Source organism: Silene latifolia, chromosome 1 (genome assembly GCF_048544455.1).
Source record: "Silene latifolia isolate original U9 population chromosome 1, ASM4854445v1, whole genome shotgun sequence".
In the NCBI taxonomy this organism is placed as follows: Eukaryota; Viridiplantae; Streptophyta; class Magnoliopsida; order Caryophyllales; family Caryophyllaceae; genus Silene; species Silene latifolia.
The window spans coordinates 177,546,278-177,618,366 of record NC_133526.1 but is presented as its reverse complement, the minus strand read 5'-3'; the positions used below and the strand labels follow the sequence as shown (position 1 = coordinate 177,618,366).

The 72,089-nt window shown below is 38.1% G+C and overlaps 3 protein-coding genes across 3 annotated transcripts; 2 read left to right on the top strand and 1 right to left on the bottom strand.

Moving 5' to 3' along the window:
* The first annotated feature begins 28,485 nt into the window (after window positions 1-28,485).
* On the top strand, window positions 28,486-33,284 carry LOC141612466 (adenylylsulfatase HINT3). The gene is made up of 7 exons (XM_074431251.1): window positions 28,486-28,967; window positions 30,508-30,563; window positions 30,669-30,726; window positions 31,507-31,573; window positions 32,580-32,635; window positions 32,739-32,792; window positions 32,881-33,284. The coding sequence occupies exons 1-7, from the start codon at window positions 28,758-28,760 to the stop codon at window positions 33,007-33,009; spliced, it is 630 nt and encodes a 209-aa protein (XP_074287352.1). The 5' UTR covers window positions 28,486-28,757; the 3' UTR covers window positions 33,010-33,284.
* Window positions 33,285-40,645: 7,361 nt separating this feature from the next.
* On the top strand, window positions 40,646-45,451 carry LOC141612455 (E3 ubiquitin-protein ligase CHIP). The gene is made up of 8 exons (XM_074431238.1): window positions 40,646-41,055; window positions 41,359-41,426; window positions 41,562-41,625; window positions 43,009-43,080; window positions 44,054-44,187; window positions 44,278-44,431; window positions 44,819-44,929; window positions 45,029-45,451. The coding sequence occupies exons 1-8, from the start codon at window positions 40,942-40,944 to the stop codon at window positions 45,152-45,154; spliced, it is 843 nt and encodes a 280-aa protein (XP_074287339.1). The 5' UTR covers window positions 40,646-40,941; the 3' UTR covers window positions 45,155-45,451.
* A 10,829-nt stretch (window positions 45,452-56,280) lies between these two features.
* On the bottom strand, window positions 56,281-59,756 carry LOC141612448 (U-box domain-containing protein 9). The gene is made up of 2 exons (XM_074431226.1): window positions 59,296-59,756; window positions 56,281-57,628 (listed from the first exon to the last, which is right to left on the bottom strand). Exons 1-2 carry the CDS (start codon window positions 59,608-59,610, stop codon window positions 56,546-56,548), a joined length of 1,398 nt encoding a protein of 465 aa, XP_074287327.1. The 5' UTR covers window positions 59,611-59,756; the 3' UTR covers window positions 56,281-56,545.
* Between the last annotated feature and the right edge of the window lie 12,333 nt (window positions 59,757-72,089).

The following is a 72,089-nucleotide window of genomic DNA, read 5'->3' as shown; positions in this document are numbered from 1 at the left end:
TGATGATGATGATGATGATGATGATAATAATAATAATAATAATAATAATAATAATAATAATAATAATAATAATAATAATAATAATAATAATAATAATAATAATAATAATAATAATAATAATAATAATAATAATAATAATAATAATAATAATAATAATAATAATAATAATAATAATAATAATAATAATAATAATAATAATTATTATTATTATTATTATTATTATTATTATTATTATTATTATTATTATTATTATATTTTGTGTTGTATACAAATCATAACTCTTGTTCATCACATATACATTCTAAGGTTTAGAGCTTCATAAACTAATGACATTCATGATTGGTTTCATTTAAGATGTGAGTAGTACTCCTTACATTGCATGTAACATCAAATTGCATAAGCATGAGATTTGTCTCTTATTGCCTGTATACACTCGATTTGTGGTGGTGACACATGTGGAGAGGCGACCCTTCCTTTACGTTTTACCTACTAACCTCACATTAGCCAAATTTGCCTTGTTTTGACCTATTTATTCTACTACATTCCATATGGCCTACCCTTATCAAGCTAGTCTTGTTGGTAAGTTTGGAAGTCTTGTTGTGGTCAATTTTGTTGCTTTTGTGATGGATATTGGAAGGAAGAATAAAAGATGGACTGAAACAAAAAAAAATGAAAAAATACAGAAAGAAAAGGAGAAAAATGATACTATAAAAGATGGAAAAGCAAAAATATCTTATTACTTTTATTCTTATCATTTCCATATTACTTGAGGAGAAGTACTTGTTGATGTGAGTGAGTTTGTGCCATACTTGGCATGGTGCATCATCTTTCATGTTGGGTTGGAAAGTGGAATATGGTTACTTTTGGTTGTGATCGGTGCTAGCTTGGCTTTTACCTCCATATATCCAAATTATTTTGCCCCTTCTTACCCAATTACCTCACTTCACATTACTTTGTAAGTCCTCGGCATGTGTTTTGGACCTCTCTTGGTTGGAGTGTGTATGTACGGTTACTAGAAATATCTATCATGTTAGATTGCATGCATGCTTCTGTAGGTCGTAGTTAGGTGAGTGACTACTTTCCTTCTCTCCTACAAAATCTGTACTCAATTACTTGGTTTGTATTACACACTTTATATGTAGGACTTGCTTATGTTGAAGTCGTTCTTATGCTATAATATATGCTTTGATTAATATATATTTCTTGCCTCGGTTGATATCATTCTAGTCGTTTTATGTCTGTTCTCGTCTTTTCGATGATGTCAAGAGAGGGAAGAAATGACCATGATTTATTATTTGCCTAAGCTTGCTCCTTGTCAAGACCAATTGTCTCTTAGGGTCCTTAAAGTTTCGGTCTTGTATATAATTGTTTGATCTTGCGTTAATCTTTATCTATAAAGATGACGGTATTATATTGAGGGGGAACTATATACTTAGTCACAATTTTAGGAGACTTGCCATCATCAAAAAGGGGGAATTTGTTGGACCATATAAATATATGTTTATGTTTTGATGATGTCAAGAGTACTTGATATTTTATATACTCGTTGCGCGTAATTGTTTGTTTAGTCTTTTAGATTGGACTTACTAATCGCAAGCATTAAGGAATTGTGATGGAAGTATGATGCGTTTATATCATGATCAAGCCCTCAATCAAGGATCAATGTTTTACAACTGTTAAAGTATTATTCAAGCATTCATGAGAAGATGAAGCTCATTTAAAGATTAATCAAGCTTGAATAATGAAGAAGCCTACACTCGAAGATCTCCTAAGAAGATTATATTAGTGTAGGTGGTTATCTCGTAATGGTAACGTAAAAATGCAATTCTTAGATTGGTAAAGTTATAGCTTCACAGCTATAATATTGCTTCTATAAGAACTCAATGTTATAACTCTTCTACTATAACATTGAGATGTGCAATTTATATTATACACGACTAAAATGTTTTCAAATTGTTTTTGAAAAATATTTTTGTTTCTTTTAAATGTTTTAGCAAAGAGTATTTATTATGCAAGTGAGGTTATATTCATATTGAGTGTGGTTTTATTTTAAGCTTATAATGAGTAACTAGTTTTGTGGCCCGTGAATTTCACGGGATATTTTATTTTTAGTGTGATGTTTTTAGTGTTTCTAGTAATTGAGACTTTATAAAATATCAAATCACATAGTAAGATTACCTCATGAATAATTCATGATAGATCGTGTACTAAAAATACGGGCATTTACATGTTAACATAAAGATCAAAGTCGATAAATTAAAGAGTGCTATTTTTTCAAAGGTAAAATGATGAAAAAAATCAACAAATACTAAAATAAAAAATACAGTTGAAAAAAAAACTAAAAAACTATTACTCATTCACGTTGATGTCGTCAATCTTACACTTAGTTTTTAATATATAGTTATTTAAGCAATCCTAATATTTTCCTTCTCCATATAGTCTTCTTTCTCCAATGAATCGTCCCTATAAAAAAGTAACTCAGTAATTAGTGCGAATTAACTAACAAAAAAAAGTGAAATTTGTTTTATACAATATTATCGTTATTAACTTAAACTTCCTCTTAAATAGGGAAAGAAAGAGGGAATAGGAATGAAGTCTTAGAGATGTAAGTATGTTAACCTTTGAATAGGTCAACACCACAAATCTTGGTAGACCCTAAATGAGAACAAAACAAATACATACGATGAAGTTGAAAAATCTGATCAAAACTGCATACCAATGGAACTTGTACTAAAAAAGAAATAAATTAGTTAATAATCTAAAGCCTTAATACATTTACCTTAATTGGAATAGAATCATAGGAAGATTAGTGACACATTTAGTTCTACAAACAATAGGGATGAGAAAAATTTTGGTTTACAAATTTTGCCTTCCAACAAAAATATATAAACAATTGAGAATGGGTTTATGACTTTTGAGCATCATTTTTCATTATTATCAAATTTTAATATAAGTATAAATATGAATCAAGGTTCGTGACTTTTGAGTTTTGAGCATCATTTTTGTCATTATTATGAAATTTAATATAAACATAAATGAGGAGTAAGGAGAAATAAAATGTATAAGGTTTGCTTGATTACTAATAATTATAATTTTTTTTTTTTACAAAATCTACTTTATACAAGAGTGGTTTAAGATATTATCGTATGTAATTAAATATGACATATAGATTATGGTAGATAGTTTGGTTTGCCTTTTAATTAGATTTATAGATTATAGATTTTTTATTTAGATTATAGAGTTATAGATTTTTCTCAGTATTATGAAGTCTAATATAGACATAAATATGGTGTAAGGAGAAATGGAATGTGAAAGGTTTGCTTTATTATTATTATTGTTATTATTATTATTTTTTTACACAATCTACTTTGCATGAGAATGGTTTAGAAATTATCTTCCGAAATTAAAATATGACATGCAGAATAATAATGGTAGATAGTATCGCTTGCTTTTTAATTATCTTATGAAATTAAAGTTAAATAAATAGGTAGATTAATAACCAAATTTATGAGAGGAAAATAAAGAGTTTATATTAGTTTTTTAGTGATTGCAACAACTATTTTTTTTTTTCTGGTACTTATAAGCATGTGACAATTTTGGAGATAATTAACTTTTTAATACATAGTTTTGCCTTTTTATAATATTGTATAAAAATAAATAATTAAGTAATTAATATAGATGAATTAGTATTAACCTCTATAAAAATGCCATGTGAATTAAAATTATATGTTTTATGTAGCCTTTTAATTATATTTTATAGATAGATTTTACCTCGGTTTCGTGCCTTTTGTATTTCTTCCCTCTTCAGATTACCCACGTGATGCTTTGTCTTATCTGCATTCACATACATTTCACGATGCTTTAAAATTCATATAAAAAATATATTGACCAAAAGGTAAAACATCAACATGGCAAAACTTCACAAACGAATCAACATTGTCACATGTAAATCATTGAAATTAAACCAAATGGAAAACATGAATTTAAATATAAATCAAAGGATTTATAAAACCAATAACATAACAAATTAAAATATACTTTATTGGACATAACAACAACAATACTCAATAATAATACTCAATATATTCTCTATAATAAAATAAATAAATTAAACCATAAAATATAATCCACAACTTAGAAACTCATGGGCAAATGAGCAATAGATTTTAAATAAATATTGTGAATATAAACTATGATAGGTATTATAGGTTTTCTAGTCATCACACAACCATAGACTCCCATATTTTATTTTTATTTTTAATTTATTTTATGGTATTATTAAATTACATAATTGATTGCCGAGCAACTCAAGAGGTGAATTAAATAGGGAAAAATGAATGAAAATTATGGGTATTAAGTAGTATAAGGAAATCTAATCAATTTATTAACATATTATATTATAAAAATTAATTACATAGGAAGAAATTTTAATTAATTTGGTGGGTGTTAAGTATTATGAAGACTTTTAATCAATTTATTATAATGTTTAATTAAAAAAATGAATTAAATTGGAAAAAGTGTTAATAAAAATGGTGGGTGCATGTTAAGTAATATGAAAAGTTTTAATTTATTAACATGTTTTATTACCAAAATTTCAATTAAAATGTCAATTTTAATTATAAATTATGACATTTATTAACATGTTTTTATAACAAAAGTTCAATTAAAATGTCAATATTGATTATAAATTATGAAATTTTGATGTAAATTTGTAAGAGTTACATAAATTAAATTAATTTGTAGAAAAATGAATTAAATCTATAAAATAAGGCAATTACGTGGCAATGAGTTTTGATGCTCACATCTACGTGGCATTTACGTGCATTTTTGGATCCTACGTGGATTTGTCTACGTGGCGTTTATTAGTCATTTTAGGGTAGCATTTTAATTATATTTTATAGATAAAAGATTTGCAACTTATATTTTTTAAATTTTTTAAAAAAAATTATGAATGAGGTGAAATATAAGGTTTTGTTTGTCATGTTGCACTCAAAGCTGGTAAGAATAGAAACTATACATATATGAAAATTAAAGAGTTAAACAAATTTAAAAAACTGGAAAAATAAAACAATAGGCGAAAGTAGTAACTTACAACATAACAATAGAGCGTTCACATCAAAGAAGATCATGACATTGAATCTTATAAAACACAACAAAATAAAGAGGTTTGACTTAATTTACTAATAGAAATGTTAAAAAAAACATAAAAAAAATCAATATAAGATATACACACAAAAGATATGTAATTTCACTTATAGAGATGAAGTGTGTGTGTGTGTGTGTGTGTGTGTGTGTGTGTGTGTGTGTGTGTGTGTGTGTGTGTGTGTGTGTGTGTGTGTGTGTGTGTGTGTGTGTGTGTGTGTGTGTGTGTGTGTGTGTGTGTGTGTGTGTGTGTGTGTGTATATATATATATATATATATATATATATATATATATATATATATGCTATAACATTCATTAAAATTAAGAATTCAAGAGTAAGATAAAAGGTTGAAATTAGGTTACAAACTTACAATGAATGGGAGAAGAGGAAAAACAAAAGTGAAGTAAATGCATAATAAAACATCTTGAATGTGTTAGAACTTAATTAGACATGAAATATTGCATATTAGGAGGTTTTTGAGAGTTGTCACATGGCAATTAAATACTACTCAAGTTAGTCTTTTAATGGTATTTAATAGATGATTTAGCTAGTCATTTAACTATATTGTATAGATAGAAATATATTTCAACGCGGACATCGGCAATATATGTAGTTGATTCATATGTGGGTGAAGTAAAAGAACAGGGATTACTAATTCGATTTTTTTTTAAAGAAGGAAAAAAGAGTGGATTAAAAAATAATTTATAATCCTAGGTGGCTTTTAGTCGATGTCTACGTGACATTTAATAGGTGTTTCAAGTAGACTTTTAATAAAATTTTATAGATAATAGTGACACGCGGATTAAGATGTGGCATTGCAAATGCATACGTGGCTTTTCTTTATCCTACGTGGCCTTTTGAGGCTAGCCTTTTAATAAGATTTTATAGATTATGTTGAATCAACTTATGAGTTGAGTCATATTACTAATTAGGATTTCTAATACTACACACTCTAAAACCCTAAATCTAACCTGATGTCAAGCTAGGATTTCACGAAAAACGAGGCCTATGAGCCGTGTGGACTGTGGACTCTCGTGTAAACCTGATAATAAAAGTTAAGTATTGTTAAGATTTTATTCTCTAGAATTATCTTAACCTATCTTTTATATTTAGCATGATATGGTTATATATGATAAGATAACTTTATTATGGAAAAATCTTATCATATCTTAAGATTTAAGGAAAATATAATAAGAGAATAATTAATAAAATTATCTTTTTGTTATTCTCTATCATTTCCTAAGATTTTAAGGATAGAAATAATAAGATATGATTTGTTTACATATCTTATATTTCGGCCATCTAGGGATTTAAGGAAAATATATTAAGTATATATTTGATTGGATTATCTTATAATTATCCTATATCTTTTCTAAGAGATTGCCTAAATAAGATAAGGAAAGTTGTTATGATTTTTCCTTATTGTCATTCGGCATATCTAACATTAAGGAAAGAATATTAGGTGTATATATGATAAGATAATCTATTAACAACTTATATCTTTTCCTAAGATTTTATGGATAAAAATAATAAGATATGATTCTATTTTCATATCATATTATTTCGGCCATATTAGGGTTTCAAGGAGACCGAAACTCCTCTCACCCTTGCTCCTCTTTTACTATAAATACTTTACTCTTTGCTACATTTGAAAGCAAGACCTTTGAGCATAACTTTGATTTATTGTCAAAAAGCAAAAACCGTGTTTTAGAGCAAACCCCGTTTTGTTATTTTTCGAAAAAGGTCTTGTGATTTATAAACTTGTGCATTCGTTATCGTTATAAGATAATAGTGCTTAATTTATTTCTTACTCGTTCATTAACGTGAACTTTTAGTAGAATCATTAGTGCTTTCTTATTAGCGTAAGTTAGTCACTCGAGTATTTAACGATACTCACTTGAGTTACAACTAGGGTTAGTTGTACGAGTTGGGTTAGTAAATTTGTAATCCGTAGAAAGGTACTAAATTTATTAATCGAGAATAGTGGACGTAGATTTCGATTTGTGAAACTGAACCACTTCAAAAATCATGTGTGTCTCTCTCTCTCTTCTCTTTCGTTTGTTTCGTTTTATCTACGCTTTGTTTTAATTCGTTAATTAGTTGATTAGTTAAAGTTTAATCAATAAACTTTAAATAATTAATTATATACTTACAATCGAAAAAGTGGGCTAAGTTTTTAATCCTCAATTCACCCCTCCCCCCCCCCCCCCTTCCTTCTTGAGTATTTCGGCTATTGATAGACTCTTCAGTGTCTGTGTAATTGTCACCTATTTCCGGGGTGGCCTGTGTCGATCCATATGATATTTCCGATCATATAGGGAGCAGGTTATGTGCAGGTTTTGCTTGTTGACATGATCGGGATTTGGGTCGTGCCTTGGACTCGGAGTCGAGTAGCGTAGCATGGATGACATAGATGGTAGTTCGTAGTCGACTTGTAATTTGTATAGTTCACATTCATTCATTTGTTAACATTTATGTAATCATTAAACTTGTTATTTATTTAAGGAGTTTTTTTAATTTTAATTCCGATTTCACTGGCTCGGGAAACCGAGACGGTAACATTCCCTAATTACCTTGGCCGGGTAAGAAGGGGGTGTTACAGTATTCAACAACATTAGCTTTAACAGTGTTAGTAGCATTAGTCCTGGCACGACCCTGGCTCCTTGTAGCATCCTCAATCTTGATATGATCAATTAGCTCCTGCAATTTCATATCCTTCTTCTTATGCCTCAAATGCTTCTTATACTCATCTCAACTAGGAGAAGGCAACTTCTCAATATGAGCATTAGCCTGCATATACTCGCACAACACCATCCCTCACCAAGAATTTCAGAAACCAGCTTTTCATACTCATGTATTTGATCCATAATTGGTTTACCATCAGCCATCTCAAACTTTAACCATCTAGCAACATCATACTTCTTAGTACCAAAATCATCAGACCCATATTTAGTTTCTAAAGCATCCCAAATTTCCTTAGCGGTCTTAGCTTTACAATAGATATCAAACAGATTATCGACCATATAGTGTAACATGACACCTCTAACGGTTTTATTGTCTTTTGCAGATTTGTTATCGGGTTTGAGAGTTTCAGATGAACTAGACACTTCAAAAGTTTGTGGTTCTTGAAAAAGGACATAATCAATCTCCTATTGTTGGAAAAAAAAACAGAATTTTTTCAGACAATCTCCTATAGTTTTTTCCATCTAAGAGTTCCATCTTACTAAGGTCAGGAACAATTTTGTGTGGCATGGTAAAGTGGGTGACAAAATTGTTAGGAGTGGTGGTAACAATTTCTCGATTGACATTGGAATCGTCAGAATTTCCAGATGGGTTTGTCATTGTTGAAAACGAATAAAAGCAGTAAACAATAATAAAGATCGGAAAGTTCTCTTACTGATTTCGATTGTAGGAAATATGAACTTAGCTGAACGAAAATACCCTTAATCGAGACGCCGTGTAAGAACAATGCCCTAAATTAGTAAGACCCCCCACACAGGTGCTCCTTGGCTTCCTTGGTCACCGATTCCAGGGTTAACACCTTCTTCCGCACAATTGTGCACTCCACAGACGAAAGTGGGAACTGTTCTCAATAATTAGAATGGAGAAGATATAAGAGAGAAAGTATTATGTAATTTGTGTGTGTAAACTGTTGGAGAATGGAAGCTTTTATAGAGAAGAGAGTGTAACACCCCAACTATCCGGCCAAGATAATTGGAGCGTTACCATCTCGGTTTCCCGAGTTAGGGTTTCAAAACTCCAATCAAAGAACATTTTATTAAATAAAGAGTTTAGTTATTACAATTATAAACTAGCGAATAAATGAAACACAACTCGTCTATGACTATGTTATCTACCTAGGGACTATGTACTCGACTCCACAGTCCGTAGCGCGACCCGAGTCCCGATCACGTCAACAAGCAACCTGTATATAACCTGCTCCCCATATGACCAAAGGATATCATATGGATCGACCCAGGCCACCCCAGAGATAGGTGACAATTACACAGACACACAAATGTCAGTAACAATAAAATAAGGTGTGACATGACTCAAGTGCGTGAGTCAACAACATGACCATGAAATGAACGACACACAATTATCCAACCGTCACGCCGGTACCGGGACACGCCCAGACGTACCCACAACCACTGGTGCCAGGAACACGTCCAAGACACCACACTCTCACAAGGTACTTCGAACACGTCGGTGTCACCGGGCCCAAGAGCGACTCAGGTCCCCTGCCAGACGTCGTGCCTCAACCACACGAGTCCCTCCGTAACTCAAGACATTAATGTGCACATCCCTGTTGGAGTGGGAAGCTCCAAGAGGCGACTCAAGCGGAAGACGGTCTCCCAACCCCCTTCCGTCTCCATATAACAAATAACCAATCAAACCTCCATGTCCTCCGACATACAAATAAGACAATATGCAAGATACCATAAAACATGCCAATTACCGATTCATTCAATGCAAATAATGACAAGCGACTCATTTAACAAATAGACACGTTATCGAACTGAGTAGGATAAACCTACCTTTTCACAAGCTCCATAAGCAAACCCAAATCCACTAATAATACTGCTTCACAAAGCTGTCACCTAAATATAACAATTAATAATAAAATAAATTACTAATCTAATCTAATCCAATCTAATTAAATTATATACGAATTGTTAATTAATTTAATTACTAATATAATTAAATAACTAATTGTAATTAAATTCAAATCCCGAATCACTCATCCCGCTAAACGTAATTCAAACCCGATTCCCGACTACCCGCCACCTACTACCGCCACCGTGGCCACCACCACTAGCCACGGCAGCCACTATGGCAACCGACCACAATAATAACAATAACAACAACTACACCAACATCAACAACAACAACCATACACGACACACCCACCCCTACCACAGCCGTCGCCGGCCACGCCAACCACCACCGTGGCCTCCCCTGACCACGGTGGGTCTAGGAGCAGCAATGGCGACGACAGCAACCACCAACAACAGCCGCAACATCCACCACACGACCCACAAACAATGACAACCTTCAACCCGTGTACCCCCCTTTTGACGCCTAATTCCGACCACCACAGCCCTCTATCCCACCACCTACGACCACCGCTCCACTCTCCACACATCCCACGACAACTTCCACCCAATACCACCCAATGTCCGACACGTTTTAGTGGTAAAAAATCCGTCTTAAGACCGTCGCACAAAACAGCTATAAACATGTGTAATAACTTGGTCAAACCCTTAATTTGGGAGGTCAACGGGGTCAATGGGTGGTCAACGGTGGTCTATGGCTGGTTAAGGTCGAGGCGGGTTAATTAAAATAATATAAAAACTAGTGTGAGATGGTTTTACCTTACGATCCCGAGCAGGGGCGGACCTAGAAATTAATATACGGGGTAGCGAAATTTTTATAACAACTTTTATGTTAGAAGAAACGCAGATGATGTAATACTACGGTTTTATGAGCCTCTGGGTACTCTATCGAGTAGGCCTTACTCTGTCGAGTAAGGGTGTGTTGCGTTTTAAAAATAGTTTCTGACCTATTGGGTACTCGATCGAGTAACCTTGATACTCGATCGAGTAAGGGGGAACTCGATCGAGTACCTCAGCTACTCGATCGAGTAGCCCGGTTTACGGGTAATGTTTTGACGGGTTTTATTAATAATGCGGGAATGATATATAAGGCTTTCGTCACTTTTCTCAAAACACTTATACATTCTAAAAACCTTCAAGAGAAGATTAGAAGTTACGTTGAATCATTCTCGCCGCATTATTAGCAAATCCCGGAGCTAGAAGTGTCGGATCTTGACGTTCTTTATATCTTTGTGATCCTTGCGTCGAGGGTAAGATCTACGTACCGAATTTGTTATATTTAATTAAGTTTCGTTAAACCCTATTTTTGGGATTGGGGGTTTTCTATGTTTATGTTGATGTGGTAGTGATTGTATGATTATGTGTATAGAAGAAGGGTTCGTAGAGGAAAGGTTTTGAGACAGCTGCTAGATCGTCTGATGATTGTGTTGCTTTCCAGGTAGGGTTTCTCTACTCAGTATTAGTCCCATGATGCATTGTTGGTGCTTTGTGATTGTTGAATATTATCGTATTCGTATTGTGACGGTTGTTGGTTTTGATTGTTGTTTAATGGTTGTGATTGGTTGTCTCTGGTTCTCGAGATGCGTTCTCGGCTGAGTGGAGTCACTTGCGGGAGTGGCTTCACGCCCTAGTTTCGCCCTCCGTGGAACCCGCCACGGGAGGGGATGTGCACATTAATGGGACAGGGTTATTGTAACACCCCCATACTCCAAGTGCCTTACCAGGACCACTCAGGTATGAAGACATTACCATCTCGGTTACCCGAGGCAATGATAATCAAACAACAATAAAGAAACAACGTTTATTATAAATAATTTAGCGAATAGTTAAAATCCTCAAAACCAAACCAAAAGTACGATACATGTTCTCAAACTGACTGTTCTAACTGAAATGTAAATAAACTAAAGGCTACAGCGGAAGACACCTATCATCATGTCGTGGCATCCCAGCTATCCCAGTACTCATCTCAATACCTGCTCAACATCTGCTCACCATCCCCGAATGGATCACCGCAGGTTTACAAAACAACACCGGGGTCAGTACTAATCACACAATTCAATATAAACAATAATGATAAGATAAACAAACAGCTTAACTGCCATACACACACAATCACGCCAAGTCCAACCATCTCAATCACTGACTGTCCACTGGACCAGCCCTACCAGTGGGGGACCGCAGCCGTACCCACCAAATCCCCGCTCCACATAACAGTGAGCGATAACCCTGTCCATTAATGTGCACATCCCTTCTGTGGCGGGTTCCACAGAAGGCGAAACTAGGGCGTGAAGCCACTCTCGCAAGTGACCCCACTCAGCCGAGAACGCATCTCGAGAACCAATCAACAACGATCACAACCACAATCACAATACAATTATTATATCAAACAACCAATATAATACATCAACCAATATCCCATTATGGGACTAATACTGAGTAGGAAATCCTATCTGGTAAGCACACAATCAGACGGTCTCAACAGCTGAATCAAAAAGCCTCCTCTATGAACCCTCCTCCTATCATACAACACATAGAGGCTACCAAATCACATACTACACACAAAACCCCCAATCTCTAAATTAGGGTTTAACCAAAACAAAGGAAAGACACTAAAAAGGGTACATAGATCTTACCCTCGACGCAAGGAACTCAACGGTATAATCAACGACAAGAATTGACCGTCTGAACTCCGGGAATTGCTAAGAATGCGATTAAGAAGATGAACTTGTTTGCTTTCTCTCTTAAACAGGAATTTAGGTTTTGTAAAAGTGATTTAGAATAATGACGACGAAGCTTAAATACCTTAATCGCATAATTAACAAAACCCGAGAAAATTCCCCGTAAAACCGGCTACTCGATCGAGTACCCAAGGATACTCGATCGAGTACCCCCCTACTCGATCGAGTGCCCCAGCTACTCGATCGAGTACCCAACAGTCGAAACTATTTTATTTCGCAACTTACCCTTACTCGACAGAGTAAGGCCTACTCGATAGAGTACCCCAAGACTTATAAATACGGAGTATTACAGTCTTCCCTCCTTAAAAGGAACTTCGTCCCCGAAGTTCAAACCACTACTAAACAAAGGTACTCCCATAACATTCCCGACTCACAACCAAAGCAAAATTCAACATAAAACATGTTACTAACCCAACTCATCCCGACACGACATACAAAAAGGGGTATGAAACTCTTAAAAACTGCTCGCGATCATCTCCTACCCCCCTAAAAGAAACAAGGTTACGTCCCCGTAACCATACATACCTGATCAAAAAGGAAAGGGTAACGCTCTTTCATGATATCCTCTGCCTCCCATGTGGCTTCCTCAGTCTCGTGGTTAGACCAAAGGATCTTGAGCAGAACTGTCTCACCACTCCTAGTCTTTTTAACCTTTCGGTCAAGAATCTGCTTAGGTACCTCAAGATATGATAAGGACTCATCTAGCTCTAAGCTCTCTGCCTCTAACACATGTGACGGGTCACTCACATACTTTCGCAGCTGCGATACATGAAACACATTATGCACTCTCTCTAAAGCGGCGGGTAAAAGCCGGACGATAAGCAACCTCTCCAACTCGCTCTAAGATCTCATAAGGACCGATGAACTTCGACTCGGCTTGCCCTTCTTCCCAAATCTCATAACCCCACGCATAGGAGACACTTTCGAAGAACCTTATCCCCAACCCGAAACTCTATATCCCTAGATGTAGATCCGCATAACTCTTTTGCACATCTGAGCCGCTCTCATCCGTTCCCCGATCATCTTAACTGCTTCCACCATCTCATGTACCATCTCTGGTCCTAAAACCACCGCCTCAAAGACTATCATCCCAACAGATTGGACTCCTACATCTCCTCCCATACAAAGCCTCAAACGGTGCCATACCAATACTTTGGTGTGATAGCCGTTGTTGTAAGAAAACTCTATCAAGTCCAACCTCTGTTCCCAACTACCACCAAAATCCATCACACAAGCTCGCAACATATCCTCAAGAGTCTTGATTGTTCTCTCAGTCTGCCCGTCTGTCGCAGGATGAAATGCTGTACTCATCTTCAAGGTTGTTCCCAAAGATTCTTGTAACTCTTTCCAAAACCTCGATATAAACCTCGCATCTCGGTCAGACACTATGTCCTTAGGGACTCCATGTAACTTAAGCACGTTCTTTCGATAGGCCATAGCCAATTGTGCCTTAGTCCATGTATCTTTCATTGGAACAAAGTGAGCTGACTTGGTCAGACGATCCACTATTACCCAAATCATGTTGTTACCTTGTTGACTCTTTGGCAAACCCACAATGAAATCCATGGAAATGGATTCCCACTTCCACTCCGGTACCTCTAAAGACTGAATCTTACCTTGTGGTCATCGCTGTTCCCCTTTAACTCTCTGGCATGTCAAACAACGGGACACAAACTCAGCTGTTTCTTTCTTCATCCTAGCCCACCAAAACGTTTTCTTCAAATCCTTATATAGCTTGTCTCCACCTGGATGAACTGAATATGGTGTACAATGTGCCTCTGTCATGATAGTCTTTTTCAACTCCTCATCATTAGGAACACACCACCTACCGTCAAACCTCAAACTACCATCTGTATGAATAGAAAAGCGGGACACTGTCCCTTTCTCTACTCCAGCTCTCCACTCGACTATCTTAGGATCCAAAGCCTGTTTACCTCGAATATCATCATAAAACTCAAGCTGTACTGTCATATCACCCATGGCATCTCCTTTCTGCATCATATGTATCCCAAAACTCGCTACCTCATCTCTCACCTCATCAAAGATAGAGCTAGTACACGATACGAGAATGTACACTCTTCCTACTCAAAGCATCAGCTACAACATTGGCCTTCCCTTCATGGTAGATGATTTCCATGTCATAATCGCCAATCAGCTCCATCCACCTCCTCTGTCTCATGTTCAACTCCTTCTGCGTGAATATGTACTTGAGACTCTTGTGATCCGAAAATACCTTAAAGATTGCTCCATAAAGGTAATGTCTCCAAATCTTGAGAGCAAACACCACCGCACCCAACTCCAGATCATGAGTGGGGTAGTTCTCCTCATAAGGCTTCAATTGCCTAGAAGCATAGGCAATCACTTTACCATTCTGCATCAACACACATCCCAACCCATTCTTCGAGGCATCTGTATAAACCTCAAAGTTCTCACTCCCTTCAGTAATGCTAAGACAGAGCGTGGTCAAACGCTCCTTTAATGTTTGGAACGCCGTCTCACAACTCTCATCCCAACGGAACCTGTTCTCTTTTCTCATCAACGCTGTCATAGGTCTAGCTATCTTGGAGAAATCTTTCACGAACCGTCTGTAGTATCCAGCTGGACCCAAGAAACTCCTAATCTCAGCAACATTCTTTGGTGCTTCCCACTTTGTCACTGCCTCAATCTTCGCCGGATCCACAGCTACTCCATCTTTAGAGATTACATGTCCCAGAAAAGCAACTTTCTCTAACCAGAACTCACACTTGGACAGCTTAGCATACAACTCATGATCTCTCAGAGTCTGCAACACGATCCTCAGATGCTCCTCATGCTCCTCCTTAGTCTTAGAGTAGACTAAGATGTCATCGATGAATACCACTACAAACTGGTCCAAAAACTGTCTGAAGATTCTGTTCATCAAATCCATAAACACTGCCGGCGCATTAGACAACCCAAACGGCATCACCACATACTCATAATGGCCATACCTCGACGTGAAAGCTTTCTTTGGTATGTCCACCTCTCTAATCTTCACCTGATGGTACCCCGACCTCAAATCAATCTTAGAAAAGACTGTTGCTCCACTCAACTGATCAAAAAGGTCATCAATCCTTGGTAAAGGATACTTGTTCTTTATCGTCACTCGGTTTAGCTCCCTGTAATCTATGCATAACCTTAAACTCCCATCTTTCTTCTTCACAAAAAGAACTGGTGCTCCCCACGGCGATACACTTGGTCTAATGTATCCCTTCTCTATCAAATCATCCAAATGTTTCCTAAGCTCCTCCATCTCCTTAGGACCCATACGATACGGTGCCTTAGAGATTGGCCCCGTCCCTGGTTTCAACTCCACGGTGAAATCTATCTCCCTCTTCAGTGGCAACCCCGGAATCTCCTCTGGAAAAACATCTGCAAACTCTCCCACCACTGGTATCTCATCAACTGTCGGACTCTCTATCTGGTCATCTCTCACATGGCACAAGATCAAAAGACATCCCTTCCTCAGATAAGACTTCAAGGTGACAGTTGCAATCAACTTAACTTTGGGTTTGACTAGAAACCCACGATAAGACACACTAACACCCTTAGGACCTCTTAAAGACACTTTCTTTTGATGACAGTCTATCTTAGCTTTATACTTTCCTAACCAATCCATCCCGACTATCATCTCAAAACCGTTAAAAGGAAACTCTAGCAAGTCTACAGGGAGATCAAGTTGCCCCACTATCAAAGATACATCTCTGAACAATCTCCCACAAGATACAGACTCACCCGAAGGTATGAAAACTTGCTCACTAACAGACTCATATACTCTCAAACCCAACTGTTTAACATGACTCGAAGACACAAACGACTGAGAAGCCCCCGAATCAAACAAAATAAAGGTAGGAATACCATTAACAAGGAATGTACCGGTGATAACGTGCGCATCCTCCTCAGCTGCTTTCTTCTCCATCATGAATAACTTGCCACCGGTCTTCCGCCCACCTCCCCGGACAAGATCTTGGGCGATGTGGTCGGCTTAGCACCCGACCCTTGATTGTTGTTGTTGTTCGTTGGTGGTTTCTGATAAGAATTACCGCCGTTGCGGTTGCCTCCACTCTGGTAACTCTGACCTCCCCGGTTTGGCCATGATCCAGCCGGTCTGTTGCTCGCGAAGCTCTGTGCAGGTCTCTGGAAAGATCCCGGTGCACTTGTGCACTCATGTCTCTTGTGGCCTACACCACCACAACCATAGCAGGTCACTCCCCAACTATTACTCACACTTCCACGGCCACGCCCAAAAGAAGCCCCAGCACTGAACCCTGACCCAGAAGAAAACCCCTTAGACTGATTGTGGTTGCCTTTCTTGTAATTAGATTGGCCACCACCCTCGCTCTCAGACTTCCTCTTCTCACCACCTGACCTCTCCTGAGCCATCTCCACCAACCTCTCAGCCCTCTCATAAGCTTCCTTAACATCAGTAAGGATCCCCACGGGTAACTTATCCATAATCTTGGTGGTCAACCCCCTCTCAAACCTCAACGCCAGATTCTCCTCACTCAAACCCATATCCTCAGCATATCTAGACTTTTCATTGAATTGCCGGTAGTACTCGGCCACAGACATCTCATTGGTCATCTTAAAACTGTCAAACTCATCCCTCAACTTACTCCTCACATGCTCCGGTACGAACTCCTTCCTCACAGCCCTACGAAACTCCTCCCAAGGTATAGCAGGTAAACCTTGGTTTGTATAAATCTCTTTAGCACTCACTTTCACTGTATCCCACCACTTGCCAGCTGCCTCCCTCAGATAGAACGCAGCTTGTTCTACTCTCATCTCATCAGGACAGTGAACTAAATCCAATATGTTCTCCATCTCTCTCAGCCAACTATCAAGAAGGTTAGGCTCCCCAACCCCCTTGTATTCTTTCGGGTTAAACCTCGCTATGTAGAGGCTGATTTTAGAATGATCAACCTCCTTCTCCTTATCCTTGTCCTTATCCTCATTCACCTTCTTTAGGGTCTCCGTAAGAGCATCTTGGTGCTCCAACATCTTAACAATGTCATCCATGGTCATAAGCTCAGCCCTCGCATACAAAGCAGTCTTCTTGGGCGGCATCTTGAAACTATATATATATAAGAAAGGGTAGATATAAACACATGTACTAAACCTCAAAACACGATAACACGCTGCCCAAACCCTACTCGATCGAGTGCCCGAACCTACTCGATCGAGTAACGGGCTACTCGATCGAGTGACCCTACATACTCGATCGAGTACCCAAACATCAGACCCAAACAGACCTTCTGATCTCTAACATACTCGACCGAGTAGCTAGGTTACTCGATCGAGTGACCCCCTACTCGATCGAGTGACCCCCTACTCGATCGAGTACCCCTAGTTACTCGATCGAGTACCCCAAAACTCGATTCTGGATTTAAAATTATCAAAAACCCACCCGATCAAGTCAGTCCCACTCGATCGAGTCATGCTAATTCAGAAACGCTACCCGCATGCTATGTCATATACTAACATGATAAACTTATAAACCACATTATATCACAATAAACATACTACGCATCTTTTCTACTATCTACGAGATCATTTCATCATGTGATTAAATGCCACATTGTAAAACATTCAACATGCTATCATTCCATCAACAAGTTTCTATATATCATCACTTTTCTTTCACATTCTCAACTTTCAACTTCGAACATCCAACAATCAACACATTTCATCACATTCTTACACAAGTTAACCAAACACACATACGACTCGACAAACATTTCCCCCATGTGACCGGTTCAAAGTTGTAGGGCGACCCCGCGACTTTAGGACGTCTCCCAAGCCTTTGCATTAGCTCCTACAACTTTTACCCCGGGTTCATTTTAATTGACTCCCTATGTTCATTAGGTTCATTGGTTACGGGTTTCGGATCGTCGCTCGATACCATTTGTAACACCCCCATACTCCAAGTGCCTTACCAGGACCACTCAGGTATGAAGACATTACCATCTCGGTTACCCGAGGCAATGATAATCAAACAACAATAAAGAAACAACGTTTATTATAAATAATTTAGCGAATAGTTACAATCCCCAAAACCAAACCAAAAGTACGATACATGTTCTCAAACTGACTGTTCTAACTGAAATGTAAATAAACTAAAGGCTACAGCGGAAGACTCCTATCATCATGTCGTGGCATCCCAGCTATCCCAGTACTCATCTCAATACCTGCTCAACATCTGCTCACCATCCCCGAATGGATCACCGCAGGTTTACAAAACAACACCGGGGTCAGTACTAATCACACAATTCAATATAAACAATAATGATAAGATAAACAAACAGCTTAACTGCCATACACACACAATCACGCCAAGTCCAACCATCTCAATCACTGACTGTCCACGGGACCAGCCCTGCCAGTGGGGGACCGCAGCCGTACCCACCAAATCTCAGCTCCACATAACAGTGAGCGATAACCCTGTCCATTAATGTGCACATCCCTTTTGTGGCGGGTTCCACAGAAGGCGAAACTAGGGCGTGAAGCCACTCCCGCAAGTGACCCCACTCAGCCGAGAACGCATCTCGAGAACCAATCAACAATGATCACAACCACAATCACAATACAATTATTATATCAAACAACCAATACAATACATCAACCAATATCCCATTATGGGACTAATACTGAGTAGGAAATCCTACCTGGTAAGCACACAATCAGACGGTCTCAACAGCTGAATCAAAAAGCCTCCTCTATGAACCCTCCTCCTATCATACAACACATAGAGGCTACCAAATCACATACTACACACAAAACCCCCAATCTCTAAATTAGGGTTTAACCAAAACAAAGGAAAGACACTAAAAAGGGTACATAGATCTTACCCTCGACGCAAGGAACTCAACGGTATAATCAACGACAAGAACTGACCGTCTGAACTCCGGGAATTGCTAAGAATACGATTAAGAAGATGAACTTGTTTGCTTTCTCTCTTAAACAGGAATTTAGGTTTTGTAAAAGTGATTTAGAATAATGACGACGAAGCTTAAATACCTTAATCGCATAATTAACAAAACCCGAGAAAATTCCCCGTAAAACCGGCTACTCGATCGAGTACCCAAGGATACTCGATCGAGTACCCCCCTACTCGATCGAGTGCCCCGGCTACTCGATCGAGTACCCAACAGGTCAGAAACTATTTTATTTCGCAACTTACCCTTACTCGACAGAGTAAGGCCTACTCGATAGAGTACCCCAAGACTTATAAATACGGAGTATTACAGTTATCGCTCGGTATGATGAGCGGGGCTTAGGTGGGAACGGCTGCGGTCCCCCACTGGCAGGGCTGGTCCAGTGGACAGTCGGTGACGGAGATTGATTGGAGTGGGTGTGATTGTGTGTGTGACCGTTTGAGCTACTTGTTTACTGTGTTATTGGTTATATAAATTGTGTGACTAGTACTGACCCCGTTTAATGTTTTAAAAACTGTGGTGTTCCATTTGGGGGTGGTGAGCAGTTATTGAACAGGTATGATATGACGCGTATGGGATAGCTGGGATGAGTCATCACGTGACAGTTAGAAGTCTTCCGCTGTGTCAGACGATGTTTTATAGCTTTGATAGTTTTAGCAATAGACAGTCTGAGAGTCTTGTATTTCTTTTTATCAGTTTTGGAGTTGGTATGTAATCACTGTAAACATTATTTACTTTTAAGTATGTTTCGTTATTGTCTTATGATTATCATTGCCTCGGAAAACCGAGATGGCAGCACTTCCATGCCTTAAGTGGTCCTGGTAAGGCACTTGGAGTATGGGGGTGATACAAAATGGTATCAGAGCGACGATCCTGAAACCTGTAACCAATGAACCTAATGAATATAGGGAGTCTAATTAAAATGAACCCGGGGTAGAAGTTGTAGGAGTTAATGCAAAGACTTGGGAGACGTCCTAAAGTCGCGAACTCGCCCTACAATTTTGAACCGGTCACCATGGGATATGAGTCGGGATCGCTATGTATTTATCTTGTGAATTGTGTATCTATATAGTGACGAGTGGCATGAATCGGTGTGATTTTGAATGTTGTTGGTTGAAAGCATGTTGAATGATAGTTGGTTTACAATGTTGGTTGGAATTTTTAGAAAAGTGTATGAGAATGATGAGTAATGTGGTGGAAAAAGGAGGTGGTTCATATGTGATAAGATGTGATGAATAATGATGTTGCAGGATGGATGATCTACAATGCGACTATATTAGTAACATGTGATTAGGGGATGTGATATGATTATACATAATTTTGATTGTGTAATTTTATATAATGATTTCATATACATGCCTACTATTGTTCATATGTATATGTTATATGAGGAATGTGGTTGAAATGGATGAAGTGATTGGAAAAGATGGAGTGTCAATTGCATAAGAATATGAATTTTGTGATTATGAATATGTTTAGGTGACGAAGTGTATTTGTAATATTGTTGTATTAGTAACATGGAAATAGGATTTGTAATGCATGAGTATGTTTTGTTTACGAAAAGTGATAGAATAAAAGCATGTGGGTAAGTCATGATTGGCAAGTTAAATAAATTATTTGCATGATGAATGTTGTTGCTTTGCTTTCGAAAATAGTAACATGTGATTGGGGCTGCTGGTTTTATGAGTATTGGGTTGTTTTTGTTTACCTTGTTGTCGTTTAAGTTGTTTGGAAGTAAAATCAAGTAGATGTGTTTTTCGATTATAAAGAGGTTGTCTTTAAACTGTTATAAATTGAGATTCATAAATGATTTTAATGTGATTCCAATTGGAGGTGATAGCTTGTTCTTTTACGATTCTAACGATAGGTCACACGCCCAAAACGACCAAGAAATGAGTGAGTTACGACTGTTTTACGAAAACTGGACAATGCTGAGAATTGCGTAGGGTACTCGATCGAGTAGCCTTGGTACTCGATCGAGTAGGCGGCACTCGATCGAGTACGTTAGTTACTCGATCGAGTAGCCTTGGTGATTTGTTTTACGTGCTTCTGACCATCACCTACTCGATCGAGTAAGTCCCTTACTCGATCGAGTGGCCTGCACTCGATCTAGTGACCCCTATTTTGGGTCATATGCTTATCTTTTGACTTTGTTGCATATCATGTTTAATTCAAAAGTGTTATTTTGCTTCTTTATGCATTGTTTTACATGTATGTTGGTCTTGATGCGTAAGTTACCCAATATTGTCATGTAAGGAGTGGCACCTGTGGTGAGTATGAGTTCGGTGGGAGGACATGAGTTATATGTGGTTGTGATAGATAGTAATATGATTGTGTGTTGAGTAACGTAAAAGCAAGTGAATATGGGCAAGGGATGATGTAAGTCTAAAGAACGTGAGAATGAAAGGATTGAGAGTAAGGATGTGGATAATGGCAACTTGAGATGTGTAAAGAATTATGGAGGGAGATGGTTAGGAGTCGTGTGGGTTAGGAGTATGCATAGTGAAAGTTCGTTTAAAGGGGTTGAGAAGAGTAGTATATAGTGAACTTTGTGGAGACATGTCGCGAGGTGGATTTGTAGACAGTGAGTGAGTTTGGGAGATTTGGTTTATTAAGAGATGAAACTACTGTGTGATTTCCTTGGGCAATTAACGGTACGAAAGGAATTCTGATTTCTAGAGAGGTACAAATGAGATGCAATTGTTTGAATAGTGAACCTTGATTTTATGGATAGATTAGTGGCAAGTGTCAGTGATAGCATAATAAGAGAAGATCCATGGTAAGAAAGAGTGAGATGATATCGGTATAAAATAATGGAATTTGAGTTTTGGAGCAACGAAAGGGTAACTGGATTACTAAAGAGTTAGCTAGAAGGAATAAGGAGTTAAACTATTAATTGGTATTATTGAGTGTAAAGAGAAAAGAAGGATAAAAGTAAGCTGAGAAAAATGTTGACCAGAGTTATGTGATATAGAAGTAAGGAACCGTCGAGATTTATGATATTATCATGAGGATATTAGTTAAGGGTAATATAGGAGTTTCAGGACAACATGATTAGTCGTGAGTTTCGGGGAATTAAGGAAGGTAAGAAGCCGGGTAAAGAATTTACACGATATGAGATTTTTGGTGGAAAGTTAGATGACGATACAATTAAGGATAGTATTGGGAATAATGTTGAGGTAATTTTGTTGATGGATCAGATGTTCGTTATTTGGGATGTTAACCAAAGATAGGAAATAAATCGTGATGTTTAGAGATGAGTGTAAGAGGTTTGATGCCCGGACAGCGGTAGTGTTATGGTTTGTGACTAGTGGTTAAGGGTGATGGTATGTTAGAAAGGTAGCAATTCTAATGAGGTTGATTTTGTAGAGGCCGGATTGATATGTATGGTTGTAAGGAAGTATAAGATGTGGTTAGATGAGGCGGGTGCTAATAGTTGAATAGTAATGGTATGGTTATACTTGGCATGAGGTGATGGTTATGCGAATGGAGGAATATGTTATGAGGGGCATATGAGTTAAGCTCGGGCGACAGGTAACCTTTATCGAGTGGTAACTTACGTGATCAGGACTGACCAGTTGGATGTGATTACGGATCTATGATGTGTATAAATGTTTGTCTGAGGTTCTGGCCTCACGGGAAGTGGTATGGTGTGATAGTTATAAAGCTGTTATGTGAGTGTTCTGTAATATATGTTGGACACGGTAATTTAATTGAATGATATTCAAAAAGGTAATAATTTGATTGATCTGGTATGACTGGTTATACTTGTATGTATTCATGATATATGTTATTCTGTGATGTGGTAAGGGGATGATATTCATGAGGTTATTATCTGTTTAATTCATATAGTATGTTGCTTTGTGAGTTAGTAAAGTGGATTTGAGTAAGTTTTCTTGTCCAAGAAGTTATGTTGAGTCAGTGCTTATGGGATTGTGTAAGTTGTGATGACTATCGATGTGGTTGTGGTGCCTCGGGTGGTGATCCGGGCACGGTATTTAGTGTTGTGATGCGGGTATTTTCGCACTGCGGTGTGGCTGTTGGTGGCGGTGTTGTGATGTCGTCACCGGTTGTGGTGGAGTAGGCGGGATGATTATGATTCGAGTTTCGAAAGTACATACCAGTCATACATAGATTGTTGTTTTGTTTGATGTTGCTTCCTGTGAGTTTCAGTTTCTACAGATAGACAGTTGTTTTGTTATTGATGTTTCTTACCAGTTAAGTTTTGGAATGAGGGTAGAGTATGATATGAAAGAGAGTTGTATATGTTTTCGTTGTTGTCATGGTATAGTGACATTCTGTTGATGGGACACAGTTGTCAGAAGTTGTTACGGTACTTTTGACCTTGTTTTAAGATGAGGCGTTAGACATAGTCATGGTAAGTAGGGGTGAGCAAAACCGTGTACCCGATACGGTTTTGAAAACCGTATCGGGTATACGGTTTTAAAAAGTGCAAAAATCACTATACGGATCCGATACGGTTTAACCGTATATACGCTTTTCGGGTACCCGGAAAAACCGTGTATACGGAATCCGTATATACGGATACGGTTTGGTGACAAATGCCCAATTAAACATTTTAATTATTCAAGATCTAGTAATTACCTCTAATATGACCACCTCTTATAAAGGGCTGATTTTTGTTTATTGAGCTAAGTTAGCAAAAAAAGTCGTAAAAAACATTAAAAGAGTGGAGTTGAAAGAGGAACTTTGCATTTTTTAAATTTCTTTATACAAAAACTTCAAACCGTGTCAGAAACCGTATATACGGTTTCGTTTTTGCCCGACCCGGATACGGTACGGTTTTCATAAAACCGTATCGTATATACGGATTTTCGTATCGTATATACGGAAATCCGTATAACTCAAACCGTATACCGTATCGTATCCGTGTTATAAAACCGTATCGTATATTTTTGCTCACCCCTAATATTGGTAAGTGATTAGTGGAACATGTGTTGTACTGATCTGGACGCTGCACGTGGTTCATAATCAGATTTTGGGACAGTGAGTGTAGGGTGTTGGGTATTAGTGTCATGTTAAGTTGTGTATGAGTTTTGCGGTAATGAAAGAAAAGAACTTGAGAATCTAGTGTGAGTATACGTAACGAGTGTGGATCGTGAGTTATGCTTTTGGGAGATAGGTGCTTTACATAGAGAGGTATGTTGTTTTGCAGTAATAATGGAGAGTTAGTATGGTGATTTTGCTACGAGTTTTACGGTATAGGTTAGGTGGTGTGCCGAATGAGTTGAGGTATGAGAAATGTTTAAGTAAGAGAGCCTTGGATATATGCATGGCGAGTGTTTAGATTATAGGTGGTTATCTTTGACATGCGGTGGTGATGAGGATAATGAGACGATATAGCTAGGATTTAGTATTAGTGAGTTACGAGGACGTAACACTTATCTTAAGAGGAGTAGGATGCGATAAAAGAGATTTTGATGGTTGTGCATATGGTGGTATATTCGCAGTAGAGTGTTGGTGTAGCATAAAGAAGGAAGTTGTATATTTTGTGGTTGATGTTGTTAAAAGGCCATGGTCGTGCTTGTAGTAGTGTGATGTTTAGGAGTGTGAGAATATTTCACTAGTGTTGACAGTTGGATGATGAGGTTATGAGTGTGAGTAAACTTCGAGGACGAAGTTCCTTTTAAGGGTGTTAGAATGTAACATTCCGTTTGATGTCTATGAGTGTCTTGATATTGGATTTGGTAGTGGATGATATTATGGAGCTAGCAGCGTTAGAGGATGGTAGTTGGTAGTGTATGGAATTAGTGTCGGGAGAGTTTATGATGTAGTTGATACGACATCGTGAGCGATGTGTGGAGGTAGGAATAGTTGGTGGAGTTGGTGTTAAGAGTTCATGAGTTAAAGGGTGAGGTTTTGTTTTGAGTCTTAGTTGCGTTGTTGTGTCTTAGTCAAGTTGGTAGGTTTATTTTTATGTATGGGTTGAACTTCGGGGACGAAGTTCTTTTTAAGGAGGGAAGACTGTAATACTACGGTTTTATGAGCCTCTGGGTACTCCATCGAGTAGGCCTTACTCTGTCGAGTAAGGGTGTGTTACGTTTTAAAAATAGTTTCTGACCTGTTGGGTACTCGATCGAGTAACCTTGATACTCGATCGAGTAAGGGGGAACTCGATCGAGTACCTCAGCTACTCGATCGAGCGTAGCCCGGTTTACGGGTAATGTTTTGACGGATTTTATTAATAATGCGGGAATGATATATAAGGCTTTCGTCACTTTTCTCAAAACACTTTTACATTCTAAAAACCTTCAAGAGAAGATTAGAAGTTACGTTGAATCATTCTCGCCGCATTATTAGCAAATCCCGGAGCTAGAAGTGTCGGATCCTGACGTTCTTTATATCTTTGTGATCCTTGCGTTGAGGGTAAGATCTACGTACCGAATTTGTTATATTTAATTAAGTTTCGTTAAACCCTAATTTTGGGATTGGGGGTTTTCTATGTTTATGTTGATGTGGTAGTGATTGTATGATTATGTGTATAGGAGAAGGGTTCGTTGAGGAAAGGTTTTGAGACAGTTGCTAGATCGTCTGATGATTGTGTTGCTTTTCAGGTAGGGTTTCCCTACTCAGTATTAGTCCCATGATGCATTGTTGGTGCTTTGTGATTGTTGAATATTATCGTATTCGTATTGTGACGGTTGTTGGTTTTGATTGTTGTTTAATGGTTGTGATTGGTTGTCTCTGGTTCTCGAGATGCGTTCTCGGCTGAGTGGAGTCACTTGCGGGAATGGCTTCACGCCCTAGTTTTGCCCTCCGTGGAACCCGCCACGGGAGGGGATGTGCACATTAATGGGACAGGGTTATCGCTCGGTATGATGAGCGGGGCTTAGGTGGGAACGGCTGCGGTCCCCCAGCGCGGGCTGGTCCGGTGGACAGTCGGTGACGGAGATTGATTGGAGTGGGTGTGACTGTGTGTGTGACCGTTTGAGCTGCTTGTTTACTGTGTTGTTGGTTATATAAATTGTGTGACTAGTACTGACCCCGTTTAATGTTTTAAAAACTGTGGTGATCCATTCGGGGGTGGTGAGCAGTTATTGAACAGGTATGATATGACGCGTATGGGATAGCTAGGATGAGTCATCACGTGGCAGTTAGAAGTCTTCCGCTGTGTCAGACGATGTTTTATAGCTTTGATAGTTTTAGCAATAGACCGTCTGAGAGTCTTGTATTTCTTTTTATCAGTTTTGGAGTTGGTATGTAATCACTTTAAACATTATTTACTTTTAAGTATGTTTCGTTATTGTCTTATGATTATCATTGCCTCGGAAAACCGAGATGGTATCACTTCCATGCCTTAAGTGGTCCTGGTAAGGCACTTGGAGTATGGGGGTGTTACAGATGAACATAGTTTTCAATAACAATCACAATCTCAAATGTGAGAAGTAGAATTGTATTCGCGCTTGAGCCCTAAGACCGTAATAGTTTAACACTTTTAATGTATGTCTAGTTTATGTGAATAATTAGCATCCATTGACTGTTACGGAGTACTAACAAATTAAAAGTGGTACAACTCTTAGTTAATATCAAACAAAATATATCTCGTCCATCTCAATCATTTTTTTTATTATTAAATATAACGATAAAAAAATAAAATAGATTAATAAATGTTTGGAACGGAAGGAAATAACAAGAATTCGTAAAGTAATATACCCATGTATTAGGTAATAGGTTAACTTTTTTTTTCCCCTTAGTGTCAGTTTTTGAACGAGCTAATAATAAATAAATAAAGGAAAAAAAATTGCTTCTCAAGGGAATTGAACACGGGTCTACTACAAGGGAATATATTCTGGACGAAAACATTACCACTAGAACACAATCATTATGATGTCAACTTTGTATCTTATTTTAATATTATTCTTGAACTCTAGGCAGAGGTTTTACGGGTAGCAAAACTCATCTTCCTCGTTTCGTTTTTTTGGTTTTGGGGTAGCAGCGGCTACCCCTTGCTACTCATTGGGTCCGCCTCTGATCCCGAGACGGAGGGCAAAATCTTCACTTCTCTTCCTTTTTCTCTTTCTCTCTTGAAATGTATGGTGGATGGTGAATTTTGTGGGATTACAATAGGCCAGGATAAGGGGTAGTATGGATATGGTAGAGTGTATATAAGGTGAGTATAGTACAAAAATATTATACATATGCCGTATTACGTATTATCATTCTAATTACCACTTGTAATTATTATTATCATTACCATCTAATAATAATTATTATTATTTTATTATTCCGTCTCAAACATAATTCGTGTAAAATACAATATAGTATTATTTATATAATTATAAAATACGGAGTATTACAGAGAGGCTCCTCCAACAATCACATAGAGATGCCGGTCCATAATCTATAGATTAATGGTCATAAAACCAATAATTAATGGTAATATAATCGTAAATTAAGTGTAGATATTATTGTGTAATAATGTTCCAACGACTAGAATTCCAACAGCTAGAATCCGAGGAATTAGTTTGGACCCGGAGCAAAAACGTAGCCCCACCGCACCATGTCACGAGCCGGACGTACGGCGACGGCGGCGCACGCGTGGGGAGACCATAGTCTCTCCAGTATTATCTAGTTAACAATAGATAATTCACTCTCATATACTCCCTCCTATTCACAATAAACTTTCCCTTTCATTTTGACACAAAAATTAAGGAAACACAATACCCCACCCTATAAATAAATTTGGACCACACAAATACATCATCCCACCATACAATTAAATTTAAACCACACAAACACTTACCAAAAAAGGAAATAGAGAAGTTATTGTGAATAGACGAAAAAGAAAATAGGGAAGTTTATTGTGAATAGAAGGGAGTATAAAGTAATAACATTACTCCCCCCACTATTCTACCCATGTGAGACAAGTTTACTACACAATTTAGTTTAGAGCAACACCATACATACTCTAACACCTAGGCTATGAGAGGTCATAAACTAGGTTGTAACGGACAATTAAGACGAATTAGTTTCTAAACAACTTTAAACAAACTATGTCGATAGACCCTCGACTACCAACCAACCAATCACATGTTAATCCAACCACTCAAACCATCAATCAAACTAGGTACTATACTAAAAAACAAGACTACGAGTTTATACCAAATAATCAATCTATGGTCTCCCATATTTCATTGTCCATAGTTTGATTAATTTCAAGTGGATAAGCAAAATTCCTACTTGTAGTTGTGTGACCCTTAATTTCCTCTCTATTTTCCGCAAAACATGCAACATTGAATTCTGATAAGCAAAACAAATTAAAAACCCAACAAAAAAAACACATTAATGGAAGCTTCACAACGACGTCGTATTGCTGTGTTATGCTCTCATCTGTGTCCCAACAACAATACTCAAAATTCCCAAATTGTAGATACTTCTAATTGTTCTTCTTCTGTATTAGGTAATGACGAAAATACCCCTGATGATGGTAAATTTAATCTTGAAAAAGATTGCGTCTTTTGTCAGATTATTCAGGGACAGTCTCCTGCTTTTAAGGTTTGTGGTTCAACTTTTTTTGGGTATTTTCAGTATTTGTTTACGTTGTACGGAGTAAGTAGTATTTATGGTATGATTATTGTGCGATATTTTATGATGGGTAGTTTGTAGATTGATGTTTGGTGTTTTAATTGACGGGCTTCATTAAATTCAGTCGATTATTTACCTTGATTAAAATACTTGTCGCTTAAGAATAAAGACGTAAAAAGAATCTATTGAATGAGACGGAGTAATGGGTAGGAAGGTAGTTGATACTTTGACAGTTTGGATTAGTTAGGGGTTAAGAATGCGTGATTGGGTGGTGGTTAGAATTTAGAAATACCCATGTGTTTGGTAGAGTTGGTTTATGTGTCATTATTATTGCATGTTTTGATGATGGAAAGGAAGTTAACTTGGGTGGCGGGGTACCGGAAACTTGGGCCATATTTTATGTCCAAGTGTCAAAGTGTGGGAGTTTGTATGGATTATTACACGGTTGGTTGACGGAGGAGACGAAGATAATAGTTTGTTACCTTGAGGTTTGGGTTAATTTCTTTAGTTTGGGTAATTTCACTTTGGTGACTCGAGGTTTGAGCTATTACTCAAATTGGTGATTTGAGAGTCGAAGACTTCTCACTTTGGTGCTTGTCAAATTTCATCTAAACTAATGATGTTTCCAAGCATAATGAGATACTAAGGCAAACACGAAACTAAATAATTGGTAAATTTTCACATGAAACTATGACATTCTTGAGGGGGAGCGCGTCTATGACCATTACCATGGTCATCACTCATAAGCTCATTTGCAATCCATAATCTTGTAACCTTAATAAACTGAATCATATTCAGCCTATTTGGATGTCTGAATTGAGTTGTTACTCATTAGTATTACCCTCAGGTTTCAACACCTAGCTTCTCAGTAGACTATGATGGAATTAGATCAATTTCACTTTACAACTTTCTAAATTTTGCATGATGTATTTATGGATCATTAATTCAGCTTCGAGGCCTTATAACTTTTTTCGCTTGAAGTAATCATCTACTATAAGTCTCGTAACGTAATGGGAATAATACTCAATCAAGAAAAAGCATATCAGTATGCAGCTTTTGGCAATGTGACACTCCTTAGTTTTTGGATACGCAGTAAAGAATGGTAGTGAAAGAGACATGGGTCCCTTAAATAGTCTAAGGGATCCACAATTTTATTGATATCTGTGTCCCAGTTAGGTGTCCATAAATGAGCATCTCAGATCATTAGTTAGGGCAGTTGATTCATGCTATTCTTGATTGCTTCAGTTGCCATAGATAAAATGCGGAACCATAATTTATACTTTGGTGGATTGAGTTTGGGTAGTGCCGCATTTCTCTTGATTTATTAGTGCTGGAGGGTAGCTGTCTTGTATAATCTGGCTACTGCTGAGTTGGAATCATTAAGAAATATTCCGTACGGAGTACTAAGTAGATTTTGAAATAGCTGCTTGCTTTAACATTATCTTGTTATCTTTGTGTCTGTGGTCCGCTGCCGTCTGCACTTATGATTGTCATTGTCCTCTATTAACAGCTTTATGAAGATGATGTTTGCCTTTGCATTCTGGACACAAATCCACTCAGTCGTGGGTAAGGTATTATCAATGTAAAATGCGTTAGTCACATATTCTGCCTGGAGACCACCTTTTCTAATCAAGCTTTCTTACTCACTGTTTTTTGCATTTCAACACGCAGACACTGTTTGCTTATTCCAAAACTTCATTGCTGTTCCTTAGACAAAACTCCTCCATCTGTAAGTAACTGTTAACTCTGTATCAACATGCAAATGAGTTCTTCAGGCCTTAAATTAGTTGTTTTTTGTTGTTTGAGTTCTGGCACGAGAGGCTGATGTTGTAAATTTGTTTTTGTTCTGTATGATGATAGAAGAGTCAGATCAATTGATCATTTGTGGCTTTGCGGCATTTTTTGGTCCTTGATGTCAGAATTAACATTTATCCTATTCTGGTGTTTACGTTCATTGTGAGAAAATGAAGGAGATTTTGTGGTGGGAATTTAATTTGACGACTATAGAGAACTAGTTGGATCGTTGGTTTCTTTTATTGCGTAAATTTAGCCAAATCAATTGGCAATATATAATGAGTGTCCTACGAATCAGACTTTTGAATTAACTCAGAGTTCAGCTACAACAAAAATACCCTTCAACCCTTGTGGCTCAAGGGCTTCTACAAATTGCGGGATAAGGGGGTCGTATTTATGCAACCTTGCCCCTATGCTTAGTTGAAAAAAGCGTGCCTCGAGTGTGCCTAAAGCACGACTTGGATGAGGCATTGACCAAAACGCCTTGATGCACATTAGGTGCGCGGTGCGCCTTTTAGTTCACCCTCACTTCCGTATTTTTTTTTCATCTGGAACTTCAGCTAGCCTTAACACAGGAGTCCCTTAAGCGTCTCGTCCCAATTTTAAAATCTTGGATATTCTTTTATCTCTTCAAGTTTCCAGATGCGCCGAATAATTAAATAAGATGTGAATTGTTGTTTTTGTTGATTCCTCGTGTTCTGTTTGATTGCTGTAGGTGGTAGCTGCCACGTGTTCAAAAATACCTTTCATTAGCAGTGCAGTCAAGAAAGCAACAGGCTGTGGCAAGTTCTCGACTCTTTTTATTCTTGTGGCTAAATCTTTTCCCTTTCTTTTGGATGCTCATTCTCCCCTCGTGGTCTAACCCCGCTCGAATCCAAACTTAACATGATTGTGCAAACTCTAAAAAAGTTGTTCTCATTTCGAAGTATATCAGACCCTTCTTAGTTTGTACTATCAGACCCTTCTTAGTTTGTACTATCAGACCCTTCTTAGTTTGTGCAAACTCACATGTCACCCTGACTTATGGGAGTTTAGCGTTAGTTGCGAGAACTATTCGCTTTTGTGATTCATTGAGGCTATTGTTCCATGCGACGTGATATGAGGTTCTCTTTTGAGACCAATGGGATACTGGTGGCAACTGTTAGTTTGGCTCTTATCAGGTCATATTGTTGTCGTAGTTGTAGTAGATGAAATCCTTTCTAAATAGACTGCATGAATCAATTAATTTCACCCTTTGGTACATTAACAATCTTGCTAGTTCTTTCCAGTTTTATTCCTCGTCCTCGAGAATTCCTATGTTTAGAACCTGTTGTCAGTGTCTTGTTGCTATATTACTGTGTGGAAGGGAATCAAGAGATGGCTGAACATTGACCTATGCAACATCTACAAAAGCATATCCTAGAGTTATAGTGACTCAAGATGTAGGGGCATTCGATTAATATAAAGACAGAGATGCTTCCCTAATTATAACCTGTGTTACTACGACTCTCCGACACGGTGTCGTGTCTGACACGTGTCGGAGTGTCGGACAAGGCTATTTTGGGTGAATTTTCCTATTTTGTGGTCTAAATTGAAGTGTTGAAGTGTCGTATCGTGTCGGACACAGTAGTTAAGTGAAGTGTCGGAGTATCATAGATTATAACGTCCAGATTTACATCGTGTAACGGTTACTTCACAATAAAAAGAAACATAACTAGTTAGCCACTTTTCTTTTTTGCTTCATAACTGAGAACTAAGGAGTAATATATCGGATAAAAAAATTATCATGAATCATTGTGGATCATGCAGATTCCTTCAACCTGTTGGTCAACAATGGTGCTGCTTCCGGTCAGGTTATATTTCATGTAAGTGAATTGTAGCTTAATTGCGAACCATTGTTAATGTTTGATTTATCTTATGATGATCAAAGAACGTAACTTGGTTGCTACATTTATCTTGGTATCTCAGACTCATATCCACATAATTCCTCGGCAACCTCGCGACCGATTATGGGCTTCAGAGGTATGCTTTCCTTGCTTCACCCTGTCTGATTCCAATCCATCACAGCATTATCCTGAAAAAGAGGGTTCATAATTGAATGTTTTGACAGAGCTTGCGCCGACTGTCATTAAAATTAGATCAGGAAGCATCTCAACTTGCAGAAAGCATTCGAGCCGAGCTTTCCCATGGTGACCGCAAGGATGAAGCCTCCAATTTGGGTGGCAATTGTAGAGAATAACATTCGTGTTTTATTTACAATCTCTCTGTACACTAGCCTTTTCTTGCCAATTAGTTTGTGCTTCTCTGTATTTAAGTTCCGAACAATTAATTCGATGTTTATAGCATAAATGTTTTCAGTGTCTTTGTCATTTTCAGGAAAAAAAAAACCATTGGAATTACTGAAATCTGGCTTGCAATTGTAAAGAATGGCAATTCAAGTTTCATTTCTGAAGTCTGTACACCAGCTTTTACTTGTCAACTGTTATTTTCAAAGCATGTTGATTTCTGCTTCAATTGATCCACAACCTGAATTACTACTCTGCTGAAATATGAAATATTACAGTTGAATTTTCTTATACATTTGTGAAGTTCCAAGAATTACTGCTGCAAAAAAAAAAAAAAAAAAAAAAAAAAAAAAAAAAAAAAAAAAAAAAAGAACATTAAAGATAAATATGCCTTTGAGGGGGAGGAAAACTATCACCAAACACAAATATAATTTCAAAATATATGACCCATCCGTTGATGTTGTACTGATCGAATCTGGGTCCGATTATGTGATCCAACATTGGTGAATCAAATTTCGGATTAACAATTTATATCCATATCTTGTTAGTAAAACGAAATACACGACTTTTTAGGTCCAAACCTAGCATGTATTAAAGCCAAATCTATTTATGAAATATTTAGGACTGAAAATCTGAATAGGATTTGGTTAGGTTTTTTTTTTTTTTTTTTTTTTTAGCAGCAGTAAAGAAAATGTTTACACACTAGTAGCACGACCCTCGGAGCCGTACATACATATTACATTATTGAAATTAAAATTACAATATCTTATTAATAGACTATGAGAGATGAGATGTCGGGTAACTGCAACATGTTGGTGGAGTACGGTAACTTGGACTTGAGCTTCATCATGCGCGGCATCTCCACGGCGCGAGACTTCCAAAGACCATTGAGACAATTGCACTCGATTTGGTTAGAGTTATTGAGTCGGTATCACATTAAATCACAAGTTTCAATCTAATTCAAATCCGAGATAGAGTGTTTTATATTCAAATAAAACTAATAATGTTTCTTTTACAAATATAATTTCAAAATATATGTTTCTTTTACTAAATGATAAACTACAAATGATGAGAGAACTATGTACCAAAAAACAAATGATGAGAGAACTTCGCCAAGTATCGGCAACTTATAATACTCGTATTAAGTGAGATTCTCCAATTCTTGAAACAGGACCTATTCAACACAAATTCCTACTTGTGACGATTCATACCCAATTTAAAAAATGTTTAAAATAAAAAAGTTTTAAGGCATCACAGGATTGTGACCGTCACGAGAAGACTTATCTATTCAAAGTTGAGCACTTCCCATATTATAATAGGGCAGATCATGGATCGGGCATCCTATCCAAAGTGTTAGTTCGGATCGGATATTCATATTAGAAATTCCCGAAGTTAGATATCCATATCCAAACCAAATGTCTCGGATATTCAATGTTCGGAAATCCAAAATGGTTGGATCGGATGCGAATATCTACATTTTGAATTTATTTGAAAATTATGTTTGAAACATAATCATATTTATCGTTTTAGATGATGATTTTTTTTGTATTCTTACTCCAATGATCTCGACATAAAATTTAGGTATCACTTACATATTTTTTCTTATATTTAAAACTTTTGTTAAGTTGTTGCATCAAATAAAAGTGTATTTTTTTACAATTATACTTAAAATAACGTTGAAAGTTTAAAAAAACACGAACAAATAGAAGGTTTTAAAAAGAATAGTCAAACACTGTAACGTGGGGAATTTCATACAAACCCAATATATATTATAGAGGTGTTCAAATACGGGCTTCGGCCGGGGTCACGTTTAATTTTTGACCCACGGACAAATGGGTTTGCGGGTTCGGGGCGGTTAGTGAACTGCGTCTTTGTATTTTTCTTAAAATGCCTCGTCCGTATCCGTTTTTTTAGCGGGCGAGATGGGCCGGATTCAATGGATAAGACGACCCATGAACAACTCTAAAAGATTACAATCTAAACACACTCATTAAATAAAAAAATTGTCAAAAAACTACAAGAAAAAATTGTAAATATTAGAAAAAAATGAACATACATCGGATGTATTACCTCAGATTTTACTTGTTTTTGAGCATATGTGTATTTTTTCTGAGCTTATTACCTCAAACTTTATTTATTTTTGAGCATATGTGTATTTTTCCGAGCTTATTAAAGTTTATTACTCCCTCACATCCACTCTTTTCTTCCTCTTTAAAGTGGGCACGGGGATTAAGGGTGAGAAGTATAATATTGATAAAGATATGAGTGGGGTTTGATAATTGGAGAGAGGTATGAATAATTATGATTAAATATTAATAAAGGAGATGGGTGGGGTTTGGTTATTGGTGAGAGGTAGGAATAATTAGAATCTATAAAACTATATTAAAAGGGTAACCTTAAAAGGTCACGTAGACAAAGCCACATAGGCGAAGAAAAAGTCACGCGTGCATTACGAATGCCAAATCTATAAATCTATATAATCTATACTATTTAGTTAAAAGGCAACTTAATACATTTAATTTTTTGCCATGTAGGATTATCATAATTAAATTCTATTAATTTATATTGTTAATATTAAAGCTACTTTAATAAATTTATTAAAATTCATTATAAGGTTTAGTAATATTTTTTTGTGTGGAAACCATAAGATCATGATTTAAATTATAAAAATAAATTGAATTTAGTCTCATCATTTAAATCATTCAATTTGTTCATCTCACTCCTCCTTAACCATAAATATAGTCACTAAAAGGCCTTATATAGTAAATAAAAAATCTAATAATTTGGATTATAAAGCTACTAATATCTACAAATTTATAAATATAATTAAAAGGAAAACCAAAATATCTATCATCATCAATATGTCATATTTTAACTATATAGTTAAAAGGCAACTTTAATACATTTAATTTTTTGCCATGTAGGATTATCATAATTAAATTCTATTAATTTATATTGTTAATATTAAGGCTACTTTAATAAATTTATTAAAACTCATATTTATTTTTGTGTGGAAACCATAAGATCATGATTTAAATTATAAAAATAAATTAAGAATTTACTCTCATCATTTAAATCGTCCAATTTGTTCATCTAACTCCTCCTTAACCATAAAGATAGTAGCTAAAAAGTCTGATATGTAGTAAATAAAAAATCTAATAATTTGGATTATAAAGCTACTAATATCTACAAATTTATAAATATAATTAAAAGGAAAACCAAAATATCTATCATCATCAATATGTCATATTTTAATTACATATACAAGATAACAATGATGATGATGATGATAATAATAATAATAATAATAATAATAATAATAATAATAATAGTAATAGTAATAGTAATAATAATAATAATAATAATAATAATAATAATAATAATAATAATAATAATAATAATAATAATAATAATAATAATAATAATAATAATAATAATGCAAACCTTTTACATACCATTTCTCATTTTCCCATATTTATGTTTATATTAAACTTCATAATAATGAAAAATGGATGCTCAAAAGTCATGAACTTGATCTTTATTTATACCTATATTAAATTTCATATTAATGAAAAAATAATATTTAATAGCCATAAAACGCATCCTCAATTGTTTATATATTTTTTACGGAAGGCAAAATTTGTAAGCAAAAAATTTCTTATCTCTATCGTTAGTAGAATGGTATGTGTCACCGATATTATTAACTAATTTTTTTTTTATTTTTTATTGGAAGTTTCATTGGGTTATGAAGTGTTCATCACATTTTCAATTTCGCGTATGTGTTTGTTTTGTTCTCATTTAGGTGCTATCAATATTATTTATGTGTTAAGCTCTTCCAAGGTAAATATACTTACATGAGTTACATCTCTACGATTTGATTATCATTCCCACTTTTTTTCATTACTTAAGGTGAAACTAAGTTAATAACGATAATATTGCATAAAACAAATTCCACTATTATTGTGTTACTTTTTTTTAATAGGTATGATTTATTGAAGAAAGAAGATTATAAGGAGAAATGAAATACTAAGATTGCTTAAACAACTATATTTTACATACTAACTAAAGATTGGTGACATCAACGTGGAATCGTGAATGATTAACAATTTTTTGAGCATTTATTATATATATTTTGAAATATAACAAAAACTCCGGAGAGACGGTCTCTCAATAGCGTTATTGAGAGACCTCTCACATGATGGGGTGAAGGACCCACTGAAATTCTTTTTTCCCTATTATATCTCCCACTAAATTAGTGGGAGACGGTCTCTCATGAGACCTACTGAATATATGGCTAAAAGGTGGAAAATTTGAGGGGATGACATAGCATTTTTTTGTATAATATTGTTTAATAGGTGAAGTATTCGACAATAATGATCCAATTGTTGTTCAAGTTGTTGCTGCTTTAAAATTTTTAGTTCCGCAATTTATTATTGTATTAGCTTCAATTTTATGGGGGTATGAAATGTTAGTTTTGTCATAACATTTCTAATTGTGTGTTTTATGTTATTTTCAGAATTGTTGATGAAATTTTGATATCTAATTTGTGAGGGTGCTCTATCTTTTTTTTTTGGTAAAGGGTAAGTATATATATCAAAAAATCGTAACAATTTACATCATCGGAGTATAACTCAGTTTCACTAGTCTATCAAAAAAAACACAACAACAGAATCCAGAATACATCAGATACTAATGCTTGCTAACCAATCTTCTTCCTTCTTTGCTAACTTTCCTCTATTCCTTGCCCAGAAGCGACTCATTGCATCCTTCAAAATTTGCTTGACCAGGAAAGTAGGCCGAATAACAACATCAGAAACTCTAGCTTTGTTCCTAGCTTTCCAAATGCCATATATCACAGCAATATAGATAGCACACACCATTCTTTTCTGAAGTTTAGTCCCTCTATGACTCTTATTAAACCATACCTGCAAGTCTGCAGGCTGCAATTGAGTATGAAGAGCCTGCTGAATCAGAGTAAAGCATTGAACACTATAGCAACAGGTATAAAACAAGTGATGATGGTTTTCATCGCCATTAGCACACAGGAAACATGCAGGATCCACTCCAACCCCCATTTTAATCAAACGATCCTTGGTCATAAGCCTTCCTTGAACAGCTGCCCAATAAATGAATGAAGTTTTTGGTATGTTCAGACGGTTCCAACAAACATGCCTCCACTCCACTTTGGGTTTAATATCACGCAGCCAGTTATAACCACTGCTAACCTCATAATTTTTGTCCTCCCCAAGCCATTGATCAGAAACATAAGCAGGTGCAAAAGTCTTAAAAAGAGAAGCAATCTTTTTCCAAGACCAGCTACAGTCACTTGGTGGTTCATAGCTGGTCCAATCTCTTCCTTTCATATACACATGGTTCACCCATTTCACCCACAAATGATCCTTTTTGGCTGCAATCCACCACACATATTTTCCCAAAAGGCTTTTGTTCCACAGTTTAGAGGCCTTTATACCAAGCCCTCCTTCATCTTTGGGAGTGCAACAGGTATCCCATTTAATGTTAGGTGATTTCATATATGTATCTTTGCCCCCCCAAAGATAGTTCCTGCATATGTTGTCAATTTTCTTCAGGATGCCATTAGGAATAAGAAAAACTGAGGACCAATAAGAGTGTAGACTTGACAGAACAGCATTAACCAGAACAAGTCTCCCAGAGTAAGTGAGGTGTCTAGCCCTCCAAGATCTTATTCTTGCAGTGATCTTATCAATGAGCTTCATGCCTTCATTTTTTGTAAGTTTCTTGGATGATATGGGGACACCCAAATATCTAAAGGGCAAGGATCCTCTCTTGAACCCAGACACTTGCAGAATGGTATTGATAGAAGCTTGGGGAATTCCATTGAAGTAAATATCAGACTTTTCCTTATTGAGGGCTAAGCCAGAAGCAATAGAGAAGGTAGAGAATGCCCTAAGCAACCACATAATAGAAACTTCATCCCCTTTGGAGAACAAGAGTAAGTCATCAGCAAAAAGAAGGTGGTTAAGCTGCAATGGACCACACATAGGGTGAAACCTGAAATCCTGTTGATAACCTACAACCTTCAAGATTCTAGAAAGATACTCCATACATATTGTAAAGAGGAGGGGAGACAGTGGATCTCCTTGTCTAAGGCCTCTACACCCTTTGAAAAAGCCAAAAGAATTCCCATTTAAGGATAAGGAGTAGGAAGGAGAAGTAACACAAATCATCACTAAGTCAATGAACTTCTCAGGAAATTTCAAAGCAGAGAGCATTTGAGAGAGGAAATCCCACTCAACAGTGTCATATGCTTTTCTTAGATCAATTTTAACAAGGCAACGGGGAGAAGCAGCTTTCCTATTATACAATCTAACAATGTCCTGGCAGATTAAAATATTTTCCACAATATTTCTCCCTTTGATGAACCCTCCCTGATTACTACTAATAATATCAGGCAACACTTGACCCATTCTTGTGCACAAGAGCTTAGCAATGCATTTGTAGATAGTGTTACAACATGCTATGGGCCTAAATTCCATGACACTCACAGGGTTTGCATTTTTAGGAATAAGAGTGATAGAGGTAGAATTAATTCGCTTCAGTAATTTCCCAGTGTTAAAGAAAGTCTTCACAAAGATTAAAGATGTCCCCCCCCCCCCCCCCCACAATATCCCAAGAGTCCTTGAAGAATTGGCTAGTATAGCCGTCAGGCCCAGGAGATTTAGTAGAAGGAATGGAGAAGATACATTCTTTGACCTCATCAAAAGTCACAGGTTTGAGGAGAATGGCAGCATGATCAACTTGCATTGATAACATAGTTTGATAACATAGTTTTGTTTAATTTGATTATATGAATACTTATATTATTAATTCATTTTAACTTGCATTGAGTTACTTAAGTTTTGATAGGGGTATCTTAGTATATCTAATGTATGAAATTTTAATTTCTGATAAACTGTTGTATAAAAGACTAATTGAATTTATACAACCCTTAAAACATGAAAACCGTAAATTGAATTGATCGTAGTATGTTATTGTATTAAATCACTAAAGTATTACACTAGAAACAAAACAACCCGTGAATTTCACGGGTCACAAAACTAGTTAAATATTAATAAAGGATATGGTGGGGTTTGATGAGTAGAGAGAGGTAGGAGTATAATATTAATAAAAACTTTCTCAAAAAGGAAAGAGGAAGAAAACCTGAATAATCCGTTTTAGGAAATATGGAAGAAAAGAGTGGATGGGAGGGAGTATAAGTTAGATTTTAATTTTTTTTCTGTCAAAACTCAAATTTAATAAGGTTTGTATGTAATATTTTTAAGTTTTATTATAATATTTTAACCTTAATGTTTTAGTTAATAGACTAAAAAAATTTATAGTAAAATTATAATTTTTAAAACAAAATTCAAAAACTTTATTATAATGCTCAGAAACTATAAAACCGGTGGTAGTTTATCGGATGTATAATCCATTTGCTGGAAAAATATAATTTCGGATCGAATCAGATATCCGATCCAAACATAACTTTTAGAACGAATATCCAAAAATTCTGATCAAATTCAGACCGTATATCAAATCGATTTAGATAATCGAATTTTTTGCAAGTCCAATTCCGAATCCCAAAATGCTAGACAAAGAAGGGATGGCGTGTGATTCTAGTTCCATGTTCCTCCTTCACAAAAACCTTTAAAAATAAAATTCAAATTCCAAAATTACAAAATCCTCCACCATATCTCCCCCTATTATAAAACCAATAAAATAAAATACCAGTCTCCTCCTCTTCTTCGTCGTCGTCGTGGTCTCTTCTTCGGCCTGGAACTTTCGAAAACCTCTCAGAATTTTCCCCCAAATTTTCGTAAAGGTTCGAAGAGAGAGAGGAAAAAAACCCTAAATTGACATTAACAACGATGGCAAGGGCCCCCGTTTTTACCGCCGCCAAACAAGCCGAACAACTTCGTGAAGACGGTAACTTCTTCTTCGCCAAAAATCGCTTTTCTGCTGCCATCGATGCCTACACCGAGGTCTCTTTTTCTTTTTTCTTTTTTATTTGTTTTTTCGGTTTATATTCGTATAATAATGCGAAAAGATTCATCTTTGTTGATTGTTAATTACTCTTTCCGTTCAAGCGAATTCCATACGTTTGATTAAAATACACTTACACATATATTGAACACGCGAATGACAATGCGAGAGATTCATCATTGTTGATTACGCAATTTTATTGCACAAACGACGCCACACTTATTGAACAAACGTACGAAATTGGCTCAAATTGGAGGAGGGATGAACTTTCATTTGTTTGATTATTTCAATGTAATTTGTAGGCAATTACGTTATGCCCTAATGTACCTATTTATTGGACGAATCGTGCGCTTTGTCATCGCAAAAGAAAGTAAGTACTGAATTTCTCTCTCTTTTTTTTTTGTTCAGAGAGAGAAAATTTGATTGATTAATTTGGATAATTTGAGGTGTTTATTTTGTTTTGATTTTGATTTTCTTTTGCGTGTTGTTTTGTTTGATATTATAGTGATTGGACTAGGGTTGAGGAAGATTGTAGGAAAGCAATTGAACTTGATAACCATTCCGTTAAGGTTTGTTGGGATTTTTTGGTTTCTTTTTTGTTCTAAGAAATGAATTTGATTGTTTTTTCATTTAGGTTATTGAGAGGCTTTTGTACTGATTAAGCATTGTAAATTTACGTGCTTGCTTTGCTTCGAGCGCTTACGATAGTGAGTATGCTTAAAGTTGTTTTGTCTGAGCCTTGTTGATTTGTTTTGCCAATTGCATTGTTAAGTAACTTTGCGAGTTTGTAAAAGGCCCCAAATCATTCAAGATTATTGTTGTCGTTGATGAGCTTTTGTAAGAATTGAGATGACATCCAGACAGAAGAGGATGGAAGGGAAGGGTAAGGGATGGAGGGGAGGGAAAGAGATTAGGGAATGGGGAAGAATGGTCTAGGCTTCTAATGGCAGATATGGACGATATGATCTTTCTGTGGTTTACCCGGGGTTGTCGTGAGAAAATGACATTCAAGTGGTTGTATCTTCCATTGATTGCCTGCATACATTTTCTTCACGTTCTTCATGCCAAGGGATGGAATCTATTGGTGAACGACTGAATATATCAGTTTGTTGACACCCTGTTGTAATCTTGATGCTAAGGCTTATGGGGAAGCAAATGTTGTTCTAATTCTTTTCAATTGAATTTCTGTCAATACGTTATCTTATACTTTGTAGATACTACTTTCTACATGTGTTTTTAATCTTGAGGATCGTTCGCGGGGAACCATTTATTTGATATGTGATAGGATGATCGTGGTACACCGCACTATAATGAGGAGCCAGCTGCAAGCAGTTTTTTTAAGTTTTAATTTCCTTGTGTTACAATGGTGCAAGGGTTAAAAACGTACAAAGACATGTCATGTATGCTTTGCTGTGCGCATAGTTGGTATTGCAAATTTGCAATTGATTTCTTTGTATGCCATGAATATTTATTCGAATAAGACTTTTGCACGGACAGCTAACCTCAATGATGAGCTCTTTAAACCAAAGTTGAAATAAGGTGATTGATGATAATTCATTGTTTTCACCCTGTTTGGAAAGTACTTGGTGACAGTTCCTCGATCCAGAAATTTGTCCTTGTTATTGTTGGTGGTCCAAAGCTTTCTCATGATGTAATCCAGATCTGAGAGTGAACCATGTCTGTTTGAGCGTAATTATCGATCCAGGCTTCCTTCTAAAAAGGTCTCATGTGAGCAGGATTTGTGCTTTTCATTGTAATTCCAAGCGTCACTAATCACTACCTCTTCTCTGGATTTGGAGTATCCTTGCTGATGGAAATTTTGATAGACTGCAGTATATTATTGATTTGTAGACACACTACAGTATATATAGTTCTTGCCCCTGAAGATAACTTATATGTGTTTGTCTCTATCTTAACTTTGATCGTGCTGCATGCTTGGTTTATTGTAACAGGCACACTATATGCTGGGTCTTGCATTGCTGCAGAAACAAGATTACAAGGAAGGAGTTAAGGAATTGGAGAAGGTATGCTGAGCTGTTGCTCTTAAATGCTTCTCCTAGATGCTGTGAATAGCTTTTTTCTACCATTTTGACTGTCTGACGTGTTACTGGGAATTTGTCCTTTTTAGTGTGTCTGTGACTCTGTGCCCTATTTCTTTCCATTATCTTTGTCCTCTTAGTTGCTTTTAAATGCCTTGAAGTATCCTGGGTGGTCCTTGTTTCATGATGTAGGAGACGATTGTCCTCTTTTTAGTTGAGGGTCACTTGAAACAGACTCTGTTATTAAATAGTAAAGGCTTTGTGTGGCTGATGTGGTCTTTTTGTTCTGTATTTCATTTTCCCGTTCAGCAGTTATGGCTTTCTTCTTGCTTTAGGATAACCGAGTTCACTTTCAGTCTTATAACATTTTTTTTTTTAGATTAAGAATTGCTGGTCAGTTAGAGATAATAGTATTGTTCTTTGCTTTTGCTGCCGAACCTGGTCAATTTATGTTGAACATTGTGCCGATTATAATATTATACTACAAAGCAATGTGGTTAGGATGGTTTAGTGGACAAAAATGAAAAACGCAAACAATTTAAGGAAAACATAGTTTCTGTTGAACTTTCAAGCTTACTTTGAGCCGTTTAAGACAAATGTATTGAACTATCTATAAAGGAAAACAAGTATAACACAAATGTATCATGTTTAAGTCGAGAATATTTCTACAGGTCATGTGTTTTGCGTAGATAGTTCAACAAGTTGCTCAACTATAAAGTGTGAATAAAATCATAAATAACTCTTAAATGTAAAAGAGCATGGAATCTTTTTACTTTGAGAATAGGTAAAGACAATTTGCTTGTGACTTACGGATTGGTGAATTCTATTTTGATATTCGAAGCCAGATGATGAGTAAAGAGTTAATAATATATGTCTATATCTGCGTGCTAGTCTGCCTAGGGAATGTGGACTGAAAAATCGTAACTCTGAATTGACCGAATTTTTATGGCTTCTCTAGGCCTTAGATCTGGGCAGAGGCATGAATCCAAAGGGTTATATGGTGGAGGAAATCTGGCAAGAGCTTGCCAAAGCAAAGTATTTGGAGTGGGAACATGAATCTAGTCAGCGTTCATGGGATTTGCAGACCTTGAAGTATGGTTGCCTGGTAGCTTATCACCTCTTGGCGCTCTTCTTGTTTTCAATTTTGTTGCTAACTTCTTTTCAACTTTGTTTCTTTTTTAGAATGGCTTGTGAGGAGGCTTTAAGGGAGAAACATGCAATTGATGATTCTAACGCAGAAGAAACTATCGATGAATCTGCTGTTGCTCATGCTAAACAATTGGAAGCTCTAGAAAGAGTGTTTGAGAAAGCTGCAGAAGATGACACGCCTTCTGAGGTACCTCGATCCTTCTCAAAATTCTAAGGATTTGCTATAAACTACGTGTTTTTAGTGAAAAATTATCTGAAATGCTATTTTACAGAAGGAAAAAAAACTACTCCTTACCACTTAACTTCTAACTTCCCCTTACCCTGCATTAGCCTTTTGTGACCAAATCTTAGGATTCGATACATTTTGTATTACGCTAGTAGTTCTGTCTTCCATCTTTTTTGGATTGCGATCATGTATTGTGGTATAAAAAATGAGTCGAAGTAGAACCGATTTAATGATATGCCCCCCCCCCCCCCCCCCTCCCCCTCCCCCTCCCTTCTCCTCTTAAATAAGTGTACTAAAACTGCAACATACAGCAGATTAACCGTGGAAAATCATACTTACGTCTTTCAGGTGCCTGATCATTTATGCTGTAAAATAACACTTGATCTATTCCGAGATCCCGTGATTGCTCCTAGTGGGTTCACATATGAGAGAGCAGTTATTCTTGATCATCTTCAAAAGGTTAGTTTTCAGCTTTTATAGGTTTGTGTTAATTTTATCTAGTTGTGATCTGGTTTATCTCTCTCCAAGACTGACAACTGAATCTTGATATGAACTTAGGTGGGCAAGTTTGATCCGATAACTCATGAACCACTTCGACCATCCCAATTGGTACCAAATTTTGCCATAAAGGAAGCAGTCCGAGCTTATCTAGAAAAGCATGGGTGGGCTTATAGACTAGACTAGCATTTGTAGTCCCAACTGCGTTAATGTGATTGTGTCCCAAAGCAAGCTTATGGATCTTGTACAGTTGCACCCTTTGATCAATGAGAGATGCTGCTTCAGATTACTAATTGCGTTTAAGCCACACTTTTGTGCAAATTTCTTATGTGTTCCCGTCATTGAGTTGCCTGACAGAGTGAGACGCGATGCTTAGCTTTATAAGTTCATTATCTGTACAGTCACCTTTGAGACATACACTATTTGCAACTTTGTAGTCTTGTACAGTTGGAATATTTATGGTCGCCTGAAGAATTTCTCTTCTACTTCCCTTTTTCATCAGTATTACCCTCCCAGACATTCCAAGGTGTAGTTACTTTAAAAGCTGTTCAGATGCGTGTATGGGTGCAGATTATGCATTATCAAAACATTCTATTGGACGAGTCTGCTAACTCATCCAACATCTGATAACTTGATTAGCACCGTGCTACGAAATACATGATATACTGAATGTTGTTGCCCTGTGCCTGACTTACACGCATATGATTACCTCTAGTTTTTACGTAAAGCATTCGCTTAAATCTTGGTCTTAGCCTGAAGAAGCATGCCAGGCAAGGTGAAATCGACACTAGATGATTGATTCTTGGTAGTTAAAGGCTCATATATGGTTTTAGTTTTGGATAGCAATCCTTCATAATAATGTTTTTGTTATGTGACAAATAATTGAGTGAGTAGGACTATGATGCTGGGCGGTCGGGTAGGTCACTTGGTACTTACTACTTTCACTTTCAAATCTCTAGTTTCTGATGTCTGGCTCCAATTACGTGTGCAACAGTGCAGGTTAACTCATACTTTAGTACTGTAATACTACGATACCTAATGCTTGGTATCTGGGGACACCATAAACTTAAACCACTGAAGTCACCACCCGACTCTACCATATACTTATCAGACGGATCTTGGAGGTCCCTAGCCACCCCCGTTTCAAACAACACCACCCCTCACTTGAAACTTCCCACGCTGCCACCCCATTTACCCACAGTCACCGCCTTTTTATTCATCACACCACCTGTCCACAAATAACATATCCAATTGCCCATGTCCTATCAATCTTTGATGACCTTGAAAGATATATACTCCCTCCAACTTATTCAATATAGTTGAGCTTTGTTACAAAGTTGTTGAGCTTTATTAACAAAATTATCGAGCTATGGTACAAAGTTATTGACCTTAACAGAATAATTATTAAACTCAATAACTTGTAAAATAGCTCAACAACTTTGTATAAGAGCTCAACAACTTTGAGGCGGTTGTACAATACTATTATACAACTGGTTGTAGGATAGTATTTGTGCTCCAATCCAATCTAATCCAATGCAATGGTAATATTACTTTTTGGAGATTAATCTTGAAAAACTTTTGACCGTAAATTCCGAAAAAACTATAAAACTTTGAAAGACGAAACTAACATATTTGGATTTGTAATGAAAAAGTCATATGATAAAAATGTAAAAAACATTGTGTAAATAGAAGAAAAATACGGTCAAAATATAGCCTCGAAGACCACCAAAAACAAAAAGTTGCCATTGGATTGGTCATATACTGGTGCGTGGTGAAGTGTTGGTTGTTTCTGACCACGCTTTAGATATCATAAAAATATTTATATATTTTATTTGTATCGGTCAGGTTATTATTCTGATTTACTCGATTGCATTCATAATTCGTCCTCGCAAGTCTACGAATATAATTGATGATTGACACAAATCACCGCCCATGATATACTCCCTTCAATCCAACCCACGCTGCCACCCGATTTACCCACAATCACCGCCCATGATATACACTCCCTTCATTCCAATCCAATCCAAAAATATATTTGGATTTGTAATGAAAAAGCCATCTATAAAAATATATCTTTTTTTTAGGAAAAAATCCTGTAAATAGAAGAAAAATACGGTCAAAATATATAGCCTTGGACCACTTAAAAATAAATGTTATCATTGAATTAGATTGGAAGGAGTGTACTAAAAGGCAAAAATACCGGTCATATATACTGGTGAAGTATTAGTTGTTTCTGACCACGCTTTAGATATCACAAAAATATTTATAAATTTTATTCATATTAGTCGGGTTATTGTTCTGATTTACTCTATTACATTACTAATTCGTCCACGCAACTCAACGGATATACTGTAATTGATAACACAAATTGATGGGATAGACCAACAAATGTACTTGAACCTCATCAGGAATCTGGCTTTTTTTGCTCGTCAAATTCAAACGAGAGTGATTTTTTTAAACTCTTTATCTGCTAACATACATTATTGGACTCTTGTTCTTGTTCCAAATTGTTTGGTCCACCTTTTATAAGTACTCACCCAAACCAATAGGGAAACCCTTCTTATTACAATTTACAACTCACAATATTATGCCCATCCAAAACAAAAAAAAAGATTCCTAAATTCTCATCCACTAATTGTCAATCAATTGTCAATTCATTTTATTATTTTTCATAATTATTTATCACATGTATTTGCATGAATAGTTAGGTAATATCCTCAATAATTAATTCCAATAAAAAAGGTGTCCCATTTACTTTTAATTTATATGTTCATGTCTTATTTTGATTGGTAATGACTAATGTGTTTTTGGATGAAATTGTCTGTTTATTGAAGAGATGAAGAGGAATATGAAATGTTGGTCACTATGTCTTCTAACACTCAATTAATACTGTTAGAGGACTTGTGCCTTAGTATGATTGTATCACATGGTAGACCCATAATATTTTTGGGGAGGTATTCATGTAAATGAGTGGATACGGTAAACGGGTCAACCTATAAACGTGTCAAGCAGATTAAGTGCGGGTTGAATAATAATTGTATAAAGAGTAGGCTTTTATTTTATTTTTGGGATGTATGAGTCTCTTTTTGTAACACGATGAATGAGTAACAAGACCTTGTATGGTATAACAATTAATTATCGATTTCACAAATTGTGTAATGTGGGATCAGTTAAGGATGATACTTTCACTCTTATTTCGTGGATATTCATTACCTACTTAGCATAAGACAAAAAACAAGTTGAGTTGCATACCAATTAAAATAATATTAATTCAAAATCAGTTACAAAAATCACAAATTCTCATTATAGACGGGAGATATTGTTGGAAATAGGGGCTTTTTATGCCAAGTATATTTTTCCAATTGTCCCACATTGGTGAGGAAAGGAGTGTTTGTTGTGTTTATATATGACCACACTCCTTACCATATCACTAGTGGGTCATGGGAGGTTTTTGTGGAAACTTTGAGAGGTGCTTAATTCGATTTCCTCGCACGCACACGCGCTGCGTCTGGCCCGATCCGGATTCGGGATTCGGTAATGTCGCTGCGGCGGCCGTGTTTTATCTTTTTGGGCCAGAGCTGCGTGTGTTTTTGTTCTAGGATGAAGTGACCAGGTTCATTCATAGGAGTCCGTCCAGGTGCATAGTCAAACCGAATCGTCTGCAATTAAGAGCCAAATCTTCTGTGTTAATGCCCTCTTAATTGCGTTTGACTGCAGTAATTGTGGAGTCGTTTTTGGCTCCTCACCTACACCATTTCTCCTATAAATAGGACCTGCATTCTCACTTCAGAAACACACAACAATTCTCTTTCTCTCTTCATTCTCTATAATTTCGGGTAAAGATAAATTCATCGTTCCAATGCTCTCGAGTCTCGAGTGGGCGTGCTCGAGTGCGAGAGTGTAAATCCTTGGGGAACTACTAGGTCATTTGCGATCGCCACCACGGCCGTCACGGAAATATAGTTTTCAAGGCGATGGGCTCTCTTACCACGTCACTACAAATTCTATTATCTCTTCTCCTTTTCATTGTTATTCTTTGCATTTTAGTCTAACAATTTGAAAACTATATTATTGTTCTTTAATAATGTCGATCATGTCTAAGAATGCTCCCGATTTGTCAAAAGTCGAACCCTTAGATGGTCGAACTATAAGCGTTGGTCTCAAAAATTACTGATGTTTTTTGAGCAGTTTGAAATTAATTACGTTTTATTTTCTGACCCGCCTACGCATGTAACCGAAATTGCTGCATCATCTGTTGAGACCACACCTCCTGCAATTTCTGTAGTCAAGTCAAATGAAGAGGCTATTAAAAAACATGATAAGGATAATAAAACAGTTAGGTTTCACCTCCTTAATCTTATGACTAATACCCTATTTGACTTGTTTATGGTTCATAAATCTGCTAAAACCATATGGGAATTACTTGAGAAAAAATATGGGGCTGATGATGCGGGTAAAAAGAAATATGTCGTTGGGAAATGGCTGGAGTTCCAGATGGTAGATGACAAACCTATAATGGAACAAGTTCATGTCTATGAGAACTTCGTGTTTGACGTAGTTAATGAAGGGATGAAACTAGATGAGATTTTTCTAGCAAATGTGTTCTTGGAAAAATTCCCCCTTCCCCGGTCCGACTATAGAAACCATCTGAAACATAAGAAAAAAGACCTTTCCCTCCAAGAATTAGTGAGTCACATGAGGACCAAGGAGGCAAATCGTCTCAAAGACAAAACCATTAGTGTGTCCGTAAATGCTTCTAATGCTTCACAAGGCTAATCTGGTTGAGTCGAGTGGTCCGTCCAATGTTGAGAAATTCAAGGGTAAGGGTAAGGCCTAGGTTGGTCGGGGAAGAACCAGGGGTCCCGCTAAGAAAAATGGTCCAGGGAAGGATACCAAACCAGATTGCTAAGATTCGAAAACCAAAGGGGCCAATTGTTTGCTATGTCTGTGGAAAAGCTGGTCACAAAGCCTACCAATGCTCCGAAAATAAATCATTGAAGCTAATCTTTGTGACCGATGACATCATTCTTCTTTGTGGTTGTGGAAGCTAATGTGGTGGGTAATGTTCTTTGAATGGGTCTTGGACACCGGCGCTTCTAGACACCTCTCGTCTTTGATAAGGGGTTATTTGCTTTGAGTTCGAGGAGGTAGGCGATGGGGAATGCGTTTTCATGGGTAACTCTTCATCCGCTCCGATCAAAGGCAAAGGCAAGATCTTTCTCAAACTCACCTCTGGGAAAACACTTGCTCTAAATAATGTTTTGTATGTACCCTCGTTACGTCGAAACCTTGTGTCTCAGTGCCTTATTAAACAAAGTCAATTGAAACTTGTTTTTGAGGCTGACAAGGTGGTAATGTCGCGTAATGGGGAATTTGTGGACAAGGGTTATCTTTCTGGGGGTCTTTTTGTATTGAACACTGATTCAGTTTCTAATAATATTGCATCTACTTCTGCTTATATCGCTGAGTCTATTGATGTTTGGCATGGTAGATTAGGTCATGTGAATGTTGACTACATTAAAAAACTTAGAACTATGTGTTTAATTCCAAGTTTGTCGAGTCAAGAATTCTCTAAATGTGCTAGCTGTGTTGAAGCTAAATTCACAAAGAAACCTAGTAAGCCAGTTACCATTAGGAAAACGAGTCTTCTTGAGCTAATTCACACCGACCTAGCCGACTTCAAAAATGTTGCAAGTAGAGGTGGTAAAAATTATTATGTCACTTTTATAGACGACTGTTCAAGGTACACCCGTGTTTATTTGCTTAAGACAAAAGATGAAGCAGAACATTCGTTTATAAGTTTTAAGAATGAGGTCGAAAACCAACTTGACAGAAAAATCAAAAGAGTAAGGTCTGACAGAGGAGGCGAGTATAAATCAAACTATTTAGTCGAGTTTTGTGACAAAAACGGTCTAATACATGAGACTGGTCCACCTTACTTACCTCAATCCAATGGAGTAGCTGAACGAAAAAATAGGACTTTAAAAGAAATGATGAATGCTATGCTTTTAAGTTCGCCTTTCGAGGATATGTGGGGGAAGCAATTCTATCGGCTTGTCATATTCTTAACCGTGTACCTCATAAGAAGTTAGACAAGACACCCTACGAGATATGGAAAGGCTATCCTCCTAACCTGAGCTTCCTAAGGGTATGGGGGTGTTTAGCTAAAGTGGGTTTACCTGACTTTAGAAGACCTACAGTTGGACCTAAAACCTATGATTGTGTTTTTATAGGTTATGCTCAAAATAGTTCTGCATATAGATTCATGTCTTTGAGTGATCGTTCTATATCTGAAGCTAGAGATGCTGTGTTTTTTGAGCATGTTTTTCCATTACAGAAGAATGTTGATTCATCTCCTAGTTTGCCTGTTGCATCTATTGATATCTCTTCACATGCTAGTACTAGCACTTCTATTGATCATGCTGCTGAACCTAGAAGGACTAAGAGACCTAGATGTCCTAAAAACTTTGAACCTGATTTTGTTTCAACATTGCTGTCTGAACATGGTTACATTGTTTGTGCTAGTGATGAGTTTGTTTCAGTATTTTTAATAGAAGATGATCCGAAAACATACAATGAGGCTATGAAATCCATTGATGCTAATTTTTGGAAAGATGCTATTAAAAGTGAGCTTGATTCTATTGTGTCTAATCAGACGTGGGAGTTGACTGATTTACCTGAATGTAGTAAATCCATTACGAGTAAATGGATTTTCAAAAAGAAAATGAGACCTGACGGTATAATAGAAAGATTTAAACCTGAGCTTCCTAAGGGTATGGGGGTGTTTAGCTAAAGTGGGTTTACCTGACTTTAGAAGACCTACAGTTGGATCTAAAACCTATGATTGTGTTTTTATATGTTATGCTCAAAATAGTTCTGCATATAGATTCATGTCTTTGAGTGATCGTTCTATATCTGAAGCTAGAGATGCTGTGTTTTTTAAGCATGTTTTTCCATTACAGAAGAATGTTGATTCATCTCCTAGTTTGCCTGTTGCATCTATTGATATCTCTTCACATGCTAGTACTAGCACTTCTATTGACCATGCTGCTGAACCTAGAAGGACTAAAAGACCTAGATGTCCTAAAAATTTTGGACCTGATTTTGTTTCAACATTGCTGTCTGAACATGGTTACATTGTTTGTGCTAGTGATGAGTTTGTTTCAGTATTTTTAATAGAAGATGATCCGAAAACATACAATGAGGCTATGAAATCCATTGATGCTAATTTTTGGAAAGATGCTATTAAAAGTGAGCTTGATTCTATTGTGTCTAATCAGACGTGGGAGTTGACTGATTTACCTGAAGGTAGTAAATCCATTACGAGTAAATGGATTTTCAAAAAGAAAATGAGACCTGACGGTATAATAGAAAGATTTAAAGCTAGACTTGTGGTTAGAGGTTTTACACAAAAGAAAGATATTGATTATTTTGATACTTATTCACCCGTGACCAAAATATCGACTATTAGAACTCTTGTCGCCTTAGCTGCTATTCATAACCTTTTAATACATCAGATGGATGTCAAAACTGCTTTTTTGAATGGTGAGCTAAGGGAAGAGATTTATATGTCGCAACCTGAAGGGTTTGTGGTAGAGGGTCAAGAGAATAAGGTGTGTAAACTGAATAAATCACTATATGGTCTGAAACAAGCACCTAAACAGTGGTATGAGAAATTTAACAACACTTTGGTAAGTAATGACTTTATGGTAAACAATTCTGATTCATGTGTTTATTCAAAAGTAATAGAATCTGATTGTGTGCTTATATGCCTTTATGTTGATGACATGTTAATACCTGGTAATAATTTGGAGGTAATAATTAAAACCAAAGAATTTTTGTCATCACAATTTGAGATGAAGGACTTAGGAGAAGCTGATGTAATCCTAGGAGTTAAGGTTGTTCGAAACTCTAAAGGAATTTCTTTAAGTCAATCTCATTATGTGGAAAAAGTGTTGAAAAAGTTTAACTGCTTTGATGTTGTGCCTGCTAGGACACCCTACGATGCTAGTATACACTTATGTAAGAACTTGGGTAAGAGTGTATCCCAAGAAGAGTATGCTAAAATCCTAGGTAGTGTGATATTGCCTATGCAGTTAGTAGACTGAGTTGTTACACACATAACCCTAGTAGTGAACATTGGAATGCTCTTCGTCGTTTACTAAAATACCTAAAAGGAACAGTTGACCTTTACTTGCATTATAGTAAATTTCCTGCTGTGTTAGAGGGATATTGTGATGCAAATTGAGTTTCAGGTAACAATGAGATCTGTTCTACTAGTGGTTATGTCTTCACCATGGGTGGAGGTGCTATATCGTGGAAGTCTACTAAACAGACTTGTATTGCACGCTCTACCATGGAGTCGGAGTTCATAGCTCTTGAGTTGGTAGGACAAGAGGCTGATTGGTTGAAAAACCTATTGGCAGATGTACCAGTGTGGGGGGGACAAAATATTCCGGTCTCCTTACACTGCGACTCACAAGCAGCTATTGGTGCTGCTAAGAATAGTGTCTATAATGCGAAGAAAAGACACATTCGAATCAGGCACGCTGTAGTTAGACAACTCCTTGATAATGGAGTAATCGCTTTAGACTATGTGAAGTCCGAAAGCAATCTGGCTGATCCTTTTACTAAGGGATTGACTAGGAGACTAGTCGTTGAAACGTCGAGGGGAATGGGACTTAAGTCCTTAAGTTAAGAGTGACTAGGCCTAAAGTTTCTATTCCTATGGCGTTATATGATTCATAGCCTTAAATGGTGGTGCTTTTGAGACGCACTTGATGAATCACACATAAGGTTGGACTTATGTCCTTAATGGCTCATGCAAGAAGTGCTATTGAGAAGCACTTGAGCCACCTACGTAGGTGTGTTGACTATAAAGACTATGAGAAGTCTTCTAAACACATCTATTAGTACCGAGGTTAACGCAATGCTCTAAAAAGAGCGCGTTGCACTTTGAAATCGCAGAACGATCATAATTCTGAAGGTATGATATGTGTTGTGGGGGGTATCGACCGAAGCTCAGCTAGGAATTCAAATCGCAAGATATTCTCTCGCTATAAGTAAGTTGTTTCCTCATCTCACTAAAGTGTCAATTCAAATCGAAAGATATTGATACCTAAGTATCCAATCCTTCCTTTACCCAGGAACTCTGTTTCTTTATCTCAGGCGCCCCTAGTGGGGGATTGTTGGAAATATGGGCTTTTTATGCCAAGTATATTTTTCCAATTGTCCCACATTGGTGAGGAAAAGAGTGTTTGTTGTGTTTATATATGACCACACTCCTTACCATATCACTAGTGGGTCATGGGAGGCTTTTGTGGAAGCTTTGCGAGGTGCTTAATTCGGCTCGCACACGCGCGCGCGTGCCCGGCCTGGATCCGGATTCGGGATTCGGCAATCGCCTGCGGCGGGCTGTGCCTATCTTTTTGGGGCAGAGCCGTGTGTGTTTTTGTTCTAGGATGAAGTGACCAGGTTCATTCATAGGAGTCCGTCCAGGTGCATAGTCAAACCGAATCGTCTGCAATTAAGAGCCAAATCTTCTGTGTTAATGCCCTCTTAATTGCGTTTGACTGCAGTAATTGTGCAGTCGTTTTTGGCTCCTCACCTGCACCATTTCTCCTATAAATAGGACCTGCATTCTCACTTCAGAAACACACAACAATTCTCTTCCTCTCTTCATTCTCTATAATTTCTGGGTAAAGATAAATTCTGTCGTTCCAATGCCCTCAGTCTCGAGTGGGCGTGCCTGAGTGCAGTAGTGTAAATCCTTGGGGAACTACTCTCATTTCTTTGATCGCCACCACTACCGCATCTTTGAAATATAGTTTTCAAGGCAGTGGCTCTCTTACCACGTCACTACAAATTCGGTTATCTCTTCTTCTTTTCATTGTTACTGGAATTTTAGTCTAACAGATATCCGTCTATAGTTATAGACGTCCCAAATATCCACCCACTTTAAGCATAAGATAAGAAACAAGTTGCATGGTCGGGCAAAAAAATGTCACCACTTTAAGCATATTTGACCCGTCTTTCACTTTAGACGGATATATCCGTCTATAATGAGACTAATTGTTCAAACATTATACAACTCCTGTATGGCTCGGGAGTCGGGACCGAGATAGCCAATTTTATCAATTTTTTTTTTTTTGCCTTTTTATGGTCTCGGGAAGGACTAAGCTGGGCTAAGAAAGTGTGGCCCGAGCTATGCTTGATTGGTATGCAAGCTAGCGAGCAGAGAAATTTGGGCTCGACGTACAGGCTCAGGTTGGGATGGACTGAGCTGGCCCGCCACGAGGGCCACCTCTAGGATCTATTGACAAAAAATCCTTTAATCAATATTTGCCGACGAATGATGCTGATGTGTATCTATGACGTGGACTGGCGGGAGAATTGGGGGTCAAATTTAATGTGAAGCAAACTTAGCTGGGAGAAATGAATGACTATTATTAAGGTAACTGTTACATTCAATTCTTCTCTTTAGATATATTGTACATGAAAAGTGGTGATTGACATTTTGGATGGACTATAAACACTTGATTCTTGCTACCCTTCCATTACACACAAATTCTGGTTTAAGAAGTCTTAAGCTTAAGATAAAGTCTTTATGCCAATTCAACTTATTTCGTCATCAACTCGATTAGCTAAGTAAGACCCTGTTCTTTTGGACTGAAACTTATAGGATCTGAACTGAACTGAACTTATAAGATCTGAATTGAATTGAATCTGCTTATTTAACACTTACATCTGTTTTTTTCCCCAAATTGTTGTGTAATGAATTACACTCTACTACCGTACCTTACACTTTAGGCTACATTCTTATGTTCTGATACTACAATTAAAGTCTGCATCGTTTGCTCAGAAAAAAAAGCAAAAACCATTTAATACTCAAAGAATTAAATTGGTAGCTGCTTTAAGAATCTTGTCATGAACCAACTGAATGCCTAAACTCAGGTACACTTGTTAGCCTTAAGAGTACGATTACCCCCACTATAGCTACTTGTCAAGTAAAATACATAGTAGGTGTACACCAAAACAGCCACATAAACATAAATCAGTCGGTCCCTCTTACGACGGACATATCAGTCTTACAACTAAAACGGGTTGAATAGCATCCTAGTATCTGGATAGATGAGACAAGTTTCATTGCTAACTCCTAAACATTCTATCCTGTTTGACTCGTTTAAAGATAAGATGGATTTTCTTTTGAAAGACAAGTCGGAATTTTTTTTAAAGGTAATGCATTCTCATCTAATCTTTTATTTATTCACGTATGAAAACTGTGATTCATAACTTGAGACAAAGACAAGAAAAAGATTCAAAGTCTAGCAACTATTTACATAAGAAAGTTGAAAAGGTGACAAAATTACAAAAGGATGAAGAAGGTACAAAATTTACATGCACATTTTGGTTCATGGAATTGCCATTGATGCATGGTTGAGGGTTTGGTCCGGACCGATATTTGAACTGAATCCGATCCAAGATCGGTAGCATTCTTGCGGTCTAAAGACTCGAACTCATTGGACAAACTGAATCCAACATTGTAACACGAGCGACTAGGGAACTGTTATGGGCCAATTATCGAGTGGTTTGTGTGATGTTACGAGCTCGGTTTAGTCTCTCGAGTATGCCACTAGCTTTTCTCTTGGCCCTTGAAGTACCATCTTGAGCTAGTAGCGATAGTGTACCATGGGCTCGCTCCTCTTCTCGTAGGTCTCGTAATTTATTTCGGTCATTTACACATATTGTGTATAAGATGGCAATGCAATTCTCCCTATTTCGAGCACAACTGCTCTCCCGAACGATCCTTAATAAGACGGGAACTGCCCCGAGCTCGGGCAGTTCTTCGACTGCTCGTTGATGTGTCGAGAGCATTGCTAGTATTGCCAACAATTCATCAACATGAACTCCATCCTTGATTTTTTTCAGTATTACACTCACCGCCCCTTCCCGAACTGCCCGTGACTTGTTCTCCTGCACAATACACAGGTTAAAGATGGCAGAGGCTGCATCCTTCATGGCTAAAGGATGCCCTTCGTCCAAAAGATCAATCAACGATTTCAATGCTCCCGATTTCCCAATAAGGGTCTTGTTTGAATCGAGAGCTGACAACGTGAAGAGTGCAGCGGCTGCATTACTCCGAGTTTCAGGAGATCCACTGTTTAGTGCATCAATTAGTAAGGGGATCACCATTGGCGTCTCGGCAACAAGTTTTTTGTTACTATCATGGATCGATATGTTCAATAAAGTCGTGATCAAGTCCTCTTGGAGATAAGGATCACATCCGCTCCTTTGTGTTAGAGGCTTTAACAACCGGGGAATAGCTTCACTCGATTCACCAAAATATGCCCGAAAAGAAGGCATTCGCTTTGTAAAGAGTCGGAGTTCCTTAGCTGCTGCTTTTTGCTCCGGTATTGTCTTAGACATTTTATCAAGAAGTGATACGAACTGTTCTCGGTCAGCCGCGGTTAGTTCATCCTCATTTATAGTACTAGCAACCGGATCCGGGGATTCAATCCCCCGGATCTTGCACCACTGAGAAATCAGTTCTCTTATTAAGAAATTTGGAGTAACGACCGAGTGAGAAAGAACCTGTTGCGTGAGAGGGCATACCCTATGCCCTGCTTTCAACCATTGCTGAATGAATGGTCTGTCATAAGTCTGTAATCACGCAAAGTATCAAACAAAACAAGTCAAATACCATCGTATACTCATACCGAAAGATCGTGCTAGTTAAAAGGTTGGACCATATCAATCATTCAGCATTCTTATGTCAGGGTTAAACTAATAAGCCAAATTAGCAGAACATAGTAAATTCAACTAATCAATCCACAACACTATTAAACTAAACAGATCAAAGCTATAATTACATAGAGGGGGGAACATTGAATTAGACACTATTGTAATAAAGTTGCCGACGAATAATAACATATAATAATCATGATTAGCTATTTAATCTTCCTCTTGTCCAACACGAAAAGTTAACAAGCAAGTGGGTTGAAACTAGTCCTTAAAATGACAGAATTTGAGGAAAACATATGAATGATATGACTCAAGAATTTATTCATATTTATCAAATATCGTACAAAAGAAGCAAGTTTTTTGATGCTTTGCATTGATGCATAGCACGTCATAACTTCATTCAAACAAAGAATCAAAATTTTCGTCGTCCACGTCAAAAAAAAAAAAAAAGGATGAAAAAATCAGATGGGAATTAACATAGTTGGTTGAAACTCGAAAAACCATTAGCGTCAATTTACTCAATTAAAGTCTTGCTTACTCATAAATCCACAAAAACCTATAACTTCATCTAAGTGAAAATATACGCGTTCGTCCCAAATATATCTTCACCTATAAAATACCACTCACGAATATTTAAAAAGTAAACAAATGATTCAGACAGATGAATATATACTATTAGTGTATAAAACATTTAACAATAGTTGTAAGACCTACAAATTACAACCAAACCTCCCTAGTCTCACACAAATACACAATCCTTACTAGACAAGACATTTGACTAACATCATCAACCGGAACATTTTCGGAAGCCTTTGAAGCAATTGATCATCAGGAAGTTTTAGTCAAGTGCTTCTAAGGCTTCCGAAAATTATCAAGATATGGGTGTCAAATGTCGACAATCTTACATTCTTAATTTCTTACCCCTGTCTTAATAACACCAAGAGGCGGTTTTGTTGACTCCTAGTGAGAATAGCATCTTACTATATGATTTCTAGTTCGAAAACATAAAAGGAAACACACATTGAAGCTATTGTTGCTTGTGACGAAAAACACTTTTCCTTTTTAATATTATTTTAGTCGGTTGTAACATCCGAGTCACGTCACAAGCCTGTGATGCGTCCAAGACAATTTGTGTAGACATCTTCACTTACTAGAGTCCTAACCAAAGTACAAGAAGTTTGACTACCTAGAAATGGAAACTCCAACATTAAAAAAAAAAAAAAAAAAAAAAAAAAAAAACCAGAGACTGACGTCATGATCAACAAAACACAACAGAAAACATACGTACTTGTAATTCAGAAGTTAGGATAGAAAAAGTCAGAAAACAACAAATTTAGAAATAATGAAAAAACAAATCTCTCAACAATGCTGAAAATCTAAAGACACTCTCGTTTCAAGCCATTTCCGTGAACAAACTTATAAAAATGACTTGAAACAAAAAAAAAAAAAAAAAAAAAAAGTAAAATATTAAGTTATTGGCTCGTTGGACGGGAACCATGAACTTAAGCGTCTAAACCAAAACGTTAAGTTGATGGTTACTGTCGATGGTTGAGTCTCAATCAATGGTTTACGAAAATATGACAAACCTGGCCAGTAGAGATAATAACAGGATCCTTCATGAGACGTTTAGAAAGAGGACAACGAAATTCAGGAGGACAACACAGAGAAGCATCAGAATGTTCATCATCATCAACCTTCAACGACGTCGTTTTCTTCAATTTAACCTCTTTCAAACACGATAAAACCTCCTTAGCTTTATCAATGGCGTCAATATGACATGAATTCAATGAATTATTATCTTGTTCATCCTCTAAAAGAGCTTTAACCAAAATTAATAACTCTTTTTTTAATTCAACAATTTTAGCTGAATCAATCTCAGAAATTACAACAGTTTTTGCCATGAAATTGAAAACCCAGATATAATTTGATGTTAATTGAAATGGGTATTCATTAGGATTTGATAAAGTTTTGATCTTGGGGTTTAATTTAATTTGGTGTTTGTTATGAAGGAGAGGAGGAAGTGCGGTGAGGGAGAGTGAAATAATGAGTGATGATGGAGAATATTAAATTAGTGAAATAATAGGGAATTGAGTGTGTGGGACCCATTGATGGCCCACTCTATACGCCACCAAGGAATCCAGTGGACATGCCAGCTGGTGGTAACGCGGGGTTGTGACTTGCTCACTACTCACTCGTCCAGGATAAAATTAAATGAAACTACTTGGAAAAAAACAAGTGAAATTGGCCGTCAGGATAGAGTATAGTATAGTAGTTAGTTTAAAAAAAAAAAAAAAGTGAAATTGGTCGTGGGGATAGAGTATAGTAGTTAAAATTTGGGCGAAGTTTAAGCAGTTTAAATTCAGGTTACTGGCTCGAGACTTTGTTTTTTAAATTTGTAGCATGTCAGCCCTTGGGTGTTTGACGTACACATGTGACGTTAGACTGTACATGGATCTGGGTCGCACCCGTCAAGGAGAGGAGAGTATCCACTTTATAAGTTTAAGGAGGTTTCATCCCAAAATCGATTGGTGGAGTAGCCCCTTGAGTTATAAGTTAGATTACTCTTCTGTATTTCTTCGATATGGGAGACCTATATGTAATTCTTCACATGTGGTTGCAAACTATCACGTATACTTGAGGAATTTATCTAGTGTGCATCAAAGATAGCTAATACGGGTTTCCTTGTTATAGAAAAAAAAGAAAAGAAAATATCAAGGCCTTGTTTATTTTGAGCATAACAATTGTACTTACAAAGGTGAAAGTTTTTGGATTTGTTCAAACATGGTTATGCTTAGTAACTTTAGTCGAGTTTTGTTGTTTTTTTTTGTTATTTTTTTTTTGAAAGGAAAACTCCGAAGGCTTTATTACTGTATAGATAATAAATCAACAAGTACATCATCGTTTGCACTCGGTGGCAAAACCTCCGACCATACAAACACCCAACTACTCTAGGAAACGGATGCGTTAAAGCATGAGCCACACCGTTATTAACTCGACTAGTATGTGACCAAACAAAAGAAGTAAACGAACTACATAAATCTAAAATGTCATATAAAACTAAAACAAAAATACTCCTTCCGGTGGACGACCTCCGCAACGCATCAATGACTTGTAAACAATCACTCTCCAAAATAATCTTCAAGTGCCTATGTTGTCTCGCTTATTTGATCCCTTCACGAACAGTAACCGCCTCACCCACATGAGTCTCCCACTCCTGCACCTACACCATCAACACCCCCCACAACACATGCCCACTCCCATCACGACAAACTACACCCAAGCACACACCATCCTCATCCTTCACCCCCGCTTCAACATTAATCTTTACGTAATCCGCCATGGGGGCAACCCATCCTTTAGTCATGGCCGCACCAGCCCCGTCCTCCCCGTTCCTCCTCGGTCTAGCCCAAACATACCCCCCCTATATTTCCTCCACCACATCACACACCCGCCGAATCACACTCATCGAAACCACCCCCTCGCTTCAAAAACAACTTTATTCTGATGTTCCCACAACGCCCAACAACCCACCATAAACTTCCCGCATTCCCTACCCTCAAGCTCCCTCAACCGCCTTCTCCTGTATCGTTATCACCCTCCATCCCATTACCCTCCCAAACCCGGTGAGCAAACCCACAATCCCTAAAGAGATGGAGACTCGACTCAAACACGAATTACAAAAAGGACAGAACGAAGGAAGACTCACCTCGTGCTCGAGTGGAAATGTTAGCACTTGTTGCCAAAGCTTCACTGCACAACTGCCAAAACAAGAGCTTACTCGGGGGCAAACCGGAATTTTCCAGAGCCTATTCCATAACCACTTCTGTAATACCACATTTTTCTGAGTTCTGTTACTCGGCAGAATAGGGCTAACTCGGCCGAGTAATGCGTCGTGTGTTTTCTTCGGTCGATCATTGCTCACGAACACTCGGTAGAGTAAGGGGTACTCGGCGAGTACTCTCGATGCTCGACCGAGTATCCTGATCCCGACGGGAATTATTTCCGCGGTTTGGTTAAGGATGATTAGGGTTATAAATTACGTTTAACAGTTTCACTTTTTACTTTTTACCAAAACCTAAAACATTTCTACGTACTCTAATCATCCCTAATCTCTCCCAAGATCTTTGTTTGTTCGTGAGTCTTTGTTCATCTCTCTCGTGCGTCGGTTGCGTCGGTAAGTCACTAGTCTTATACCTTTTGTCAGTTTTGTCTTTTAGGGTTTTACCCTAGTATTGGAATTTGGGGAAAAGGGATGTTTGCATCTTGTGATTGGATTGTTATGATTGTTGTTAAGTGGAGAATTTGTAGAAGAGCAATTCTAGCTTCTGCTTGTAGACTCGTAATCGGATCTGTGCTAAGGTAGGTTTTCCCTACTCAGTTTATTGCATAATTAATTTAAGATGTGATGATTGTGATTTAATTGGCATGATTAGTATTGTTGTTGATTGTATTCTTGACTACTGGAGTTGTGGTGGATTGACTATGATGGTGAGGTGCGTCCTCGGATGAGTGGAGCCACTTGCGGGAGTGGCTTCACGCCATTGATTCGCCCCTTGTGGAACCCGCCACAAGAAGGGATGTGCACATTAAGGAACATGGGTTGTTTGCTCGTTGCACTGGCAGTGTGATTATCTTTCGCGGCAGTAATCTGGCAGGACTACATACTTAAGTGTGTAGTCAGTATTGAGACATGATTGGAAATGAAGGGTGATTGTGGAATGTTGTCATTGTTATGATTGTAATTTGCTTATCTTAATTATACAGTGAACTGAGCCCGTTGTTATTTTGTAAAACTGTGGTGATCCATTCGGGGATGGTGAGTAGTTTGTGACAGGTGATGGTTGTCTTTAGCTACGGGGACGAGATGGGATGTCATCACTTCGAGTCTAGCTTCTGGTGTTACGAGTAGTTGTTTTGGTTTTCAGTTGTATTCAGATTTCATATACACTTACTTTTGGTTTTCTTTTGAGACAATGTAATCGTTTAAACTTTATACTTCAATAAATGTTTCTGAATGGTTATTTTTGATATACTAGCCTCGGGCAACCGAGATGGTAACAACTTCTCATGCTAGGGTGGTCCTTGGTAAGGCACCTTGGTATGTGTGGCTGTTACAAAGTGGTATCAGAGCGACGATTTTGGAACCTAAAATCAATGAACCAAATGAACATAGGGAGTCTAATTAAAATAAACCCGGGTAGGAATTGTTTGGAGCTACCGCAAAGACTTGGGAGACGTCTCGAAGTCGCATTGAGGCCCTTACAACTTCAAGCCGGTCAACATGGAGGTGTCTTGGGAATCGTTGTGTGTTTGAAGTAATGTGTGTTGTATCTATAACTGTGATTCTTGTGAAGTTGTTGAATGAAATGAGAAAGTGAATTGCGTATCTTGAACATGGTAGTATTTGAACATGATATATGTTCTATTAATTGGCTTTGGAAGGGTAGTAATATGTTGGATAAACCGTATGCATGTTTAAGTATGTTTTTCCGTTATAGTTAACTCGTTTTTGGCATGATTCGGTCGAGCAGGGCGGGTAATCGACCGAGAAAGGGATACTCGGCCGAGTAACTACACACTCGACCGAGTGTTTGTTTGTGTATACGAGGTAGTAGCTACTTGTTGTGATCACTCGGCCGAGTAAGAGGGGTACTCGATCGAGTGAGGCATACTCGACAGAGTACGATATATACTCGACCAAGTATGTTTTATGTGTTCTAGAGGTTAGCTACTGGAGTGGAATACTCGGCCGAGTAGTCTCAGTACTCGACTGAGTAGTCCTTACTCGGCCGAGTATTTCACGGTACTCGGCCGAGTACTTCTTTGGCAGATGGTTTGTTTATTTTGATTCGTAGGCTATGTGCTTACGTTTCCTTGGTTATATCAGCTCAAAATGCTGCCAAAAAGGTCAGCTGCATACATCCAAGCCACCGAGATGACTATGAGAGGTGAGAAGCCGGTGGATGCATCCCAACTAAGCACCATCATTTCTCGCTTGCACCCCTCTACTTATGAGAGCACCGGTGAGCCAAAGCTGATATATAATTGGCACCGCGAGATGGAGAGTCTTCTAGAGGTCGTGAAGTGTCCGACAGAGATGATGGTAGAACAGGTTGCGTTCTACCTAAAGAATGAGGCTGGGGTCTGCTGGCAGAATGTGAGAGAGGATGCTAGAGCATATTATAAGGATCAGGGATATGAATTCATATGATGCTATCCTATGGTCAGACTTCAAGAGCGCTATGAGGGAGCATTTTGTGCCGGAGCACATCCGTCATAAGCTGAGAGCCGAGTTCGATTCTTTCAACATGGCCTATGATATGGCCGTCACAAAGTACTATCACCGGTTCCTAGAGTTGTCACGCTACGTAGAGGATATGCAGATGGGTCAACGAGGTTTAGCTCTTCGCTTTGAAAATGGGTTGGCACCGAAGATCATGGATAAACTACTAGTTTGGGTACTCACCGATCTGAAAGAGATATATGCACGAGCTAGGCATGCTGAGAGGTTAGTGGACCTGGCCAAGGAGGCTAAGGAAAGGAATACTAAGAAGAGAAAGGTGGAGAGTGAGAGTGGCAACCAGTCGGGCCACAAGAGGGGCAATCATAGTCAGGCTAGGGCCTTTTCTAGAGGAACTAGGTATGCAGGGGGATCTCGGCCTTGGGGAATAGGAGGCGGTCGGAGTACTAGTGATAACTCCAACCTTATCTGGTTCAACTGCGGCGGAGTGGGTCATAAGAGGCATGAGTGCACCAGTGCTAGAGGAGGAGGAGGCTTTCCGAAGACTTACCAAGGGAACTTTTCTCAGGCTCAAAGCCAGAGCTTTGCTAGCAACATGCCATCTGGGTCGTGGGGCAATCGTGGAAGGCAGAACAACAACAATGGCGGCTACAACCGCAACAATGGAGGGTCCTATCAGCGTTCGAACAATAGTGTGACGCAGAACTCTAACGCCAAGCCGACTACTTCGACTACCACAGTCCAGGGTGGAGGTCAGAAAAGCAATGGGAAGCTCTTTATGATGGGCAAGCAGGAGGCAGAGAACGATGCTCATGTTGTTACCGGTACTTTTCTTGTTCATAATACGCCATCTTTTGTCCTGTTTGATTCGGGGGCAACCCACTCTTTTGTGTCTAGGAGTCATGCCTTAGCTTTGGGTTTGGGAGGATATAAGTTGGTGAAATATAATGTGTTTATACCTTCAGGGGAGTCGGTGTCATGTTCTAAGTTGTATATAGATGTATCCATGTTGGTAGGGGAGGTAGACTTACCGGTCAACTTGTTAGAGTTTCCTATGGATGGGTTTGAGGTCATCGTCGGGCTGGACTGGTTGGGCAAGTATGATGCTAAGATAGATTGCAGACAAAAGAGAGTATCTCTAAAGGGGCCTAAGGGAGTCAAGGTATCATATCGGGGGTTCGTAGTGAGACCAAAGTGTAAGTTTATCACGGTGATGACTTTATAGTCATGTGTGAGGAAGATGTGTCCTTTGATTCTTTGTCAAGTGAGAGATATGCGTGTGGAGGAGCCGTCGGCATCTGACATACCTGTGGTTGGAGAGTTTGGTGATGTTTTTCCAGATGAGATACCAGGGTTGCCACCTAAGAGAGATATCGACTTTAATGTTGAGCTCAAACCAGGGACTGGACCTATATCTAAAGCACCGTACCGTATGAGGCCTAAAGAGTTGGAAGAATTGAAAAAGCAGCTGAATGACCTGTTAGAAAAAGGGTATATTCGGCCTGGTGTGTCACTGTAGGGAGCACCAGTGTTGTTTGTGAAAAATAAAGACGGGAATATGAGGCTATGCATCAACTATAGGGAGCTGAATCATGTCACGATGAAGAACAGGTATCCTTTGCCAAGGATTGATGATCTTTTTTACCAGCTGAGTGGCGCAGGAGTGTTTTCTAAGATCGACTTGAGATCCGGTTATCATCAGTTGAGGATACCAGAAGAGGATATTCCTAAGACTGCTTTTCGGTCACGATATGGTCACTGTGAGTACGTAGTGATGTCTTTTGGGTTGACGAATGCACCAGTAGTTTTCATGGATCTTATGAACTGGATTTTCAGCCCGTTCTTGGATAGGTTTGTGGTCGTCTTCATTGATGACATCTTGGTCTACTCTAAGACTAAGGAGGAACACAAGGAGCATCTGAGGTTAGTTCTGCAGACTTTGCGAGATAATCATTTATATGCCAAGTTATCTAAGTGCGAGTTTTGGTTGGAGAAAGTGGCCTTTCTGGGTCATGTGATATCAAAGGAGGGTGTGTCGGTGGATCCTAGCTAGATTGAGGCAGTGACTAAGTGGGAATTACCGAAGAATGTTGTTGAGATTCGAAGTGTCTTGGGTTTAGCTGGCTACTACTGGAGGTTCGTGAAATACTTTTCTAAGGTCGCGAGACCTATGACAACGTTGATGCGGAAAGAGACCAGATTTCGTTGGGATGAGAGTTGTGAAACGGCGTTCCAAACCTTAAAGGAGCGTTTTACCACAGCTCCCATCTTAGCTCTATCCGAGGGAAATGAGAACTTTGAAGTATACACCGATGCTTTAAAGAATGGTTTGAGGTGTGTGCTGATGCAGAATGGGAAAGTTATCGCTTATGCGTCGAGGCAGCTGAAGCCGTATGAGGAGAACTATCCTACTCATGATTTGGAGCTGGGTGCAGTTGTTTTTGCTCCAAAGACTTGGAGGCACTATCATTATGGGGTAACCTTTAAGGTATTTTTAGATCATAAGAGTTTAAAGTATATCTACACATAGAAAGAGCTGAACATGCGACAGAGACGGTGGATGGAGTTGATTGGGGACTATGACATGAAGATCATCTATCACGAGGGTAAGGCTAATGTGGTGGCAGATGCCTTGAGTAGGAAAAGTGTACATTCGTTATGTACAACTATGTCTTTGCTGAAACTGAGGGATGAGATGTCTAAGATAGGGATTCATATGATTCGAAAGGAGGATGCCATCGGGAACTTGACTATCGAGCCTGATTTGTATGATGACATAAAGAGAAAACAAGAGCTTGATCCCAATATTCAAGAGTGGAAGTCAAGGGTACAGAGTGACACAGTTTCGAGGTTTTCTATCCACACAGATGGGAGTGTTCATTTTGATGGAAGATGGTGTGTTCCTAGTGATGCGGACTTGAAAAGGTTGATCATGACGGAGGCTCATTGCACTCCTTATTCAGTTCACCCGGGTGGTGATAAGATTTATAACGACCTAAAGAAAACATTTTGGTGGCCTAATATGAAGAAAGATGTGGCCGAGTTCATGGCTAAGTGTCTAACATATCAAAGAGTAAAGGGTAAACAACGTAGACCACAAGGTAAGATTCAGTTACTTGAGGTGCCAAAGTGGAGATGGGAGTCGATCTCTATGGACTTCATCGTGTGGCTACCAGGGACTCAGCAAGGTAACAATATGATTTGGGTGATCATCGACCATTTAACAAAGTTAGCTCACTTCATTCCGATGAAGGATACTTGGACCAAGATACAGTTAACTTTGGGTTATAGGAAGCATGTGGTTCGGTTACATGGGGTGGCAAAGGACATATATCACGGTTTTGGCAAGAGTTGCAGGATTTGATGGGAACTACCTTAAAGATAATACAACTTTTCATCCTGCCATAGATGGTCAGACTGAGAGGACAATCAAGACTTTGGAAGTCATGTTGAGGGCTTGTGCCATGGATTTCTGTGGAAGTTGGAAAGATAGGCTAGACTTGATTGAGTTTTCATACAAAACAGCTATCACACCAACATTGGGATGGCACCGTTTGAGGCTTTGTACGGCAGGAAGTGCAGGAGTCCGGTTTGTCGGGATGATAGTGCTAAGACAGTGGTTTTAGGACCACAGATGGTGCATGATATGATTGAGCAAGTTCGCATGATTCGTCAAAAGATGAAAGCAGCTCAATATTCTCAAAAGAGATACAGATTTGTACCGCAGGGACATTGAGTTCGCAGTAGGTGACAAGGTCCTTTTGAAAGTGTCACATATGCGAGGGGTGATGAGGTTTGGCAAGAAAGGGAAGTTGAGTCAGAAGTTTATCGGTCCGTATGAGATCCTAGAACGTATAGGTGAAGTAGCCTACCGGCTAGCTTTACCACCATCACTGGATCAAGTACACAACATGTTTCATGTTTTGCAACTCCGGATGTATGCGAGTGATCCATCACATGTACTTGAGGTTGAGAACATAGAGTTAGATGAATCTCTAACTTATGCGGAGGTTTCCAAGGAGATCTTAGATCGGAAAGTGCGTAAGACAAGGAACGGTGAGACCGTCTTACTAAAAGTACTTTGGACTAATCACAATGTGGAAGAGGCCACATGGGAATCAGATGAGTCGATGAGAGAGCGTTTTCCTCACCTTTTTGATCAGGTATGTTTGGTTTCGTGGACGTAACCGTTGTCTTTTAATGGGGGTAGGAGATGGTCGCATGCTTGTTTTTGGGTTAGTTGAGGTTAACATAGTTGTGTTTTTGTCATCTTTTGAGTTTGAGTTGAGTGTTTTGTCATGTATAGTTGGAGTTGTTGATACCTTTGAGTAGTTGTGGTTGTTGTCTTTGATCAGTTAGTGTTGTGTTGGGTGTTTCGTTTTGAGTATGGTATGAACTTCAGGAACAAAGTACTTTTTAAGGAGGGAAGATTGTAATACCACGTTTTTCTAAGTTCTGTTACTCGCCCGAATAGGGCTAACTCGGCCGAGTAATGCGTTGTGTGTTTTCTGGTCAGGCTACTGTCCAGGAACACTCGACGATAATCGACCGAGTATGGTAATACTCGTCCGAGTAAGGGGTACTCGGCTGAGTACTCTCAGTACTCAGCCGAGTATCCGGTCTGACGGGAATTATTTTCGCGGTTTGGTTAAGGATGATTAGAGTTATAAATTACGTTTAACAGTTTCACTTTTTACCAAAACCTAAAACATTTCTACGTACTCTAATCATCCCTAATATCTCCCAAGATCCTTGTTTGTTCATGAGTCTTTGTTCATCTCTCTCGTACGTCGGTTGCGTCGGTAACTCACTAGTCTTATACCTTATCTCAGTTTTGTCTTTTAGGGTTTTACCCTAGTATTGGAATTTGGGAAAAAAGGGATGTTTGCATGTTGTGATTGGATTGTTATGATTGTTGTTAAGTGGAGAATTTGTAGAAGAGCAATTCTAGCTTTCGCTTGTAGACTCGTAATCGGATCTGTGCCGAGGTAGGTTTTCCCTACTCAGTTGATTGCATAATTAATTTAAGTTGTGATGATTGTGATTTAATTGGCATGATTAATATTATTGTTGATTGTATTCTTGACTACTGGAGTTGTGGTGGATTGACTATGATGGTGAGGTGCGTCCTCGGTTGAGTGGAGCCACTTGAGTGGTTTCGCGCCCTTGATTCGCCCCTTGTGGAACCCGCCACAAGAGGGGATGTGCACATTAAAGAACATGGGTTGTTTGCTCGTTGCGATGAGCGGGGCTTAGGTGGGCAAGGCTGCGGTCCCCCACTGGCAGTGTGGATTATCTGTCGTGGCAATAATCTGGCAGGACTACACACTTAAGTGTGTAGTCAATATTGAGACATGATTGGAAATGGAGAGTGATTGTGGAATTGTTGTCATTGTTATGATTGTAATTTGCTTATCTTAATTATACAGTGAACTGACCCCGTTGTTGTTTTTTAAAACGGTGGTGATGCATTCGGGGATGGTGAGCAGATTGTGACAAGTGATGGTTGTCTTTAGTTACGGGGATGAGATAGATGTCACTTCGAGTCTAGCTTCCGCTGTTACGAGTAGGTGTTTTGGTTTTCAGTTGTATTGAGATTTCATATACACTTACTTTTGGTTTTCTTTTGAGACAATGTAATCGTTTAAACTTTATATTTTAATAAATGTTTTTGAATGGTTACTTTTGATATACTAGCCTCGGGCAACCGAGATGGTAACAACTTCTCATGCTAGGGTGATCCTTGGTAAGACACCTTGGTATGTGGGGGTGTTACAACTTCTTCCTTTCCCAGTCAGGCGCACCACCAAGCTCAGGCGCACCACCAAGCTCAGGCGCACCACCAAGCTCCATCTGATTCCCACCACCAGCCATAAGACGATATGCCGACATTCCATATTTCTCCGCACACCAATAACACTCATTAGACGGTCTATTCTGACTGAGCTAAATAATCTTGACCCGCTCACTCTCAAAAGGTAAGAGAATAGATTCGATAAGGCCATCATTCCACCTCCCTCCCTCCCCCCCCCCCCCCCAATGATCTCAGCTACCAGCATGTCCTCCTGCCCAGCCACACATGGCGAAATAACACGACCAGAGAGTCCCTAAAATCCATGCACCATGCCAAACCCGAGTGGTTAATCCATCCCCGATTCGCCGTCTTAGACCCACCTCTAGGCCTTTTCTAGCATCATGTATACCCCGCCACGTATAACTCGGGTTATGACCCATGACAGTGTGGACAACGGGGGCCCACGGGGGCACTTGGGAGAGAGAGAACAAGCGTTTGCATTTTATGGAGTCGCCACCAATTTTTATGGGAAATTGGAACCGTTCGAATACCTCGTGCCATGTCAATACACAAAGTAGACACATGAACAGCAAGCAATCGTTACCCTTAGTATTCTATGTCTAGAATGACTCTCGTGGATGCCAATGAACACGGATGTTCACAGAGATCTGGCGTCGGTGGTGACGCCCTCCTTCTTCCTGGCGAGGACTACTCGGCGTTCCTCTACGGGAGGTTGGCGTACTGGCCAGTAGTGGTGGGCATCTTTACTCTTCTTTATTCTAGATTTTGAGAGTACGATGAAAGATCATCGATTAACGAGAGTCATTTGACTTTGCAGGAGGTTAAGGCGGCGGGCATCGAGCCCCCAGAGTACCCCGAGACCCTCGAGTACACTGACGCGACCGGGAGGACGACGATCTCCGAGCTACGTGACTTTGACGTGGCTGTGACGGATGGTGGTCTGGACGACTGGCAGCATCTGATTCGGAGGGTGAGCCTCTAATTTGCATAATTTTTGTGTAAGAACACATTTGATTGAACTTTATTCAATTATTGAGAACTTCTTTTTGAAAATGCAGGTTGCGCCGTCTCGGTTCGTGGCATTATGGAGGGTGGCCAACCGGCTGTGAGCTACTGCCGTCGAGGCACTTGTCGGTGGTCGAGGTCGTCAGGTATGAACCTTGTGCCTATTTCATTTTTAAATTTTGATTTTCCTTGTGATTGCTTGAAATGATTGACATGAGCCAATTTTGTTATTTACAGAGGGACCGTGAGCTGGAGCGAGAGTTGGCCCAGTCTCGGGAGGAGACAACTCGCTTGTTGAGGGAGCTTGAGGTTCGGGACGCCGAGATTGCTGTTCTCGCGGCAAGAGTTGCGGAGCTGGGGGGCGACCGACAGTAGTTTTGTTTTGTTTTTTTGTTTGTATTCTTGCACATTTGTACATTTTGGACCTTTATTTTGGACATTTTGGACTTTGCTTGGGGCTCGAGCCCCCAGTTTGTTGTACATTTCCCTTTTTGGTTGTATATATGACGGCCTGAGTGCCTTTGCTGCTGGGTTGCGTTGCTTGTATCTGCAGGTTAGCTTTGAACAAGTTTGGTAGATGACGGTTTACGCCGTCATGCTGCCGAAATTTACATACAAATCGTGCAAAACATACATTTGTATATACGTATGGCCTGAATTAGCGCAAAACGAACGACTCAAAGGAACGCAAAAATGCAAAAGGTAAATGCAACAATGCAAAAAATTTGCCGGAAATGACCGGACGGTAGGGAGGGTTGCCCCCTAAAAAAAAAGAAAAATAGAACCCTATAAGTTAGAAATGAAATGATTAAAAAGACATAAAAGAAATATATAAATGAAATAAATATATAAACTTTGAAATGAATTAAATTGGAATTGAAAATTTTTCCTAAAATGAATTACATTAATAATGAAAATTATTTCCTAAAATGAAAAAGTACAAGTGTGGTAAAATGAAGAAAATGTTGATATCGCCTCGAGATGCGTGCCCGCGGAATTAGGAAACACGAAATATGGTAATTTCCACGTATTTACCAAAACAATAACCCGTAGGAATAGGAAATTATTCGTCACGGAATTAGGAAAGATCCAACGCGGAAAATCACAGAAACCTTGGTGAGGAAGAGGCGCGACATGAGTGCGTCCCTTTGAAGAGGCGCAAAGCCAGTCTTTGCGCTTTCCCAGTGTGTGTCTGCTTTCCGGCGATTTTAGGAAACAGAAATTAGTATAAATAGAGACGTCGATAGGGCTTTTATTCACATAATTCTTCCGTCTCTTCTTCGTCTTATTACATAAAATTCTCAAAACAAGCACTCATC

Coding starts and splice junctions, on each gene's coding strand:
- LOC141612466 (XM_074431251.1), top strand. CDS start 28,758: ATGGAAGCTTCACAACGACGTCGTATTGCTGTGTTATGCTCTCATCTG. Junction 28,968..30,507: donor GACAGTCTCCTGCTTTTAAG/GTTTGTGGTTCA, acceptor CTCTATTAACAG/CTTTATGAAGATGATGTTTG. Junction 31,574..32,579: donor CAAGAAAGCAACAGGCTGTG/GCAAGTTCTCGA, acceptor TGGATCATGCAG/ATTCCTTCAACCTGTTGGTC.
- LOC141612455 (XM_074431238.1), top strand. CDS start 40,942: ATGGCAAGGGCCCCCGTTTTTACCGCCGCCAAACAAGCCGAACAACTT. Junction 41,056..41,358: donor CCATCGATGCCTACACCGAG/GTCTCTTTTTCT, acceptor TGTAATTTGTAG/GCAATTACGTTATGCCCTAA. Junction 44,432..44,818: donor AAGATGACACGCCTTCTGAG/GTACCTCGATCC, acceptor TACGTCTTTCAG/GTGCCTGATCATTTATGCTG.
- LOC141612448 (XM_074431226.1), bottom strand. CDS start 59,610: ATGGCAAAAACTGTTGTAATTTCTGAGATTGATTCAGCTAAAATTGTT. Junction 57,629..59,295: donor TTATTATCTCTACTGGCCAG/GTTTGTCATATT, acceptor GCGTGATTACAG/ACTTATGACAGACCATTCAT.